At 42.9% G+C, this 71,883-nt stretch overlaps 1 protein-coding gene across 2 annotated transcripts; it reads right to left on the bottom strand.

Moving 5' to 3' along the window:
• Positions 1-14,334: 14,334 nt before the first annotated feature.
• On the bottom strand, positions 14,335-24,439 carry AGA (aspartylglucosaminidase). 2 transcript variants are annotated; one of them, XM_045998404.1, is made up of 9 exons: positions 24,272-24,439; positions 22,213-22,366; positions 21,448-21,560; positions 20,471-20,583; positions 18,916-19,030; positions 18,076-18,151; positions 17,058-17,165; positions 16,032-16,165; positions 14,335-14,595 (listed from the first exon to the last, which is right to left on the bottom strand). In XM_045998404.1, exons 1-9 carry the CDS (start codon positions 24,396-24,398, stop codon positions 14,495-14,497), a joined length of 1,041 nt encoding a protein of 346 aa, XP_045854360.1. In that variant the 5' UTR covers positions 24,399-24,439; the 3' UTR covers positions 14,335-14,494. The 2 variants fall into 2 exon arrangements, with proteins under 2 accessions (XP_045854360.1, XP_045854361.1); XM_045998405.1 differs by having other exon boundaries at positions 17,058-17,157; positions 18,098-18,151.
• Between the last annotated feature and the right edge of the window lie 47,444 nt (positions 24,440-71,883).

Here is a 71,883-nt window from a genome sequence, read left to right as displayed (position 1 = left end):
TGTATTTGATACCGCCTGTGAGTCTTTCATGGAAGAATCACAAGAATATTTTATTAGCAACGATCTCCAAGCCCCTTCCTTCTTTCAACCACTTCTGTCAGAGGCATAACACAAATAATTCAGTTTTGAAAAAACAAAGCCACTCTAGAATATGACTGCTAATAAGAGGACTTGAAAGCCCTTGTTGTTTTGACAAGTTAGGCGCGGGTAGTAGTTGTGGGCATGAGAGCGTGGTTGGTTTTTATCTACATCCAGGCATCTTATCCCAAGAAAAGTTTTGTGCCATGATTTTTTAAAAGAAATACCGTCTGGAGTTTTGACAGTGCTTCCTGCTGATCATCCTCAACCAATTAAGGAGGACCCACCAGAGACCTTGTTCATAAAAGATTTACAGAAAAGTCACAATGTAGTTGAATTCCAAATGAAGGGTGTAAAGATAAGTGAGCATTTTTGAATAATAACATACTCAGTAAAAGACAAAACACATCACCTCGACATACAATGGAACGGCATTAAAAAAGATATCTTGGGAGACATTTCTCTCCCCTAACAACTCTTCAAGAATAAACAGATTTCTTCAGGGTTACTTTGAAAGACTGAAAACACGTGCTAGGTAATTGGGTTGACAGTTACCCTGTTTTGAGACAGCACTCCGGGGAGACACACATCTTGGCCCCAAGCAAGAGCATCAATCTGATAATTCAGAAAAACAAAAATGTGAGCTCCTTTGTCTCTCGGCCGGACCGACAGTAGCGGAGGGAGAAGCCGGTTTATATCTGAGAGGTATTGCATATCGAGGTCTGGATCCATACCCACCTGCTGCTCCCTGATAACTATTAGCTTTCAGAATGTTATGCGACTTTTGCAAGATGGGATACTTTATGATCTTCATTAGTTGGGGGGCAACAGCCGTCGGAAAGGAGCGTGTGGCAGGAAGTCAGACCTGCAGACTTGTGAAATACGGGTTGTGCCGCAGAGAGCCTGCAGGGAAGGAGAGTTAACATGTCCTGAGTTCCTGTTGTAGGCCAGGCATGGTGGTAGGTGCTTTATAATTGATAATCACCCCATCAGCCTCATAAAGCAAGTATTAATATCCCTGATTTGGCAGATGTGAAGAAGTCAAGTCATTTCTCCCCATGGCACATAGATAACGCGGTAGCGGGGAAAGAGGTCCAGTGTAGGGCTCTGAGTTCCCAGGGTTGGGTTCTCTGTAATTCCCAAGGCTGACTCATCGGGGAGGAAACTTGGCGCATCTCGCGCACCGTTGCTCAAGTTGGGACAAGCACGTGACTCAGCGGCTGCTCTTGTGAAGGTGCAGATTCTGCGGACGGTGGTTGTTTGGGGGCTGCGCCCAGAGTAGCCAGCGTCTGGTTTACCCTCGTGGGTTCTGTGGTGGAAGCCTAAGGCTCTGACATCAAAAGCCCAGGAACTTGGAGCAGGGGGCAGTACCAAAGGATGGTTGGAGGGACACCCCCTTCCTGTTGTCTGTCAGCCCCAAAGGAGACCCACAAACAAGCACGCACTTGCTGTCGAACTCAGAAGAGCTGCCTGAGCCCCCTTTTCCATTTCCCTCGCTGTCCTTCCCTTCTGCGGGGTTCTGGATTTGAACCTTTGCGTTCTGACTTTCAGTTGATGCTCTTTTAGTGTAACTCAAGGATGGCTTCTCAAAGCGTGATGGGCAAGGAAGTACTTTAACAGTATTGGGAGGTTGGGTCTTGGGAAGTGACCAGGATTAGATGAGGTCATGAGGGTTCCATTTCATTAATTAAGGTACTCGTGCCCTTAAAAGACTCACAAGAGAGCTTGCTTCCACTGTGCGGTCCTCCACGTGAGGGTACAGCACGAAGCAAGCCATCGGATAACCAGGGAGCAGGTCCTCACCAGATGCCCGTCTGCAGGCTCCCTAACCTTGAACTTGCCACCCTCCGGCATTGTGAAAAACAAATGTTTGTTGTTGAGTCACCTGGTCTAGGGTTATTTGTTAGAGTGGCCTGAACCATATCACCTAGTAACTTGCCAAGAACATGGAGTATTGGGCGCCTGGGTGGCTCAGATGGTTAAGCCTCTGCCTTCAGCTCAGGTCATGATTTCAGGGTCCTGGATTTTGAGCCCCACATCAGGCTCCCTGCTTTGTGGAGAGCCTATGTCTCCTGCTCCCTCTGCCTGTTGCTCCCCCTGCTTGTGCGCTCGCTCTCTCTGTCAAACAAATAAAATCTTAAAAAAAGAGCCTGGAGTATTGAACACAGCATATTGTGTTAGAGAATGTAGACACTTGGAGTTATCATTTACCTAAGATCTAATTTCATGAATATATTGGAGTGTATCTGGGTGTCCTATCTGATGTAGAATTTGAGAATCTTGTAATTTACTGCTGTTGCTGAAGAAGAGGGAAACATCAAATACCTGATTCTTGAAGCACAGAATTAACTGTTGAGGTTGGACGCCTGGCAGGATGCTCCTGGATGTCAGAGGCAGAGACAAGTGACACGTTCACGACATAAACTAGTTATGTGACCTTCTCTCTGAATTATGCATCACTTCTTTCTCAGGCTCAGCTTACTCGTCTCCAAAATACTGGAGATCAACTTGGGGATCTCACATGTGTATTTCTTTCTCCCCTTCCTCCCTCCCTCCCTTCCCACTTTCCTTCCTCCCCTCCCTTCCTCCCATTCCTTTCTTTATTATTTTTTTGTATTTCACTTTTAAAACTAGCCCCCTACAAGCCATGTTTTATATTTATAAAGTGAGTCTTAATGAGCTTTGCTAGATTATCAAAAAAGAGATTTTGATCTGTGTATTATTCATTTTTACACATTCTCGTGGGGGAAGGCTTATCATGGAGGCATCAGTGATCTTCCTAGCACCAATCCCCACTCCCAGTGCTGGCTGCCTCCACGACAGGAAGGGGGACGGATTTTATGCCTCTTCTCCGATCAATCAGGTGTGCGTGGTGCAGATTTTCTATCTCTCACTGTAATTAAATCACTGCAGTGATACAGCTTCTTTCTTGGTTGCTTGTAAACATGTATGTCTTTGTTTCCTTTAATTTCCACCAGCGATCTGGTTTTCCACTGTGCAAGATGAGAACATTGATTTCCCTATCCATTATTTGATCTTTCTTCCCCTTTCCGTCTCCCATCTTATTTCTATTTAATTGTACGGTCGTACATGCAAACAAGCATACAGTTACCTATGAAATCTGTGTGTGGTGAGTAGCTGACATGGTGATTCCAACCCTAATGCTCTTCTCTAGCTCAAGGTGTGTGCGTGCACGTGTATTGTGTTGTGTTGTGTAGTTGAAGAGGCAAACTTTAAATGATGATTCTAATAGTTGCAAATCAGCCACGGCTCTCGCCTTGTTCTGTCCATCCCTGTGTGAGGTTGCAGCTCAGCGGGCAGCAGAGACATGCCCAACACATCTGGGCACGGGCTGCTTTTGAGCACCTTCCAAGATGTGGCATTTCTTACCAAACGGTAATGTACCTCCTGACTATACCAAGGCTTCAGCAGAGAACAAAAGTGAGCTGCTCACGTCAGATGCGATGTTACTTTGCGTGGAGGGGGTCACTCTGTGGGCCAGGCCTCTTAGGCTACACTGCCTCATCCTTGGCAAAATCTGCCAAGATCTCAGAGTGCAAGGAAATGTCTGGGCTCTTTGATCGCGTATCCATCACTCATCTTAAGGCTCCAGTTATCATAACCTGCAGAGCGCAGAGACATTGTCTGCGTACCAGGTTATCCTCTGGGTTTTTTCTCCTAAAGCTTTTCTTTCTCTTAACTTCCTCCCTTCCTCTTTCTTCTGTCCCAGCTTCTCTCTCTCTCTCTTTGACTACTTCTTCCTTCCCTCCGTCCCTCGTCTCTTGCTTTTTCTAATAAAGTTTATGTTTATTCTAGCCTCCGATGCAGTCAGCATGCCAGGCCTGGCCTGTTTAATAGCTGATACCTCTGATCTCTTAAGTTGGGAACTGTTGTCCCTTTGAACTCACATCTCCTCCCTTCCAAGTTTCATGCTCACTTTGCTGGGCTTGATCCTAAAGCAATTTCTGAAGACAGGATGCATGCAAAATACAATCTCTGAATCTTACATGCTCGTAAAGGTCTTTTTTTTTTTTAAGATTTATTTATTTCAGAGAAAAAGAGAGAGTGAGTAAGCACAAGTGAGGTGAGGGGCAGAGGGAGGAGCTGAGCCAGGAGCCTGACAGACGCGGGGTTGGATCCCTGGACCCCGAGATCATGACCCGAGCCGAAATCAAGAGTCAGACGCCCAACCGACTGAGCCACCCAGGTGCCCCTGGACAAATCATTATATGAACCTTTGCTCTTCCTTGATAATTTGTTGTTTTGATCTTTTTATCGGTTCCTGACAAATTTGAAGGTCTTGGTTGCTTCATTGTTTCCCAGCACCCTGTGTTTTGTACACGGACGGTCCGCCTCTCATTGCCTGTCTGGAAACACGGTCTTTCTATTTGGAAGCTTTTCCAAAAGTTCTGAAATTTCACAATGTCTGAACATATGCCTTTTTTGTGTCCTCTGAAGCAAACTCAGTGAACACTTTAAACTATGGGAAATTTATTTATTTATATATTTAGAAATTCCTTTGCCCTATTTTTCTATATTTTCTTTTTTTTTTTTTTTTGAGATTTTATTTATTTATTTGACAGAGAGATCACAAGTAGGCAGAGAGGCAGGCGGGAGGTGGGGGGAGCAGGCTCCCTGTTGAGCAGAGAGCCGGAGGTGGGGCTCGATCCCAGGACCCTGGCATCATGACCTGAGCCGAAGGCAGAGGCTTAACCCACTGAGCCACCCAGACGTCCCTCTGTATTTTCTCTTTACTTTTTCTTGAACGTTTTATTTCCTCCGCCTTGTTCCCTTTTCATATTACCCGGTTCTTGCTTAATGGACACTGTATTTTTAAAATCTCACTGAAAATACTTCTTGTACTTTAACTGTTGTCTTCTGCCCCAAGTTGTTTTATTTCCTCCTACTTCCTGCTGGAATGTAGGATTCTTCCTCCATGGTAAAAACAGCTTCCATTTTGTAGCTTTTTCTCAAATATCTAGGAAGCCTTGATTGACTTTTAATATTTAAGACTGTGGCAACTGTCAGAAAGTTCTTTTGGAGCTCTGTGAACATGGCCGGGCTTGGTAATTGACAGTCTTTCCTGTAGGACGAGTGGGGAAGGAGCCGACTGGCCTTAACTGTCCTGCCGAGTACCTCGTTTGGGAAACAAAACTGAGCTAGCTTCCCTAGCCCCTTCTCCAGGTTTATTCGAAGTGTGCAGCACATGTGTGCACACGCGTGTGTGTACTGGGGGAGAACTAAGGGTTTGTAAACCTTAAAAGTAAAGCTGTGAGTTATTTTACCAACAAAATGGCTTTATTCCGGAATAGCAGATGACGACGATTTGGGACATACAAGCTATGGCAAAACTACAGACAAGTGCAGAGAACATGGAAGGGAAACACTCTTACAGAGGAAGGACGTTAGGGAGTTGGGAGGGGCTTTGGGGGATAAAAAGTCCATTGGGAATCATCTAAAAGTTGGAAGTGTAGCCCCTTCTCATTGGCTGGGCTTTGGGCTGGGGGAGGAGGAAGCTTTCCTTTTTCCTGCTGGGGCTGTAAAGCAGCATCACTCTCAAGGTCATCTCAGTTGCGTCTGCAATGGATGAGGAGAGGTAGAGCAGGAGAGCACCCCCTTGTGGCTGCATTTTAAATGAGGTTTCCTTTTATTAATTTTCACAGGTTAAACCCCTGGTTGGCAGGAATTGTTCATGTGGGAATAGGGTGTGTGTCTGTGTGGCAGGGAACCTGTGTGTGTGGAGGGGTATGTTTCTTTGTTTTTAACTCTACATTTCACAGATTTCCTGTATTGTTCATGACATTTCTGATTTCTTCCTCTTTCTAGAGTTTTATGAGCACATCACTCCTTCTTCACCGGGTCTGGGTATAACCTTCTTTGCTCTCCATTTTTTGACATCTCTTTTCTGTCTTCCAAATTTTTTGAAAGTCTTCCACTTGTCCCCTTGCATTTTTTTTTTCATATTGTGGGCTTATTTGATTTTTCTTCATTTTTAAGTCATTTGAAAGTAGTAGAGGGAGAGGAAATAAGCCCCTGTTTAGTTGATCATCATAACTTTAACCTGAAAAGGTCTCAAACATTAAGAGGGTGTGAGAAGCCAGTCTTTGAATAACAAACAGCGATTGAGAAATAAATCAATCACCTGTAAGTAAAATTTTACACCATAAGTAAGTGGGCTCAGGAACAGTTTTGATGATGTTCTTCCTGCCCAGGGTTTCTTTTCTTGTGGGGTGATGCAGCGGGGGAGAGGTAGGAGATTTTGTAGGCGTGAATGAAGGCACCTTTGGCAGGTAGCTATGCGGAGGAAAAAATAGGGAGTTAGGGGCCAAGGAGCCCAGTGTTCTAGAAATGGAGGCCAGTAAGAATACATGATGTATCAGACACGGTTGCTCAAAGATGTTATTTAAAGTCTAATTTCTTGCTTCAGTCTAGATAATAACAATAGTATCAGCCAACATTTACTGAGCACCTTCTGTGTGTGGCACTCATTACTTTAGACCAGTCCCCCAAACAACCCTACAAGGTAGTTACTATGACGGTCATCATTCCCATTTTACACGCACAAAACTAAGTTACCTCCTCAATGGCATGGAGGTAATAAGTGATAGAGCCAGTGGCTGAACCCAAATGATTAGGCTCCAGGATTCCTCTACGACTGACTCTGTGTGTGTGTAACATAGCAACATGTATGTTACAATATCTCAAAACACTTTTAGCCAATGGTATACTAGTAAACTGTTTCTCCAGAGCGAAAATCCAGCCCTAAGTGGTCATATTTGCTGACATGTTGGTATAAAAATTACCCCCATGGCTGATTTCAAGGATATGAACAATTAAAGGTTGGCTCCGCTGGTAAAAGCGGGCTCCAAATACAATACTGCTACAGCCTCACGAGAACTCAGTTGAGTGAGCACAGATCGTCTGATACTGCTTCTATTCTGGACTCCTCTTTGGTTTCATTTTCATTTGGTCTTAACAATATGAACAAGAAAGGAAGACAAATCATATTGGTTTTAGTCAGGAGTGGAAAGAAGTACTTGACATTTATGGTGGTTAAGGATTTTGCACAAGTTAGAAAGAAATATCGATTGCTAGCCATTGGCATGGACTTTGTTTTTCTACATCCACCGTAATACCTGATTTTCTCATAAATATTACATGTCACCACCGCACGTTACAGGAACAACATTTTAATTAAAGAAAATAAATGAGCAGCCACATCTAATGCACAGCATAGAAAGGTCACAAGTTTAAATCAGCTGACCAGTTCTTTGGTGCACTGTCCGTGCGTTAGAACTACAAATGACTTCCTGTCCCTTTAACTCAGAAGCAATGGAGTTGATTATGGCAGCTGTAACTTCCACTGTATGCACTGATGATGCGGGAATTGTTTTATCCTTCCAACGGCGCTGCCCGCTCCAAGTATTAACTACTCTCCAAGTATTAAACTGCATTGCTGGCTGCCCCTGGGCTGTGTAAGAACACAGCATATAGCACATATAAACCACGGACAATTCCTATTTTTTGTAGACCTCATTATCTCATATTAACTTCCTAAGACAGGGGTTGAAATTATACTAAACATCAAAATATTCAAGAAAGCAAGCAAAAATTTCACATGTGACTTTTCAGAGGCTTTTTTTTTTTAAAGGTCTAAGTCTCTTAAAAAAAAATAACCAGGAAAATGACATAAACAGATCTGAATTTATCTTCGTAATTAGCATCCAATTAAGATATATATTTATATGTCACCAGCTTTTATTCAAATGAATTTAATTAAACTATTAAGATAAACTAAATGACTTCAGTTATGGCATCACCCAATCATCCAGCATCAGATGTAATGATACTTTAAAAAGTTCAACAACGAAAATTTATGGGCTTTAAGAGTTTATTATAGTCTTCATAATATCTCAATTAAAAATACATTATGCCTATGATTTGTCTCCTGGAACCAAAAAGAATCACTTAAGCCAGTGCTGGTGTTGGAGACAGACATGTTTTTATTGTTCATGTGTATCTAGCACAGGTGAACAGGTGAATATTTCTAGCAACTTCAGGTCAGTGTCCTATGAGAGTAATTCAAAATCTATAACAATTGGAACAGGAACAGAAACTCTACGTGTCATTGGAGTTACCTCCATTATTTGGTATGTGTTATTTTTAGTAAACTTGTTTTAATTTCCATTATATTAGTTACTGTCTCTCTGATCATTTTATTTAAAGAAATGAGGTTAATATTTAGTGTTTCAGGTGGGATTCCTGAATAGAATAAGAAATCTTTTTGAAGTTTTATTACAATTAATACAACATTGATTGCATGAACAATTTCAGAGGGCTGTCCTTGGCCTTTGTTAAATCATTCTTTAGGGTTTGTGCTGGTATGCGGTCCTTGTTCTTATCTTCTTTATTTAAAGATTTTATTTATTTGTTTGAGAGAGAGAGTCTGAGAGGGGAGGGTCAGAGGGAGAAGCAGACTCCGTGCTGAGCAGGGAGCCTGATGCAAGGCTGACTCCTAGGATTCCAGGATCATGACCTGAGCCAAAGGCAGTCACTTAACCAACTGAGCCACCCAGGTGCACCTGTTCTTATCTTCAACTCACCTGCAGGTCTGCAATGCTTTACCCCAAATATACAACAGATACCGAAAAACAACATAGTCAGGGATTTCTCACTATTATTGTTGACAGTGCCAAGAACTGTGAAGAGTCAGAGATTTTACCCTACTTGCTAGCTAACAAGTTAGCCTGCCAGGTTCATGGAAGCTGGCAAAAGACAAGGATACTGGGTCCGAGACAAAGGACTTCCTTGTTTACAGCACAGCAAGCGGCATGATCGTCATATTCAGGTCCCCGCTGGGCCTGTGGGGGTACAGGGAGGTGGGTTCCGGTGGGCACGGCAGCAGTGAGGTTGTATCATTGCTGTGGAAACTCAACTCAGGAAACCCAAATTTTTATAAGGATGTTGCAAGCAAATCTGCCTCACATTTGCCTCAAAAGAAGAGATTATCTTTATTATACCACAAACAAATGGCCCCTTGTCCCCGAAGGGGACACTATCTCAAACAAGGTTCTTGCTGGAGAAATATTCTCCACCAGAACAGAAGCCAGCACCATGCCTGATGGGGAGGTTTGCAGCTCCTACGTGTGAAATATCTCAACTCAGAATACTGTATTCTCTTCCTTATTGGTTTTTGCTAGGAAAAAATGAGATAGAACACAGAAAAGTGCTTACAACTGTTAACTGCTGAATCAACGCAGGCTATTACTATCTAATACTCCACGCACACTCAGATATAAGACCTTGAATACTTGAATTTCCTCCCCATTATAAAAAGCAATATATGCATTTTTTTTTTCCTTTTAGCTTCCATTTTTAAGAACAGTTTCAGGTTCATAGCAAAATCGAGCTGCAAGTTCGTAAAGTTCCCTTAACAGTCCAGTCCCACACACGCACATCTTCTCCTAACCTTACCACCCGCGTCGGGACCCATTGATGGTTACACCCCAGGAACCTAAAATGATGCACGTTCGTCGCCCAAAGTCCTGTAGTTTGCATGAGGGTATTTGTGGTATGATGCGTTCCGTAGGTTTGTACAGCGTACACTGACTTGTATCCAGCACACAGAATCATGCAGAGGAGTTTCACGGCCCTCAAAGTCCTCAGGGTCAGCCTATTCGTCCCACCCTCCTTGCTAAACCCTGACAACTACTGATCTTTTTCTGTCCCCGTAGTAGCGCCTTTTCCAGAATGGCGTAGTTGGAATCAAACTACATATATATGTGCTTATTAAAAGAGAATGATAAGAAGATTCTTAAGAAAGCCATCCATAATGTTCCTACCCAGTAATAACTTTAACTTTTCCATTAATTTCTAACCAGTATCGTTCTACATATCTCTCGGTCTGCTTTTTTAATTCCTTTTGTCCTTTAGAGAGTTCATTTGTCGTAAGTATAACAACCTCCATAAAACTTCTCTACTACTGAGGCATATTTTGTAGATCAGTCAGGAGAGGGTAGTTTGTGCTGGATTACAGTAACAAAGGCTTATTTTCTAACGGTCCATGGCAAGAACACATTTATTTGGGAGTGATTTCAGAGAGACACGGCTGTCATCGTGGGCCGCTGTTCCCTTGCTCGTATGATCAGGCTACAGTTACAAGGATGGAACTAGGATAAGCAGAGTAAAATTACAGATTTGATTGTGCTGTGATTTCCTTCCAGTAAAACTGATCCCAATGCAAAACTGTGGGAGTCCTAGTTATAGCAACTCTCTGATTATTCATCAGCCCTGCACAAAGGCTTATTTCTTGTTCACACTGTGTGTGGCTGTGTGCTATCCCGGGGGTTGCTAGATATGGTCACTCAGTGGCTCCGGTTGATGGGGGCAGCCACAGCACGTCGCGTTGTCTTACTTGAAGAAAAGAAAGCTAGGAAGGGCTCACACTCTGCCCTTGGGATTAAAGCTCCAGAACCTGTTACATGCCTACACCAAATCACCAGGTTCCGGCCACGTGCAGAGCTCGGGATGTTTGGTGAGCAGGATTCCTGACTCTGTGGTTTATGCTGTAGCTGGTAAAAATGAGACTCAAGCCATAGGGTGAGTCACTGTTGCCCTCTTTAAATTAAAAAGAAAAGTTACAGGATGCCTGGGTGGCTTAGTTGGTTAAGTATCTGCCTTTGGCTCAGGTCATGATCTCAGGAGTCCCACATCGGGCTCCTTGATCAGCAGGAAGCCCGCTTCTCCCTCTGCCTGCCATTCCCCCTACTTGTGTGCACGTGCTCTCTCTCTCTCTCTGACAAATAAATAAAATAAAATCTTTAAAAAATTAATAAATTTTAAAAATTAATAAATTTAAAAAATAAATTTTAAATAATTTAAAAAGATTATCAAAGCACATCAATGAAGAGCATGAAATTAACACCATCTCTATATTTGTGGTTAAGGTCTTCTGTTTTGCCTGTTGCACTCAAAAGTACCAAAGACTGGAGTGAAGTTCACCTACAGTAATAATGAAAAAACTTTGATACTGATGACACCCAAATCTCTTCCTTTTTATGATGTTGTTTAAACTGAGTTAAGATAATGTCCCAATTAAAGCCCACTAGACTCCTCCTTTGCTATGTTAGAAACTTTACAGGAGAGGAAAGTTGAAAGTCTGTGAGCTGAAGAAGCAGGAACAGATTTAGGTGGGAGAGCCTTGTGGGTAACTGTGTACCTGCACAGTGCAGAAAACGTGACTAGCAAATCCGAGTGACGACATGCTTGCTCTCAGAATCACTTAAGGTTGATTAATCGGTATGTATGCTAGGACCATTTAATGTCACCTAAGTAGGAGGCAAGTAATAGCACATTTTCTGTCGGGTCAAAGGGAAAAAATCTGGCAGGATAGGGAAGGTGTTGTAATCCTAGCTCTTACCCTTACCCTAAGCTACCTCCCAGCCCTGCATTTCCACAGTGGCACAGCCTGGACAGATGGGAAGGAAACCGCCGACTACTGTTTGCCATAAAAAGTTAGATCATGATCAGTTTTTCCAAGGTTCCCTTCCCCAAGAACTTTCTCACTTTTACCAAGTTTTAGGGAACCAGTTCTAAGTTCCATTTATGATTGGCTCAGTTTTCTTTTTGAACTAATTTCACTAGTTACCTAAGTGTCTCCCCTACCAACCTCATAAACTCTGATAATCAAAATGTCATTAAAGAGGTGAGCTTCCTCTCTGCCCACTGTCACCAGGGACACAAGGAAAAAAAAAAGTATTTCTAGCTTTTTGAAAGAAAAGACAACATGCTTGCAGCATTTAGATAGTATGATATTCAAATCGAGAACTTAAATATTATTTCCAAAGCTAATTCCCTTTTTGTCTTTCTACATTAGATATATGGGGAAATTACTTCCACCAGGAAGAATGTGAGTGGGAGAGAAAATACATTTTAAAAACACAAGTCCCTTGCTTTTGATGTAGGAAAGATGTTAGGTGCAGGGCCAAGGGCCAAGAAAGAATTCTTGCGACATCTTTGGTATAAAAAGGAGGTTTTATTGAAGCACGGGTACAGGTTCCATGGGCAGACAGAGCTGCACTGGGGCCCACTGTATACTTTCAAGTTGGGAGGGAGCGTGTAAGTCTCTAAGGAATTTGGAAGCAAGTTTTCCAGGACCTGGAGGGGGCTAGCTGTTGTTCGGGAAAGGCCATTTATTACCGTCTCCTAAAACCCTAGTCATGAGACCCTTCGGATGTATGGTGAGTCATATGCTTGGGGGATGATTGCCAACACGCATCCAAGGGAGTAGAGCTAAAGGAAGCTTCCAAAGGAATTTTTATATGTTAAAGTAGACTTACAGGATCCTGGGGGTTGGGCTAGGATTGCCATTTGCCCTTAGCAAAGTGTCAACATTGAGGCAGCTAATTTCCTAGAGGAAGGTCACTCTGTCTCAAAGACTTGTCAGTGGGCTGTAAGGAGTGAGGAAATTTCATAATTTTCCTTCTGCCTTTGTTTCCCACATCAGTTTTTATCAGCTAAACTCCTAATCTGCTGGGGAATGACAGGCCATGAAGACTTTCAGTTTAGTTTTTCTGCTGGTACATGGCTGCCGAAAACATTAACCGATAACCAACGGACAACGCTGGGATTCCATCATCCTGCAAGCTTAAATCTGCCTCCTCTCCTTTGTTCCAAGGCCCAGTATCAGATTTAAACAAATCAATACACCACATGAGAATCCTCAAGAGAGTTTCTCTTCTGCTCTGTGAATGTGAGTGAATCTCTAGGATTATTTTCCTAGTAGTTTACAGGCTGCCGTCAGTAGCTGCTAATTCCAGACTTCAGATTCTAATTCGTGAAGCATCTGATTTGGTGGGCTAGTGTTCTGTGAAATGGAGGGATTTGCAATACGACCTCCAAAGGCCAACGCAGCCATAAGAGCATAGAAAAAGGCCGACAAGTTCAGCTTGACAAGAAATGGCTTATCAAGGCGACTCAGGAACAGAAGCGTATCTTGGTCAGCTGCAAGATGAGCAGAGCCCACAAGCCCACCTCCTCTAAAACTCACTTCTTATAGCTCTGGACACTGGCCACCACCTGAGAGGAAACGTTGGAGAATCATAGTCCGATCTCCAGACTGATCACGGAAGTTTTGACCCAAGGATGTACTTAAGAGTGTAGTTAAAAAGAAAGAATGAGTGTATGTGTGTGTGTGTGTGTGTGTGTGTGTGTGTGTTTGTGTTTGGCAGAACTCCCGAGGTCACACAGCCATCCTGGGGGCACACTTTCAAGATGACTTTAGTCGGGTTCTCACAGCTGGAGCAGAGGGTGTTTGTGAAGAGGTTCTCTGAACAGTTACACACAGCAAGGTCTGAGAGCAAGGGAATTAAAAGCATCCTCAAAACTATAGCTCTCTAGCCCTAAATTATAAAGAACACTGAATACTAAAATGAGTTGGAAAAAATCAGAGCAGATCTACGAGAGTTTGAGGACAATATTCTACACACAGGTTTATGTAACAGATAACGGTTTTGAAGGAAAAGATGAGCTGAGAAGGCACACAGACAACTCTCTGGCGGGCGGTCGGACAGCTGATGGCGTGCCGAGGAAAACAGGCACAGCCAGACGCCCTTTTACTGCCCTATTTCCAACTGCAGTCACCAAACGACGCCCAAGAGGTCAGTAACACTATAGTATCGAGCCTGTTCCCTAATACATTTTCACAACGAATTCTCAATACTAAGTATTAGTAGCTAAAAGATCAGACATTTTTGTGACTAAAGAGGCTTCACGCACTGAGAACTCCATCACAGGGGGAAAAAAAAAAAACAAAGAAAATCAACACAATTGCTCATCAGAAGATTTGCCCATACCTTCCAATACATGCAAAACAAACCCGCCTTTATTATTAAGGGCATTCTTTCCCCCTCAAACTGGTAGGGAGCCATATGCAAAACGAATCATCGGTGATAAGAGATCATCATTGTAAGTCAATGAAACTGAATCAGGACTAATCATGATGACTCACCGTTATTTTGATTTTTGGGTCTAAAAAACTTGGACACTCTCATTAGTTTAAGTATCCAAATACACATTATTTCCTTTGTCCTTAATACGTCACTGTGGAAATCAATCCCCAAGGTAGCAATGTCTTGGAACGTTGAGCAGAAATCCAAATAGCACTTAAAATGTAAACGTATACAAAACACACGCATACATATTCACGTTCGGGGCATAGACGAAGCTTAAATAAAAAGATCCCAAGAACCACGTCGATACAGAAAGGGAAAGTGCTGCTTCAGCACACATTTATTTTTGTGCCTATTTTACACAAGGAAGGTGGGATGCGTGAGGCATAGAATCCGACGACAGTGAGTCACCTTTCCAGCCTTCGTTTCTTCCCTCTTTAAACAGAGATGCCGACGGAAAAGACGGATTAGATGCAGTCTACTTTTTCTTCAGTTGGCTGGTTTTTTAGAGAATTATAAACCATGAAACTGAACTGAGTAAATGTGGGAAGTTTACTGCAAGCAGCACCTGGGGCCAAGAGAAGAGAAAGTCGTCCGGGTCAACAGAAGACGCACATCTTTACAGCCAACACAGACGCACGCGGCTCCTTCGCCGGCCGCCGGCTGTCGTGGACCCGAAGTCAGCGGAGCCACAGGGGAGCTGCGCGGTACTGATAAGCTGACCAGGCCGGAGAGGAGAGAGGGTGGGGAAAAGCCATCTCTTCCAACCTCAGAGTACAGGCCGGGTGTCTGCTGGTACACACGCACGCTGACTTTGCTACTACTGTTTTACTCTGGCTTCATGACCTTTTCTTAGTAAAAACAATTTAGGCAAGTGCTAAAAATTTTAGTTCCCTAGCCACTCAGACATGCCCCTCATTCAGCCCCAACCCTCCCTCCATCCTGCTCCCTGTTCTTCTCCATTCTTCTCCCACAGGAACAGCTGTTTCTCAAGATACCTGAGTCTACCCCAGTGCACCTTACCGCCTCCCCCTCTATGGCAATGCGGGTCTCTTCCCCGGTCCAAACACCCGCACGGTCCCCTTCTAATGCCGCCGCTTTAGAGAACCAGTCAATTTAAAATTCATCTACAATTACATAATTGTCATTTGTACATCTTGTTAAATCCAACTTTGAGCCTTCTGAGGTTTATTTATGATGGACTCAATCAAACTGACTTATTTTAAACATAAAGCCTCCCCCACACCCCGGCCATCACTTTTATTGACTTTGGTATTTCAGTACTTAAAAAAGAATAAGGAATTCCTCAAACAAGTTTTTCAAATACAGAACTGTGGGAAGGAAAAGATCAAAGGACAATAATAAGCAGTCGAACCTAATAAGTTATATTGATCAGTAAGCCGTGGATCTTCCTCATCTGAAAATTCGCTAACGAGAAGCGGCAGTGGTTGGTCTTGAAACTCTGAAACTGTGACAGGCTCGTATGGAAAGTAAATGAAGCAAAAGACATGCCTCAAATGCGGTGCAAAAATAATTCTGCCGACTTCTTTGGTTTACTAATTAGTAATACAGTTGGTACCTTGGAGCCCCAAGATCTAAATGACTAAGACATTAATATAATGAATGGAAAAGCAGCAGGGAAGATCAGTTGTCCCTATCGACCTCCAATTAATAAAAGCATTTGACTGGAGTAGCCCATGTCAGCAGGCCCCGGAGCTGAAGCTGAACTTCACAGCAGACTCATGTCAGAGTTAAGAACGATGAGCCCAACGCTGGGTCATAAGCACGGAGAGTCAGCCAGACTGGGGGTGGGGGTGGGGGATCAGGTGTATTTAAGCACTCTGGGGGTCCTGACAGATCAAGAGTTAACACTGACCCAGTGCCTACCCCATAGAGTCCCTGTTCTTCAATGGATAGGAGCAAGTTACACCACCATATTTCATAGAGTATGTTTTCAACAACATTTACAAGTTCACGCAAATACAAATTCCAAATAAAACTCACCATAACTTCCAGTCACATTGGCACATATCACGGCCCCAAAGAAGTTTGGAAAATACTTCTGAATTCTGGAAATCACTTTCTGGCAGGCTACGGTTGGATCTTCTCCTCTTCTCATATAGTCTACAGCTTGGTAGCTGATTTAAACAGAGGCATAACTTTAGTATCACAGAGTCAACAGAGTCCAAATTTGTGACCTGAAGTTAGAAACCTAAAACCATCGGAACGGCCACATTTGATAAAATACATAAGGAGAAGTCAGTAATTCCTGTGAAAGCGTCAACATGAAGGCAAGTAAACCTTGATACAATGTCTATCTTTTCAACTCATCTACCCCTTCATTTTAAATGCCTGTTCTTTTTGGCTCTGGCTGGTAACTGGTACATAGTCATAGCGGCCAGAAGTCCTAAAGAAGAGTGATTACATTTAAGTAAGAAATGGGGCTACAGGGGCGCCTGGGTGGCTCAGTGGGTTGGGCCTCTCGCTTCGGCTCAGGTCATGATCCCAGGATCCGGGATCGAGCCCCACATCGGGCTCTCTGCTCCGCGGGGAGCCTGCTTCCTCCTCTCTCTCTGCCTGCCTCTCTGCCTAGTTGTGATTTCTCTCTGTCAAATAAATAAAATATTTAAAAAAAAAAAAAAAAGAAATGGGGCTACAATTGAGGGGGGAAATGGTGGGCATGCACACAACATCCAGTTGTAGTCACTGTCTTTCAGTAATTAATTGTACACAGCGACTGCCTTTCGTGCTTTTATCAATTACCACAGTTCTTTTACTCGGTGGCCTTACATAAATGATTTAAATGCATCGTAAGTATTTTCATCTGTGAAGTAAAGTAAGAAATACTCTATTTCAGAGGACGATGATGACTAAAATTATCGCCATCGAAAATAAGAGGTGAAGGGTATGGAAGCAGAATTTCTAGAAAGCTCCTGTGCACACAAACTCAGCCTGGCACAGTTATTTTCTGTCTTGACAGACACCATCTCCGGTCGAGATCTGGAAGGTCCTAAAAGGGAGAAGTCACACCTGGGAAGAAAGCGCATCAGAACGTCGCCGTCGCCAGTGGCTGCAGCCGCCCCCACGCTGTCCTCCGCGTAGGCACCCGCTCCCGGGATTGGCGAATCTCCTACTCGACTTTGTGAGGGCACAGCACAAAAATTTAGGACAGGAAAAGCAAGGGTGAATGCCGTCGTATTTTACGAGACGTTTCAACAATAGGGGGTGTTCCTACTTTGCCGCTGATGATTGTGTTAAGTTAATTCTTCATCAGAACTCAGGGAGCAAAGATTCTCATTAGTTTTTCAACAAAGGTTGCCACAAACCTCAGTTAATGATGTAAGAATCAGGTGCCAGCTCGTTAGATATCAAGATGGCACAGATTCTTACAATGATTACCTTAATAATCTTACAATTATTGAAAAATTCTTATTCAATTATTACCATCCTTTACCATCGAATTTCTGGACTATCTCAATAGGTTCCGATTGGTTTCCCTCAGCTACAATCGATTCCTGCTTTCTCTCTCATGTGCCAGTATTTTACCAAGGTTCTTCCTTGGAATAAACCTTGGATGTTTTTCTACTACTTCAAAATACAATCCAGAAATCCTTAAACTGACTCAGGACCTCCTGCAAGGTGCCAAAGCCACCTCTGCCCCCGTCCCCCCCAAGCACCTGACATCCATGCAATTTCCCTTCTTCTGGTGGGAGCCCTGCCCCGAGCAGCTGCGACCCCAGGTCTGTGCGTGCCTGAGCCCGGGTGCTCGCTTCCCTTCCCCAGGCTCGGGCTGGGCCCCCAGCCTCTCTCTGCTGGCCTCTCCCCAGCTGACTGCCCGGCTGACTCACCCCCCCCCCCCCCCCCCCGCCTGCCATCCCTGAGCTCCAGGGCAGGGGTAGCAGCTACTCCTTTGCTCGCCTCCACATTTCTTTGTCCCGGCGGTGAGGGTGGGGTTGAGCTCTACTTTTTGCCTCTCTCAGGAGCACCTGCACGTGCCGCTTTATGCTCAGTGTGTATTTGTGAGACCGCTTCTTTTGGAAACACTAACCCAGGTATTTTGAATTTTATACCGTTTGTAGATGTACCAGCAGCAGTGCGTCCCAGCTTATGGACCACGACCATGCCTAGAAGGTAAAAAAAAAAAAAAAAAGAAAGAAAGAAAATCACTGTAGCTTTGTCAGCTCTGAGGTTTACCTCAAATATAAACAAATACTTGAGCAGCTGGTAATATAAGTATCCTCATTCAATAATTTTGGGTAGAAGAAAACAGGACACTCAGGAATGCTGAACATTATACCCCTTGCCTAATTTGTACTGTTTCGGAACCCACTGTCATAGTCTCATCTGTCAGACTTTCTAGAGGCTTACTCTTCACATTGCCCAGTTACCTTTCCAAGGTAATTCCAGACAAGTCTTTGACACAGAATAATGGAAATTTTCAACAGGACAGCTTGGCAAACATACAATTATTAAAGAACTACCTATCAAAGAGGGGTGCCTCGGAAGAGCATGCGACTGTTGATCCGAGCGGCATGAGTTCGAGCCCTGGGTTGGTGTAGAGATACTTAAATAAATGAATAAATAAAATCTTAAAAAAAAAAACAAAACCCTACATATCAAAAAAAGATTTAAAAATCTACAAGTGCTTAAACATGAGATTTTAGGGGCCTTTTGTAATTTACCTAAATGTATACAGATGCAATGGAAAGAAAATTGTGTGTGTGTGTGTGTGTGTGTGTACACATACGCACATATGTATATATGGCCTCACTTGGCAGCCGAAACAGTTAAAACCACCTTCTGGCTGGATGAAGAACTTAAGAACTATAGACAGACAATTAAAAATGGCTGAACTTTAACCATAAAAATTATGTAAAAGACAAATTACCAATTGTATCATGACCGTAGTTATCTCCTGTTTCTTTACGGGTAGGACCTTCTTGCTTGAAGAAACTAGGTGGCTTGTAAGGCCCACAGTATTTTGAAGGATCTGGAACAACATTCTGTGAACAAGATTTAAGTTTTAGTTTTTAGAAAGGTTCATTTTAGCAACTGGCAAGTAGTCACATACAATGATGAAACATTAGTAAGAAATCCAAATGATGTCTGGTGACTGAAAGGTATGAATTAAAAACAAAAGATCAGCTAAGATTTATGTGAACAGATGGATATAATTTTATTTAATACCGAGTCTAGTCTCAGAATTATATAATATAGAATAGACATCAATATTGCCTGGAAAAGATCCCCGATTTTTCTCTTAAATGGCTAAAGTTCTCCACATGACGGTAGATATAAATGAAGATTTTTGTATTAGATCTTAATCCTCAAAGGAATTAGGTACACAGCCTGACCTTTAAATTTCAGGATTTGTTCTCTGGCCAAAGAAGAATTCTGAGATTTAAAGCAAAATCTATTTTAAAACCCTCTTTATTTCAAAGCTGGGTTCATGTGAACATATTCTAAGTGGTACTCAGATTCCTCTATGGATTTAAAGATACAAGAAAATGATTCAAATTCATAAATTTAGGTTGTGCATATGGATTAGTATTTAATCAGGAACCTGCTACTCAGGTCTTACTCATTAGTGCCCCTGCTGCCTCCCCTGACCCAGTTGTATACACTAGCCTCTTTCAAATGCTAACCCCCGAGACTTGCTGGTTACTCAAAGGTAATGAGGATTTGGGAGAAGACACAGATGAGAGACTAAGGTAGTCCACAGAAGGTTCTGGACGGCAAAGACAAACAGATTTATGCTAAAAGTCCCATTGATTTAAAGATAAATGATCCCACCACTAACACACTAGTCACCTAATAGTATAGATCCAGCCAATAAGGGCAAGATACTGGGCATACTTCATACACATAAATTTTTTTTTTTTTTTTTAAGATTTATTTATTTGACAGAGAGAAATCACAAGAGAGGCAGGCAGAGAGAGAGGAAGGGAAGCAGGCTCTCCGCTGAGCAGAGAGCCCGATGTGGGACTTGATCCCAGGACCCCGAGATCATGACCTGAGCTGAAGGCAGCGGCTTAACCCACTGAGCCACCCAGGCGCCCCCATGCACATAAAATTTAAGAAATATTTTAGACAAATGGTTTCTAAACTCTGATTTTTTTTTTTTTTTTTTTGACTTGGAACCTTTTGTAGCAAGGAAATACAAACAGACCCTTTCTGACCGAGGCCACCCCCTCTTTCCCACAGCAGAGCGGTCCCAGTTTGAGACCTGTTGCCAGGATCCAGGAGCTCCTCAACAAACGTATTTAGCACAAGCTGAAGAACGTTCTGGAATATCCATGCCCCGGGAGTCGACTTAAATCGTTGGTTCTCAAGTGCAACCAGGGTAATAACCAGCACTTTATGAACAGGTAGCCAACAGAGAGCAGACGGGATGTCGGTCATATTGTCTGGCAATTTGCTTTTAACAAATTGGGTCTACATACCCTCCAGTGGTTTGGCTGGCAATTCCGAGCAAGCCAGTCTGAGTGAAGGGCTCGAGAAGCAGTGGTAGATAAGTCCTCACTGATAAACCCCATACTTTCAGCAAACTTGGTGGCTAGAGATTAGGAAGAAAAGAAGAAGGTAAATTAGTTAAGCACTGCCTTCTAAATAAAATACGCGTCCAGGAAGCATTCTTGGTTAGCAGTCTCTCAAGTGGGTGCACACAAGGACTTTGGGAAGAATATTCAGAGACAGACAGTTTTAAGGACATCAGTTTCTGGGTCTCAACATGCCACATGTCTCATCTGATCTCCTGGAGATCCGGGGGTGTATATTATGACAGTTCTTGGTTCTCTTTTCCACCCCCCTTCACGATTTCCCTTTTTGCACACCCGTCTCACCACGCAAGAATCTTACTATTCTAACCAGGGCGCGGTGCCCGGCGCTGAGACACTAACCAAAGAGCCAGCTGGACTCCACGCGTGAGTGACAGACCCTCTAGCTGGTCAGGCAGTTTTTCATTCGTCCTTTGGCAAAAGTGAAGGACGCCTAACTGTGGAGTTCGCTAATTCATGCCTTAAGAGTAGTTTTGTTTATAGATCACTGCACGATCTTTGGTGTACAACTTGGGAGACATTCAAGCAAGAGACGCTGCCATAGCAGAACCGCTCTGGTGCCCGTCCTTGGCTGGGATGAACGCTCCATCTCACACGATACAGTGAATTCAGGGAGAGAAATGTTGTGGCTCACGCTTCCGCCCAGCCATGACCTATGTACAGATAATGAACTAGGTTTTTCAAATCCCATTTTAAAGATGAAGGAAGTGTGAATTTATAAGTAACTTACCTGAGGGTAAATGGATGCTACATAAAACAGCTGGAATTTGAACTCGGGTCGGCTTTGATCGATTTTATTAGTTCACAGTGAGGAACAGAAGAGACAGAGGACTAGATAAAGCTTCAGGGTCACAAAAACATACCTGACTCTCCCACTAACAGCGTGTGCGCTGTATGTTCCAGCACTTTCCGAGCCACACCAATCGCATTTTTAATTCTCCTGAGATCTCCGACCGCTCCTACATTCATAGTCGTGCTGCAAGGAAAAAAGTGCATACAACTGATTAAAGTATTTTCAGAGGTTCAAAGATAAAACAGTACTGGTTTACTGGGAGCAACAGTTTTGTAGGATAAATGCCACCGTCTCAACGTTACACAGACTAGCACACGCGTGAAGTTCATACAAATTCCCACAAGCAGATGAAGACAGACCACAAGTCCAACTACCACGTACGACAACAGGACTGCCATTCTGTTTCTCCTGATTCTTCTTCTTTTTTTTTTTTTTTAAGATTTTACTTATTTGCAGAGATAGAGGCAGGCAGAGAGAGCGGGGGAAGCAGGCTCCCCGCTGAGCAGAGAGCCCAGTGCACCCCTTGATCCCAGCACCCTGAGATCATGACCTGAGCTGAAGGCAGAGGCTTAACCCACTGAGCCACCCAGGCGGCCCACTCCTGACTCAGTTTAAATGCGGCTTCTGAAAGGGGGTTTTAAGGCTTTGGGCCATTCGCAGCTTGGGATTCTGTATGTTCTAAGACTACCTACTTCCATGTGATATTTCTATGATGATGATGAGGGGGAAACTCCTTGTGTCTGGACCAGCCAGGTACAATGAACTAGGGGGTTTGACTTGACAAAGCTTACGCAGGCCTCTGTCTTGCTCTCAGTAGGTTCTTCGATGTTCTTACCCGTCCATGATCATGGCGTCCAGTGTGGTTTCTCCGAGCTCATCGGGACTCCCTCCAAAGCCCACGGTGCCGTCACACTGCTCCCGCTCACACACGGCACAGCCCTGCTCAACTGCATCCAGGGCAGAGCCTCCAGAGGCTAACGTCCTCCATGCTGTAACCAAATCCCGGGAGTGCTGGCTTACATACTGACTTTTCCTCTCAGTGCCACATGCAACAAACCAGAAACGTTTTGAGAACTCATATAAAAAAAAATTCACATTTACACTAAGTTACACAGAATTCTAGTTTAGTAAACACTACAAAGGAAGGATGTAGACAAAATTATATAATGCAACTATTTACAGTGGAGAATTTAAGGCCTGGTTACTGACAGACAGTGAGTGGTGGTTTTTTTTACTTGGTAATATTTCTATGCTGTGTAAGGAACGTCTTCTCTCCTTCAGTTTTATAAGTGAAGCCACTAAAAGGCAGTTAAATAGAAAATTCATTAAATCATAGTCTTATAAATTTCTTCTGCATTATTAGATTATTAAAAATATATACAGCTTGTGCTTTTATTGAGGTAACGTCAGCCACAACAAGTCTCAATAACCACATCCTAACAGCAAATAATTACAACGTGGGCTTCACATTGCTTCTCCGTCCTCTAATGTGCACAACAGCTTTTCAGGTAAGTACTGTACAATTACTGTCCTCATTTTAAGTAGGAGGAAGCAGACTGGAGAGGTTAAGTAGCATGTTCAAGGTCACACAACTGGTAGGTAGCAGAGCCGGGATTCAAAAGCCATTTTGGCTCCAGTGACCATGATTTTAGCAGTATTTTTTTTCTGTGAAGTCCCCATGGCGGGGGGGGGGGGGGGGGGGGGGGGGGGGGGGGGGGGGGGGATCTTTGATGGTCAAGGTCTTCATTAAGAAAAATAGAATTCTTTGAAGGGAAGCGGCTATTAATGGTCATTTTAAGTTTTACTACTGGACCTGCAGGCTTTAAAGTATATTTCAAGAAGTTCCCCCTTTCACTACAGGCGACCTTTATATGTCCCCTGCCTTGGCTGCTGGACTTCCTGTTCCGTCTCCTCACTGCAGCAATCTGCCTTGTTTTTTCACTTCGTCTGAAACATATGCGCGGCCTAGAGTTGACACTTAGCTCCACCAAATTCCGGAGCCAATTCTGCCCCAATAAGTTGTATTAGCAATGGGGGAGGAGTCTGAAATTACTCTTGGGGTAGTTGGTCTTGGAGTGAATGAGACAAAGCGTCAATACATGAATAAATGACAAGATCATGGTATGTACAGGATTGAATCAAAGCACAGAATATAGGAACCTAACTCCAACTGGGCATAAGGGCAGTAAATCAAGGACGGCTTCCTGAAAGAGGTGATAGGTAAGTGGTTCTCAATCTTGGCTGCAAATCAAAATCACTTAGGAAGCCTCAACAAACCCAAACAACACAGAGGTCCTGTTTCCAGCAGTTAAATGAAAATCTCAGGAGGTAGGGATCAGGCACGGGTATTTAAACTAGCTTCACAGATGATTTTAACGGCCAAGACTGAAACACTGTTACTTCCCGGTGGCAACCACATCATGCCAGCATGTACCAACAACAAAAAGTAAATGTAAAAAGAGTATGTGTGCTTTAGAAAATTAACAGCTGTTTGCAAAGCTGCAGCTGAGTTCAGGGTACTGGGGAGAGCTGAAGGGTTAGACAGGTGGAAAGGTGACAAGAGACAGAATGGATGTCAGGTACGACAGCGGAGGCGCCCCGGAGGAGGCCCTAGCAGCTGTAGGCCAGCAACAGGGTGGAAAACAAGCAAGCGCGGGGCCGAACGGGGAGCGGAGGGCAGATCGTGACGTGACGAGGACGTGAAAAGCAGCAGCGGCAGGCAGGGCTCGGGGTCCACTGCTAGAGGCGCCGCGGTGCAGGAGGCTGCGGGGGCGCTGGCCCAGGCCCGCGCGCGTGCCCGCCGCGGGGGGTGGGGGGGAGTGTCAGCCGGCCGGTCTCCCCCCAGCCGGCCAGCCCTCGCAGCGCAGTCCCCGCCCCCGGCCGCCGCCCCGCACCTGCTTCGGTTGCATTCTTAAAAGGCCAAGTGTTGAGGACCAGGGGCAGAGCGCCGGGGCTGTGCGCGAGGCCCGCGCCGAGCACGAGCGGCACCAGGAGCAGAGAAGGGCTCCACAGCCGCGCCATGGCCCCGCGCCCGGCGGTGAAGGGGTGGGGCCGCCGGCTGCCCGCGGAGCTCGTGATCCCGGTGCCCCGCCCAGCCCGCGGCCCGGCTCCCTCTACTCTCGCGAGACCTGGCCGCCGCGGGCCGCGGGCCGCGGGAGCGCGGGAACCTTGGCTCTGCATTCCGGGGCTCTTGCGTTCTTATGCAGATTTCTTCTTCTAATTCTTTTTTTTTTTTTTTTTAATTAACCGAGTTATTGCTTTCCCCCACTGTGAAAGGCAGACTGAGCGTAGAATGAATTTATGCAGCCCCGGATTGCGTTAGGACGATTTTCGTTCGGTTTCCGCTCACTGTCCTTTAAATGAAGTGAAAGGTCCAAATTCGAAACGCACCGGGATCCCGGCCTCAGAGATCGGGCAGCTACGGGGTGCGGGGAGGCACGCTTGCGGCGCTCGCAGGCCGTGCTCCGATTGCAAATCCCGGAGCTGAGACGGAGGAGACGCGGGCTCCGCGGGGTCCCCGCCTCTTCCCGCGGCCCCAGGGCGAGGTCGGTTCCATCTGGAACGTCCTCCACCTGCTCCCCGACATGTTTCAATCAAGCTGGGATGGAGACGTCGCGTTAGGAAAGGAGACACTGACAAATACTAAAGATTTTGAAAACGGTTTTTTAAGTAAATACATTAAGCAATATATATTGTGGGAAACTTCCTTCGTAAACGTTTACTGACATCTTTGTAACTAATGGGGAGGTTGGGGGGGGGGGTGATAAAAAGAACAGGTGGCCGGTGAATTGTTTCCAGAGCCGCTTCTGTGTAAAGACGATGTGGGTAACGCCTGCAGCTGTATTTAATTCCTGAAAGAACTGGGTTCCCTCCTGGTGGTGTTCCTTCACTGACCCGCCCTTTCAGCTCTAGGAGCCTCAATTTGCATCTATATATCGGGGAGACTATTTTCGACTGAGATGGAAATCAGAATATTCCTGCATTCAAGCTTTAGGGCTGTGTGTGTCTTTGCAAAGTTTTAGTAAATCCTTTTTACAAAGGCTTCAGCATGCTTTCCTTTCCCTTGGGTACAGAGGTTCATTTTAGCCAAGGGGAGAAGGCCAGAAAACTTTCCCATCAAGTTCTGATGATCAGTTTTCAAGCGGTCACGTTCTGACGGTAGAGCTACACTAAAAACAATCCTTTTGAATATATCAATGGGCCTCAGCGGAGAAACAGTAAATGCTCCTGACCATATCAACGTCCCTTAGATAAAAGGGGGCATCCTCAAAAAATGTGCAACGGATATGACCCTCCCAAGATCCAGAGTCACTCTCAAAGATAATCAAAAGAGAGACGAATTTTCCTGAGAGCTGGCAATCCCCAGTAGGACACACTGAGAGCAACCTGCTTTTCTGCATGGCCATATTTTGGGCCCAAGCCTGATAGGTACCAAGCCAAGTTCTCAAGACACAAAATGAGACAAACAGGAAGGCAGCAGCTGTACCCAGGAGAGAAAGGATTGGCAGCCAGTGGAACCTAAAAGCAAATCCTTGTGTCACAAATTCAAAAATCGAATTCTTCAATTCTTTTTGCCTGCCAATCTGAATTTGGGAAGGAGGGAACAAAATAGAATTTTACCTCCCTCTCTCACCAGACACCACAGACAGAAATCTAGGAAAGCTGATTTTGGTAAGAATTCTTGCCATTTGCCAGCTTCTGCCAGTTTTTCCTAGGATTCTGTGTGTAGGCTACAGAGGGGGTGGAGTGTCCCAGCTGGTCTCCTCCTGGTCCCCAGAAACTATGGAGGAGGAAAAATTATCTTCCTTCTCCCCTTTATGATAGTGCTTCACTGAGACCCCTTTTATTCTAGGGCAGCTCCTTAATGGATAAGGTTGTCTAAAGTAGTTCAAAGTTCTCCACTGTAGCTGCCCCAATTCAAGATTATTGTTGGTAAGCTTATTCAGCCATAAAACAAAATTGTGTTCACTCAAAGCCTCACACTGGACCCAATTCAGCCAGACCCAGCCCTGTTTCCAACTTAGACCGGTCAGGTTTCCTAGGGGCACCTAGTCTGGTTTCAAAGTCAGACCCGGTCCAGTTTCTAGGTCGGACCTGGCCCGGAAGAAGGAACTCTCAGATGAAGTCTGAAAGCTCCTAATGCAAAAGCTGCAGATCCATAAGCAGCCTCCCAGCGTGTCCAGAGGCAGCAGGAAAACGGCGGAGCTCTCAGGACTCACAGGTACCTTCACGTGGTTGCTTGTTCCTCCTTCCATTCTCTCTTCTGACCCCAGAACTGTTACAAGATAAAGTGAGGCACGTAAGGACCTATTTAGCCAGAGCGACTCCATTTCAGTTAAATAGCCATTTTGTTGGCTGTGCAGTAAACTTAAATTGACCCTCTCCCCCCCCCCCCCCCCCCCCCCCCCCCCCCACCGAGAAACTTACTTAAAAGCAAGTCCGGGAAACCAGTTAAAATGTAGTCGGCTTGTTCCTGATAACAGAGCCCAGAATACAAGGATGAGTCAGGTCAGATGGAGACATCTAATCAGTATGAAGTGCTGTTTGTAACCGTGAGAAGGTCTTGCCCAAACCAAAATGACTCCATCTTGGGATGGACGACGATCTTATTACTCACACTGAATATGTTAACTGACTAAGCTTTCCCAGCAAGTACAGTTTGTAACTGTCCTAGTATGGAGTAATCTTGAATAACACGTCACCAGACTGGATGAAACTAGCCAATCAGCAAGAGACACACAAACCCAGGGGGTTGAGATACCAAGATATGGGTTGCAGTTTTACCCAATAAAAGGTAGCCGGTAAGATTGAGAGTGGTCACTCTCTTTAGGGGCGGCCCTGACCGGTCAGTCAATTCTTGATGCTTGGCAGGAATAAAACTCTACATAACTTTAATTTTATCTCAGTCTCCTTTCTTTGATAACGGACCCAACAAGGCATATTGAAAAATTTGAGTTTGTTTGACAAAAATTGATTCAAATTGGGCAGCATCCAACCTAGCAGATGGAAGGGAGCTCGGACAAGCGGCACAGATTCAGACTTCTATAGGGAGAACAGGGTGGGGACAAGGAAAGTTAGAGCAGGCAAAAAAGTGGGTTAATTACTCTAAGGTTATTTTCCTTTCTGGGGACCTCAGGGGGACCACCAGGCAGATTACCTGCCTGGCGCTGATCAGGAGATTCCTGATTGAGTGAGTTAAGGTTCTGTTTCTGGGAAGAGGCAAGACTATAATTAACTCTTGGTTTGGTGATGGAAGCTATAGCATAAGCAACTTCATTTTTAGACCTGGTACCTTGTTTTTAGCGACACGCATGGTGGAGATGGCTCATTCTGACAGTGTGGTTGTCTAAGCACACGGGCCAGCATGAACCAGGAATCCCTTTGGGGCTCTGGAATACCTGACTTTGGCCAAAGGAAGACACATCATCAAGTAATTTTGACAAGCATTTACAGATTTATCCAGACTTTTAAAGCATTAACTTGGTGGGAGTTGCGAGGTTTTTCAAAATCTTCAAGGCTTCATTGCTACGAAATCAAATACACAGTTCAAACAGCTTAAGATGGTCTGGAAGAAGTATCCCAAGGCAGGAAAGTGCTATTGTAAAGGTAAATGCAATTGAAGAGAAGTGTTACAAATTCCCACTATGGGATTTTGGAGGAGGAACAAGTCATCTCTGCTGGTATAATCAGGATAAGATAATGCCATGTGAAATTTAAAGGAGGGGGTGAAATAGGATAAGAAAGCAAGGGAAGCATACGTCATGCGTTAAATTAATTTTCATTAGCACCTGAACTGAGCCTTAGTATTTTTGCTGTATGAGGAGCCAGGACACGGCTCCAGTGAAAAATTGTGTAATACAATGCATGAAAGTTTGGTCTCAGTGCCCACTGCTCCCTGTAGGTCCTCCCTTGTAATGAAGTCATTTGTGTTTCTTCTGGCCAAAAGAGCCTGAACTTTGTTACCTCCACTAAGCATACCCTTTTTCTAATAGTACTCTCTCCCCACTTGAACTCAAAATTCCTAACAGAGAAATGCAACTCATCTGTTGGTTCAAGGAAAACGGCTAAATTATTCTGAAGTGGGAATGTCTGGGAAAGAGTCTCAATAGGTCTTCTTCCCCAGGGGTATTTATAATTAGGATAATTAATATGCCACCACCAAGGAATCTGACTTAGTGGGGGGCTTTTTAGCATCCGTTAAAATACCCAGTGGGTCTGCTATCCAGTTAACCTAAACTTAGAGTCATATCTGCAGCACTGTCTTAAAGATGTTGACATACTCTGGGTATTTGGGTTCCTAATGGATTGATTTTTCATTGACTAACATTTGGAGAATAGTTTTGAGTTTAGTCTCAGAAGCACCCTCATGTTACTCTTAAGTTTTCATGTAACTCAATCCTTATGCTTTATTTTGAGGTAAATCTAAGTGAAAGGAGCTATCAACAAATTAATTAGGTAGCAGACCTTTAAAAAATAATGGTCCAGGGTTTTCCTAGCGTTCTCTCCAATTTTTCGTTCTTTTAAATTATTTATTATACATTTATTATATATATTATACCAGCAGAAATATGTGGCTTTACCGATAGAAGAATTTAGTTATTTGTTATTTTTATTTAAGTTTAGACCCCATTACATAATTTTCTTTGGTAAAATGTTTATGTTGCTAAGTAGAACTTAAAACTGTCAGTAGGATAGAATAGATTCTCAGGGAGATTCTAAAGACATAGATTTTTAAAACGTAGGCCAACAACCCATCAGCCTTGGTGTACTCATTTAATCTTCCTGAGGCTCCCTTTATCTGAAACCCGGAGAAAATTAGAGTGTTCTACTTTGTCTTATAAAGGTTTGCAAATGAGGGTGGGGATGTGAGAGAAAGGCGGAGTACTTTGCAGATTGAATAAAGTTCTTTCTTTAATTGGCATTTACCCAGCATCCATTCAGTGATGTCAGGGAGGAGGCGGTCCAGAAATGTACAAAGCAGCACAAAGAAGGCAATCTGCGATTCAGAAATTTCTACAGGAATTATAAAGAGTTGGCCAGATACCTATAACGCATTTTAAAGGAAGTACTTAGCATTTCCTTGACTGCCTTAAATGGGAATTAAAAATCAGGTTTTCCTTCCACTTGGAGCTGTCTAAAATTTGGTTTAAGTGTTTATAAAAATGGTCCATCTCTGGGTTGTGAGATTTCCGAATGTCTTAAAAACATCCCCGTCCAGTCTTACCAAGGAGACAGCCTCAAATAGAACGTTAAGCAATGTTACAAATGGAGTCTTCCTGTGTGGGGTGTGCAGGGGGTACAGGAGACTGCAGGCTCCCCTCCATTTCCTCTAAACTTCATGGCTTTCAATTTATCAGTCTCAGAGGGATGAAGAGTTGAGTCTCTCCTGATAGCATTTGAAGCTGTGGTTCCACAGAGGATTTAACGCCGTAGTTGCAGGGAGTCTAGGTATTTCAAATCTGAGGCTTAAAAAACTAAGCCATCCCCTCCGGCTTTTGCACTGATGCTGTGAAATCCATTTGAGAAACAAGCCCGTGTTTTGCTACTTGTTCAAAGCTGTAAGCGTGACTTGGCATTGAAATAATAATTTCTTTTTCAGAAACTCCCCACTGGACCTGGGTTATCTAAATACAAGTTATTTATTTGATTGGCATTTGCTCTTGTCAGTTTCGCAAACTGTAAGTAATGAGGGCGGCTAATGTTAGAGCATTCTCGGTACTGTGTTGCTAAATTGAATCCATTTTCGCATTAATCTGGGAACACTTGAGCATTACTCCCTGATTGTATGTTCTGGATGAAATTAGAGCATCTTTCATTGTACAGATTAAAGTGTTATTATTCTATAAATGAGGAAAGAAAGTATTCTTCCTTCCTGAAGTATTTTTTTTTTCCAGTTTATGCCCCCTGAACCATTTGTCAAATCCATGGCAGATTCAAGTCCCAAACTTGTTTTTGACTTTTTAACCTTTAAAAGTCATCTTAGTGACTTACAGGACCGAGACTGTATGATGGAATATTGGCCTGTTCAGTGACCTTGTCTCAAAATAATTTATATACAATGTATTTTCAATTTGTAATACTAATCCTGGGCCAGTGCTACAGTAAAGTCATCGTAACAAGGATATAGTAGATCATTTTACATGGTATAATCTGCTTTTTTTATGGCAATTGTTTATAATGTTGTGATGTCTTCACGAACATGATCCATTATAATAATAAAGGCCTAGGGCAGCAGAAAACATCATTGGTGTCTTCCAACCACTTTAAACATTGCTTTGACATTGTTAACTAGTGTCACAGATTATTTTAATGAAGAAATTTAACAAAAAGAGCAAAATTCTAAAACAACGGTGACTTGCAGAGAGTACTCACTGTTTAAAATAAGTCTTATGCTGATCATAACTTAAATGGAAAAAAACTCCGGTGCACAGATGTACCCTGTGTATACCTGTTACTTCTCAGTGGTTCATATAAAGAGTTGTAAAAAAAAAGACGATCTTATATGTGACCTCATATTTATTTATTTATTTAATTTTTTTTTTAAAGATTTATTTATTTGACAGATAGAGATCACAAGTAGGCAGAGAGGCAGGCAGAGAGAGAGAGAGGAGGAAGCAGGCTCCCAGCCAAGCAGAGAGCCCGATGCGGGGCCCGATCCCAGGACCCTGGGATCATGACCCGAGCTGAAGGCAGAGGCTTTAACCCGCTGAGCCACCCAGGCGCCCCTCATATTTATTTTTAAATGTTTTAGAAGCATATATTTTCCACAGTCTTTACAGATCACTTGCCTTTTAACATGTCGGATATATCCATTGGATGAAAAATCTGGACGTTCTATACATTGTTGTGTAACCTGCTTTTTTATTTAAGGTATTAAATATTAAGGTATTATATTAAGGTATCTTTAACCTTTTCGCATGTCACTAATAGTCTTTATACCATTTTAAACCTTTATATTGTGAAATATAATACAAATCTACAACAGCACATAAAACATAAATATACAGTTCAAAGAGTTTTGCGTAAAATGAGCACCCATGTAATCACCAGTCATGTCAACAAATATACTACTTTGAGCATCCCAGGAAACCCCCAACTGCTCACACAGCATCACTTTTTTTTTTTTTTTAAGATTTTATTTATTTATTTGACAGAGAGAGATCACAAGCAGGCAGAGAGGCAGGCAGAGGCGGGGGGGGGGGGGGTGGGGGGGGGGTGGGTAGCAGGCTCCCTGCTGAGCAGAGAGCCTGACACAGGGCTTGATCCCAGGACCCTGGGATCATGACCTGAGCCGAAGGCAGAGGCTTTAACCCACTGAGCCACCCAGGCGCCCCTACAGCATCACTTTTAATGGAGGTATAAAATTCATTTATGACCGAACCAAAATTTATTGTTTTCTGGTGCCTTTTAAATAGTAGGTCTTTATATATAAAAATTTTTTCCAGAATTAATCTGTCCAGCCTTACACTGAGTTTATACGATAGACTGTAGCAATTCAAATTAGTGTCATGTTGGATCACGGGTGAGGGTGAGGACTGGGAGTCTGGGAGTCCTGCACGGCTCAGGTGGGCGAGCTGTTACGTCCGTCTGTTACTAATAGTTGGGTTTCCTAGAGTCAGGGCAGATTGAGAGATCTGGCCAGTCTCTGTATTCAGGGCAAATTCAAGGAGTCAGGTGGTTTGAGGGCATTCTGTCACAGGAGGCCTCACTCCGAGGAAGGGGCTTCGGGCCCTCCCACCATCTTTACCCTTTTCTCCTGGGCACAGGTAAAATAAGTGTGAACTGACTTGCCCATCCCTGCATCTCTAGCCCTGCTGGCACTTGCTGGTGTAGGTGCCCCATTTCCCGGAGGGAAAGTAAGGTCTTGGATCAGACATCTTTGAAGTCTGCAATTCATAGGTTGAGGGTTATGATCACTGTGATTCTAAAACTTTATAGCAGCTGTAAGTGCTTGCAGTATCAAAGAAGGGAAAACTTGGTGGTTTTAGAAAAAGATTTTTTTTCCTTTTTTTTTGCACAAAATAGTAAGTGTAAAAACTGCAGGCATTGGTTCAGTAGCTCCAAAATGTCATAACTTATTGGTTGCCTTATGGTCACAAGATAGCGACTGTTGCTCCAGACACATCCACCTTCAACCCAGGGGGTGGGAGGAAGGGCTGTTGTCCTTCCCAGCCCACCCTTCTTAGCAGGAGGACAGAAGGATTCCCAGATCCTGTCCCTAGAAGGCTGCTTCCTTCTCATTGGCCAGAATGATGTCACTTGGCCTTTTCAGTGAGATTCAACAACACTTTCTTTTTTTTTCCCTCTTTCCTTTCCTTTTTTTTTTTTTTTTGAAGTCCGGATGTCACTTCTGGGTCAGTGTAGTACATAATAGGAATAATACATAGAGAGAGAGAGGTCCGCTACTGAGGCAGCCTTGAGAATTCAGGACCTTTGTAAATTTCTAGAAACTTTTTGAAGGACTTTGGACTTCAGCCAAGTGTAAATATGGAGTTTGAGCCAATCTTATTTAGATCTCAAGGATCAAAGCACCTCATTCAACCTCAGAATTATGACTATGGTGCTCAGTGGGAGATTGAGAGTAAAAGGGCAGTTCTCCCTCTGGGATAAAAGATGGTTATTTTTGAGAATAAGAGATTAAAGGAAAATGGGGGACTTACCGCCTGATAATCTTGATCTTTTCTAGGAGTTGTAGAAATCACCTGCCAAGATTCTAGCAGGTTTGAAATGGAATTGGTGATGAGAAATTGGTGAGGGATTTTAGAGGATTCATTATGGGAAGTCTCATATGGATGGCAATAATTGAACAACCAAGATTGGGGAGCATGAATGGAGATCTGTTTTAAATCAAAGAGCCTGGTATTGGTGAATCCTAATTATTGCAATCTTGCCTTCCTCCCGTACGTATCATTTTAAGGCACCCAAATTATGGTGTGGAAAGTGAGAATTATCCCTATTTGGAGAGGGAGTCTACTTGGTTTGATAGGGAATTTACTGGCCTTGCTGATAATGACAAAGTCCAGACTGAGCCCTGAGCTCTGGGGGAGAAACGGAGAGAGAGAGAGGGGGCGGGGTGTGTGTGTGTGTGTGTGTGTGTGTGTGTGTGTGTGTGTGTGTGTTATGGGTTTGAAAGTGGTAAGTTGAAGGGTTTGAAAGACTGAAAATTCTAGTGATGGGCAGAGTGCCCCTTTTAGTGGAAGTCAAGGACTAGAGAGTTGGAAAATAAGGAGGTTGTAATAAATTACAACAGCGCTTTTCACAGACTGCTGACTACAGCATTCTGGGTTTAAAGGCAGATTCCCTCCTCAAACTGGAGAGGGGAAGCTTACAGCCTGGGGCAGCTTTAGCCTGAGGATCCCCAGCAGGCCTTGCCTTCCTTTTTCTCTCCTGTCTTCCTTCCTTCTTCCTCCCTCCCTCCCTGTCTCCCTCCTTCTCTCCCTCCCGGTCCCCCCATTGTCTCCCTCCTGCCCCCTCTCCTTGTCTCCCTCCCTGTGTCCCTCTCTCCTTGTCTCCCTCCCTTCTTTCTTCCCTGCCCTCTTCTCCCTACCCCCTTTCTACCCCCTTCTCCTTCCTCACTTTCTTCTTTTCAAAAATATTTATTGGTTGCTTTTTATGTTTTTATGTGTTTTGGATCCTGGATTGATCCCAACAAACAAATCCCTCTTCTGGTGGGACTTCCCTAAAGTCCTGACCCCATAGACTGCATGCTGAAGGGCAGCGGAATCCCCCAGAGGAAAACAAGCAGCAGCTTGGGTCTGCCCTAATGGGATGCTGATGGCAAAGGCGACTGTGAGATTGTAGGTTTTGAAGGAAGTATGTACGGACTGGCTGAGGCTTTCCTGTGTGGCGTAAGAGGAGGAAAGGACTGAGGTTTCTTACCAAGTTGTTTTGGGCGATGTGGCCAGACATAACTCAGAACGAGAAATGGGGTAAGGAATACGTTTTTGACTTTGGATACTGAGTGACCTTGGCCTTGAGTTCATGACTGGATGGCTCCGGACACATTTCTGATTCTAATGACGGCAGCATCTGTCTTGCTCCTGGTGGTCTCAGGAGGGCACTCCCCGTGCTGAGGATTCTTCCAGTTGGGGGCAGAGTGGTGGGGGGGGGGGGCACACAAGTAGAAGCCATCTTTGTTGATGATCAATTTCAGGAGACTAAATGGGGGGCGGGGAGGATGGCTTACCTGTCACCCTTTATCCTCCGGAGCTGGAAAGGCATGCAGGGGCTCCGTTCTCTGCTCCTGCGAGTTCCTGCCGGGCTGGCTAAGTTGGCCAGTTCTAGGTTTCATTCCAGGAAGCCCATGGGACTCTCAAAATAAGGGACAGCCTCTGTCTTCGCCTTTCTTAGTTCTGAAAGTGTCTGCAGGCCTCTGCCCCTCCTGGGTTCTACAGTCAGTTGACTCACGAGTCTGGTGAGGGACAGGAGTGCTGTTGATGGGGTCCCCCAGGGAACCAAACAGCAGGATACACCCCCTCCCTGAGTCTCCAAGCAGTTCACTCACAGGCCCTTGCAGGAGGGCCCCTTCTGCCGGGGAAGGAAATGGAGTTTACAGAAGTTAAATAAGTGAAAGCAGCAGCGAGATAATCTATCCAGGTCTCCTTTCTACTAAACAAGTGTTTGATTTTCTCGTGTCCACGATGACTTTGGATATATCTTCAGGAGATGTTTTCTTCATGTCGCTGGTGGGGTGCGTGCATTCGTCAAACTTTGGGCAGCAGCACAGGGAACCCTGCTCAAATTGTGAAAACAGAAAACTTACCTCTCCGTGTTTTTATTAGTTCAAGCCTCGCCCATCATTCATTCGTCACTCACTTGAAGTATGTCCCATTTCTCACTCCTGTCTGAAATGCACTCAAAACCACATTTTCCTTGAGAGTCGCCCTTTCTGCAGTGTTTCTTTGTTTTCGGGGGCTGAATTTTGCTGTTAATTTCGTTCTGTTTGTCATCCGGTGATATTTGTGACTCAACTAGGGAATGAATAATAAAATCCCCAAACTGTTGAAGAATTTCTACAGCAGCTGCTTTCGACCAAGTACCTTTTAATTCTTCCATCTTGGCAGGACGCGCTATCTATCAATTATCGCGAAATTTTAGACGTCTCCAGCTTCACAATGAAAACTATGTTATGCTTATTTTTATGTGAAGGGAAATCTAACATGGGGAGTACCCAAGAGAGTCATTATGGGCAGATATGAATGGTGCTGGAATAGTTCCATGTGGCAGTAAACTCTTATCTCCAGCCAAGACCCATCAACACAAATAGAAGGAATGTGAATTCGCTGTTGAGCCGTGCATTTCCTATTAAGAGCAACTGTGCAATGGAGTTTTCAAGACCCATGCTACCCAAACACATTTTTCTGCATTACATAATGTTATCATTTAAATATTGTCATTCAAATGTGAAGACCAGCTGTGCCTTTCAGGGCACAGCTGTCGGGTTGAGGTGCAGATAAGCCATCTGGCGCTTGGCTCTGGGTGGTTAAATTCCAGCCGGGGATTTAACTTCATATCCAGCTGTGATAAAGTAAATTGAAGGCTGCATATTATTCTTCAGAAATCACTCCTTTGGGATATTCCGCAGAAATAAATTTTAGCCAGAGGTGTCATCGATTGGTTCTACACTTTCAATTATCGCAGTGGCCAAAATAAAGCCAAGCCAAAAAAAAAAAAAGAAAAAGAAAAAAACCTGTTCGGTCATTTCATTTTCTTTGTGTGAAATAAAACAAAATAGTTAAAGGGAAGGAGGCTTTTTCCATCTTCCTCAAATGATTTGCGTAAAGGGACACATCTGCAGGACAGCGGCCTGACTTTCTTCATCTCTGAACGGCGAGAGGAAAAGCCAGGGGATCTGGAAAGGCCGAGTTAGACAGCAGAGGTGGTGATTGGCCTCATTGCCAGAATCCTTCTGTCCGTAGCCATGTGAGACAGGAGAAAACGATGCGGTTCTTCACCACAGGCATTGCTGGGCACAGACACACCCAGTTCTCAGCCCCGGCTGTTTGCAAGGGGAAGATTTCCAAATGCTGCCTTGAGCTTTTGCTCCTCTGGTTTATTATTGAGTCCTGAGAAAGCAAAGGACCCTGGGAAAATGAGACGGCTCCAGGACTCCATGCACTTCTGTGTGTAACTACATTTATCAAGGAATTAATCTCGATCGCTTTTTAACATCCTCAAAGGAACAGACTTTTCCTGTGACTTATTGCAATATTTTACTTAGTCAAAGCCCTATAGAAAATTTTATCGAAAGCAGGTAACCCTCGTATACATTAATTACTGAGCAGGATGGGGGGGTAATATATTCATGTATATTAGTTATTAACTAATTTAGCTGGCATCAAGATAAAATGGCTTCCTCTCGCTTTCCAGCCGATTCCCTCAGTTCTATCCTGTGGCTTCTAATTGGGGAAACTAACCTTTCCTCTCTAGATGGAACTTTCTTCTGGAAGCCGCAGTTGCTAATTTAAAGATGGAAAAAAGTGAATGTGGGAGTGTGTAGAGCAATTATTCAGTAAAGACCTTTCGCTTTATTTTCTTTTCAAAATGTGTTTGGAGAAAATCCTGTGTGGGGTCATGTGAGTAACGAGAACGCGGGGAGAAGCACAGTAATTCAAGTGTCAGGTGTGTATACACTGGTCAGGGTTCTGCAGGCAAACAGAACCGTAAGGATACAGATAAATAGAGATAGAAGGAGATTTATTATCGGAACTGGCTCACCTGGTCATGGAGGCTGGAAATCCCACAGTGTGCCATCTGCAGACTGGAAACCAGGAAAGCCAGTGGTGTAACTCAGCACGTGTCTGAAGGCCAGAGAACCCGGGAGCCAGTGGTCTGCGGACTCCCGTCTGAGCTCAAAGGCCTGAGAACCAGGAGCTCCCAGGTAGAAGATCAAGGGGGGACAAATTTCCCCAACTCAGGAAGACAGGGCGAATTGGCCCTTCCTCCTCCTCGTTGCTCGTTTTTGCCCTCCATGGATTTGATGATCCTGTGTGGATCTCTTCGTCTATTGAATCCAGTGCTCGTTTCTTCCAGAAGCAAACTCACGTGCACACCGGGAAACAGTGTTTTCCCAGAACCGGGCATCCCGTGGGCTCGTCAAGTTGACACATAAATCCACCAGCACAGAGTACTCAGGTCTGCTGGCGTATTTTCATTTGATTCTTTTTTTCCTAAGGTATTTATTTATTTACTTATTTGGAGGAGGGGGTGATGTGTGGAGGAGGGGCAGAGGGGGAGGGAGAAAGAATCCCCAGCGGACTTTCCACTGCGGCCAGAGCCCAAGGCCTAGGGGCTCCTTGGAGATCAGGACCGGAGCCCAAATCAAGAGTCTGACATTTAACCGACTGAGCCACCCAGGCGCCACCCCCCTTTTTGATTCTCAATACAGATTTTAATAATACGGATTTAGGTTCAGGACTTGTTTCTAAGTATCTACGGGCTCTCAGATAAACCAGTGAAAATATATTGTTACCATTCATTTATAATCCCCTTGTGTGTGTGTGTGTTGAGGAAAGAATTTAAACAAAAGAATTTCGGACTCGCTGTCTGGATTTTGTATTCATTATTAATTTTTCAAAATAGGATTTTAAAACCCTCCAAAATACTTTGAATATAAAATCCCGAGCTCTATCCCATCAATTCTACAGGTACCCTGCTCCATACCCTGGACTCAGTGGGGCTGGTGGAGATTTCACAGCTCTGTGGGGCATGGAAGGGCTGGCCTGGAGCTCTTAGAAACCGCGAGATGAGCATGTGTAGCGTCAAGGAGAAAAGGAAGTTTCCAAAAATCCCAAGTTGACAAAGATTTGAAACACATACTACACCTCTTATTTTATTTTCAAATTTGAACTGTAGACAGCTGTTAAATTTTAGACTAGCTCTTTCTGTTCTTTTCGTTTTGAATGCTTTAAAAATAATTACATGCTTTGGTACCTCACAGTGTAGACAAATGAAAACTGAAAATTACTGCTACTTGGTGTCAGAGATTTCATTATGTGACTTAGTTTCACCAGAGTCACCCTGCTGCCTGCAGGCTGTTTGGTGACAGTAAATAGCTCTTCTTTACAACAAAACGGTGACAGAGTGAGTGAGAAAAGTATAAGGAAAATGAATATTTAGTGACTTTTCCTAAAACCCAAGTTCAGCTGCTCTGTTGCTCCAGAGACCAGGTTTTTTGTTTTGTTTTGCCCTTCTTTTTTTTTAAGATTTTATTTATTTATTTGATAGAGAGATCACAAGTAGGCAGAGAGGCAGGCAGAGAGAGAGGGGGGGAAACAGGCTCTCCGCTGAGCAGGGGGAGTGAGAGAGAAAAGCAGGCTCCCCTCTGAGAGGAGATCCTGACTCCATCCCAGGACCCTGAGATCATGACCTGAGCCAAAGGCAGAGGCTCAACCCACTGAGCCACCCAGGTGCCCCGAGAGACCAGTTTTGATTGGAAAACAGTATGAGCTTTATTCTCCCAGGGAGATGGCAGACTCTTGTCTGGAGGTCAACCTAAAGGTTTCTGCCTGGCCCAAGGGCTTTTAAAGGGATGGCGGGGGAGGGGGGACGCCTGGGTGGCTCAGTGGGTTAAGCCGCTGCCTTCGGCTCAGGTCATGATCTCAGGGTCCTGGGATCGAGTCCCGCATCGGGCTCTCTGCTCAGCAGGGAGACTGCTTCCCTCTCTCTTTCTCTCTCTCTGCCTGCCTCTCTGCCTACTTGTGATCTCTCTCTGCCAAATAAATGAATAAAATCTTAAAAAAAAAAAAGGGATGTGGGGAAGTTAATTAGTAAAGGGAGTACAGTGTCTGTAACTTTCCTCGATTACGTGCAGACTCCATGGTGCCAGCGACAGACGTCATCCCAGGACTCAGAGGTTGTGCAGGGGGGTCTGGTCCTTAGTGCCTGAGAGTTGTACAACAAGGTCTGGTTTCTGTTTCATGACGTGCAGAAGTGCTCTTTCCTCTCTAGGAGAGAAGGCATGATCTATGCATACAACAAACAAAGCTAGTTAATCAATCACATGGGCTAAAGTGCTTGCTAAAGTCTAAAGACTGTTGGATTGGCTGGAGGGCCAAGGCAGCTTCAAACTCAGTTAAATCTTACCAAACATGAGTTCGTTACTCATGGGTTAACCTATTCATGGATTAGAAGCCTCTAGCCAGGTACTAGTTTAGGTTAAGAAAAAAACCCACATATTTTTTCCTAGGAAAAATTGTAATCCCCAAATGTAGCAAAAGACATAATCCTCTCTGAAGGAAACATTTTAAGCTAAAATTTTAATGTAAAATGTATACAGTCACTTTATTACTAGTTGTTTGGAAAGAGAAATGAGAGAAAATTTTCTTTGGGGCCCAAACTAAATTATCTGAAACAGTTACTTGACATTTATACAAGTGATAAATTTAATGAAGTACTCCTCGATCTTGGAAGTGCTGATGTACGTCTTTCAAACCCTATAATCATCATATTGCTATTATCTGAACTTTCCACATTTTCTAGGCCCCTCTTAGTGATGAAAGTTACCCTATTGGTAAAATAGGGCTCTGAGGAACATAAAGGATCACTTCATCATTTTTGCTTATTTTTTGAAAATACAAAGATACGACTTTGCAATACAGTGTCCAACTTGTTTGAATACATGCTCTGTTAGGTCATAATCTCTCATATATATACTTTGCTTGATCTTACTAACTTCTTTTAAAAGTTATCATTACTTCAATAATTCATTCTAGGTCAATAAAATTTCATCCCATCTTCCAAAGTTCTTCATCCCTTTTATTTATTTTTTTTTAAAGATTTTATTTATTTATGACAGAGAGAGAGATCACAAATAGGCAGAGAGGCAGGCAGAGAGAGTGAGAGAGAAGCAGGCTCCCTGCCGAGCAGAGAGCCCGATGCGGGACTCGATCCCAGGACCCTGAGATCATGACCTGAGCCGAAGGCAGCGGCTTAAACCACTGAGCCACCCAGGCGCCCTCTTCATCCCTTTTAATAGGTTTGATGAAATTTCAAGGTCAGTTATTTTTTAAGGATAAGTTGAAAAAAAAAAAAAAGAAAAAATCTGGTCATGATGAAGTCTAGAGGATTAGGTTGTTTAAACAGGAAACATTTATTGACAACGAGGTTATTTAATCTTAGATATTAGGATATGTTACCCTCTTTGGTTTTTTGGTTATAAACATTCTCATTTATCTGACATGAAGTAAATGTAATAATTTTAAGGCTTGGGAATGGAATGATGACTTAAAAACTCATTCCATGAACATAGGTATGATGTATACGTTATTGGGCATGAACGGATTAAGTAGGAACTTTCTGGGACCACTGTTCCCAGAGTAGAAGAGATTATTTAATAGTGACAAATAGGAAGTGTTGTGACGCATTTGAGTGTGTTTAGTGGAAGACTTGCAGGTGACTCTTCGCATCGGAATGATTTTGAAAGCCCAAGCCTCCCACCGTACTCCCCAGGACCATGCAGGTTCTTGGAGACGCTCCAGACATGCAGGAGTCTGGTTGGAAACACAGAGCTGGTGCACCCTCCAGTCGTGCCCAGAGCCTAGTGAGAAGAGCGCAAACCTTTCCTATGTGATAGTTGATACAGACCCATGCTTGGAAAATACCGCTGAGCAAGTGCAAGCACAGATTACTGTTTATTAATAAGACAAGTCAAAAGTTGACTTCCTCTTGACGTCTTGGTGCACCAGAAGCAGAGAAGAGGGGTTAAGACTTCACAGCCCAGACTCAGTCCACTGCCTGTACCCGCTGCAGAAACTTCCCAGTGTGTCATGTCGAACTGTGCATTGCTGACGTAGAAAGTTTTCATTTCCGGGTGTGAACTCCATCTTCTTCCGCGCGTTTGTTCATCATCGTCATCTCCTCAGAGGGGCTGTTGGGGCAGGGCGCCCAGTTCTGTCCAAATAGCTGACATGTCTCCTGAGTAGTCAGGTTTCCATTCTAATTCAGTAATGCTGGTGAATACAAATGAGGTAATTGGAATGTCACTCCTGGGCCTGAGTATGATTGTGCAGATACTGGATTGGCTGGCTCAGATACGCCTGTGATGAGTTAGCTTCAGAAAAAGCTGTATAGGAAGGCCAGCTCCCTGGCACTTGCTTTATGTTTTCTTCTGATGAGAATTTGGCTAATTCTGCATCAGGACCAGTATTATCATTTTCAATTTATTTTTATTGAGATATATAAATTATATCTGTATCTATAGTTATATACTTCTATAGATAATTTTTTTTAAAGATTTTTTTTATTTATTTGAGAGACAGAGAGAGAGAGAGGGAGAGTGAGCAGGGGGCGGGGCAGAGGGAGAAGCAGACTCCCCGCTGAGCAGGGAGTCCACTGAGGGGCTCCATCCTAGGACCCTGAGATCATGACCTGAGCCGAAGGCAGAGGCTTAAGCAACTGAGTCACCCAGGTGCCCTCTATAGAATATTTTCGAGTATATCACACACACACACACACACGTACACACACACACACACACATTTGGTATATAACTTGGTGAATTTTTACATATAAAAATATGTGTATATCACCACCATCTAGATCAAGGTATAGAACATTTCTGATACCTGAGCTTACTCAATTTCTATCTCCTTCCCAAAACAAGCCCTATTAGTGACCTCTATCACTGTAGAATAGTTTGCCTGGGACCACTTGGGCGGCTCAGTTGGTTGATCTTCTGCCTTTGGCTCAGGTCAATATCCCAGGGTCCTGGGATTGAGCTCCACCTGGGCTCCGTGCTCAGCGGGGAGCCTGCTTCTCCCTCATCCCCCACCCCACCCTGCCCCATGCTCCCATACTCTCCCTCTGTCTCTTGCTATCTTGCTCTTGCTCTCAAATAACCAAACAAAATCTTAAAAAAAAAAAAAAAGTTTGCCTGTTCTTGAACTTCATACAAATGAGTTTATACAGTATGTATGCTGTTGTGCCTGGCTTCTTTTTTTCAGTCACGTGCCTGGGAGATTCATCTACATCATTGCAAGGAGCCATAGTTCTTCTTTTTCATTGGTGTGAAACATACCGTTGTACAGTTTATCCATTGTAGTATCCGTTGCATTGTTTCCAGTTTGGGGCTCGTTGCTAATAACATGGTTCCCTGGTTGACTTTAGCACTCATTTCGTAGTGTGTATGTGACTGACTCAGCGCTCTTAGGCAAGATGTGCCAAATAAGGGACCTGTCCATTTCGCAGATCTCTGCACATCTCTCCAAAGGGAGGTTAACTACCAACTGAAACACATCTGCTTCGAGCCTTTTGTTTATAAAGTGTTTCTTTGCTCATTTGATAGGTTACTCTGTCTTTCCAGTAAAACCTGTGTCTTGCCAAGAAAGTTGTAGAGATACCCCATGAGTTGGACTCCAGTAAGATTTAAGTATAAGGGTGTAACAGGATTATGCCAGAGGCAGGGGTGTAAAAAAATTCTTTCACCATAAGTCCACTCGGTCAACTCAAATTCTCTGCTGCAGAAAATGTCATACAAACAGTTCAGAATATTTACGTCGTGACCTGCAGCACTTTCAACCCTTCCCCTACAAAGAAACAAACAAAATACCCCAAAACCAAAAAGCAAACAAAAACCAACAAGCATGCAAAACTTCTTTGTCATTTAGCTCTCTAACAGATTATCCCCTGATCTCTAAGAGCGCAGTACAGCTCTGTTCTGGGGCTTTCCCTCAGGTGGAGGAAAGAAACGAAGTATGAATTATGTCTGCATATGCCTAGGAATTGCATTTTTTGAAGCATAATGAGTTGGAAACATGTTTGTTTGTTTGTTTGGTCTTGGGCTCAAAGTTAACCTAGCTCAAAGTTTGGAAAACCTTAAAACCCAATTCACTAAGTGGCCTCACCTTCCCCCAATTGCTCAGACTGAAAAACCTGGGATTTGGCCTTGATTCTCTGTCCTCCAACAGATGTCCAACCCATCAGCATGTCCTAATGACTCTTAAATAAACATCCCAACCACTTCCCCCATTTCTCTGTGCCCTTCATTTTCATACCGTCCTCCCCTCTCCCACACCTTGGCCATAGCAGCTCATTGGTGGCATTTCTGCTTCTGTACAGGGTTTGCTGCCTGGACCTGTTTCTGCAATTTCCTCTCATGCTGAAGACGGATTTATCTTCCGTAATTATAAATTAGATAGTGACATTCTGCTATTAAAGAATACAAACAAAACAAAAGCTACCTAGGGCTTCTCATGAAATCTAGACCCAATTCCTTTTTGGAAAAGAAACTTCTAGAATCTCAGTCTTGACTGCACATCAAGAATCACCTGGAAAATTTAAGAATATTAATTCATCTGGGCTAATGGCATTTTACAGCTTCCCAAGGAGGTTCTGATGTTCACCTGAGATCAAAAACTACTTGTCTTGGATGCCTTCTCCTACTACTCTTTCTTCCCCCTCTCTCCCCACTTTAATTGCAATTGAGTTCTTGCTGATTTTTGAACATACTAAGCTCATTGATGCTCTCAGATATGGATCATTCTTTCCCACATTTTTTGGATAATCTGTTCTTAAACACATTTAGATCTCTGTTCAACTGTTAACTGTACAGATACATTTCCCTTGACCAAGCTACTTAGCCACTTTCTATTTCTTTAGCCTCTATGTTTTTAGCATTTAAGTGAGATTATGTTACTTTTCTTTACCTCTTTTTGTATTGCTCTTCCTGGCAAAAATGTGAGCTTCATGAAGATGGACACTTTTTGTCTTACTCGCTAAAATGTCTTTCACTTGGCATCATCTAGTATGACTGATACTACTTTCCAGTTAGTTTTTTGTTTTTTGTTTTGCTTTGTTTTGTTTTGTTTCATTTTTGAGTGAATGAAAGGACTAATCAAGATTTAGGCATCAAGAATTCTTAAGACTAGGGAATTGTAACTTACAGAACTCTTTGAAAGGCTTTTGTTGTTCTATATACAGCCTTGAACTTTCCTTCTGGACATGGAGACTTTTGCTTTTATTTACTTAACTGTGTTGCAGTTTTATGTTCCACTTCCTTCATGAGATACAGACCGTCTGGTTGGACTAACAAGTGAGTTGACTGGCTCCAGGGCTAGAATTCTTTTCTTTATTCCTGTCTCCTGGGAAAACAGTAGCCACCATTCTCTTAGGAGAAGAGCATCCGTAGTAATCGCTACCCTGTATGCTGAAGGCCACCCCCCCCATTTGTGTGTCCCCTTTCCACCTTCTTCTTTCCAGATCCAGTGATGCGTCTGCACATAGAGGACTTCAACAGACATAGTCTTTCACATCCGTCTGTCTTAGGTGTGGGTCCTGGTCACTCACACACAGGTCCGAGATGACTACATTCCAGCTCCGAGGCAAATGCTGCAAATCTTTCTCCTGAGTTAGAACTTAGAGGAGAGCACTCAGGGGTCATGTAGCTCATCGGGAGGAGAGCTGGAGTTTGAACTTGTTGTTTGGCCACACTCTACATTGTGCGCTACTTTTCTAAGGCTAGGAGAAATTATACCGAGAGAGTAGAAAGCTGAGAGTAACTTGGAGAAGTCCTACAACTAAGATGTGGAAAAAATAAAAGGTAGAGTGAGAGCTATCTTGCATTGAGTTGGTGACCAGAAACCAAGGTACTCAATGTATTGTTTTAAGTACAACAAGATTTACTAGAGTGAATTAAGTGCTACTGGGAATGTAGATTTAATTATGATAATACAAAAATGGGAATAATAATAAAAACAGTTGAAAGTAGTAGATAAATCGAAGATATTCTAAGTGTTCATGGGCAACATCCTTTTTTGATGAAAATGATTCTGAGCCACAAAACGTGAATTCTGCTGCATATGAGCAAGTCAGAAAACAAGAAAACGATTGAGACAGGAGGAAAATAGAAAAACAAAAACAAAAAGCCTTTGGCTGTATACCATACACAGCAATGCAACATTACATGAGTTCATTAATGCAGAGTTCTTAAAATGGTTTCTGCATGTAGAGAGGTCAGTAAGCACTAGCTAGGAGAAACCAGAGATTAGGACATTATGAAGAAATGCCAACCAACAACAGTCCTTTGAAGCCATTAGGTAGCTCAATGCTTTCATACCCGTTCTCTTCATCCATTGTCAAAGTGAAGGGCAAGGCAGGCGGCTACGAGATTCAGTATGATGGGAGCACATTTGAAAGGGTTAAGGTTGGTGATACCTGCGTCAGCAGATTCTCCTCCTGTTTTTCCTCCATTAGGTGCTTCTTTTTTTAAGATTTTATTTATTTATTTGACAGACAGAGATCACAGGTAGGCAGAGAGACAGGCAGAGAGACAGGCAGAGAGAGAGGGCTGTAGGGAGAAGCAGGCTCCCTGCTGAGCAGAGAGCCCAATGTGGGGCTTGATCCAAGGACCCTGAGATCATGACCTGAGCTGAAGGCAGAGGCTTTAACCCACTGAGCCGCCCAGGCGCCCCCATTAGGTGCTTTTTAAAATTGCAAGAGTAATATATACATTATATCATATCAAACAAAAATGTATACAGAGAAAGTTGAGAAATGCACCTAACTCATTTCTGTAGTTCTGTTGACGAGTGTTAATGGCTTTATATCAACCGACACATTTTTAATTCAGATAATATTTGTTTATTTTGGGAAAAAGTGAAAAAAAAAAAAAAACCAGAAGTGAGGAGTAGAATAGCCTGCCTTCAAAAGAAGGTCATTTTAGGGGATTATTGGTTGAAGTATAAAGACGGTCAGCTTAAATCCTTTATGGACTTAAAAACAAAAGGACTTGGAAAAACCAAGTTACCTTTTTCATATTTTGTTAATTCTAAAAACATATTGTTACAGGTATTATTCTGAGGGGAAAATAAGAATGCTGCTAGGTAAGACTGAGCTCCTTAAGGATTAGTATTATCACAGAACCTGGCAAAGAACCTCACATGTGGTGAGAATTTTGTGTTAAATTAAAACAGAAAAAAAGAACATCTAAGCCCTTTTAATGTAACAGTTTTTTTCATGATGTCAACAGAGTTCTCATTTTACCTATCATAAATACTAGTTTTCTCCACTCTATCATTAAGATAACCTATAAAATGTATTTATTCATTTTTAATTTGTTTCATTTTTTTATTTATATACAGCTGTTGCACCATTTTGTAAAGACCTGTGTATTAAGAGTTTACTACTATATTCTTTATTTTCTTGATGATTAAATATTTTTAAAAATTGGTCACCCAAAATAAATTATGTTGCAAATCTTTAATATTCCATTTGCATAAGTTTTAATAATTTTCTGTTAACTTATAGACCCTCAGCACACCTTATATCAGTGTTCCTATAAGAAAACATTCCAGAAAAAGAAAAAAAAAGAAAGCATTCCAGGGCTGCCTGACTGGCTCAGGCAGTTGAGCCTCCAACTCTTGGTTTCTGCTCGAGACTTGATCTGCTGTCCTGAGATCGAGCCCTGCGTCAGGGTCCACATTCAGTGTGGAGCCGGATTCACATTGTCCCTCCCCTCTTCCGCCTGTCTCCCCACACTGAGCACATGTGCACATCCTTCCTCTCTCTTGAATAAATAAATAAAAATAAAATCTTTAAAAAAAGAGAGAGAAAACAGATTCCAAATTCCAAATAAGGCAATGTTTGGAATGCTAACCCTGTTTATAACTTAGGGACTGCCTATAGTGTTCCAAGGTAGGGTGTTCATTCATAGCACTGGACATGTATGAAACATACGTTCATGGGGCGCCTGGGTGGCTCAGTCCGTTAAGTGCCTGCTTTCAGCCCAGGTTGTGATCCTGGGTCCTGGGATTGAGCCCAGCATCAGGCTCCCTGCTCAATGGGAAGCCTGCTTCTCCCTCTCCCGCTCGCCCTGCTTGTGTTCCCTCTCTCGCTGTGTCTCTCTGTCAAATAAATAAATAAATAGAAAAAAATAAAGAAAGAAAGAAAGAAAGAAAGAAAGAAAGAAAGAAAGAAAGAAAAGGAAACATACATTCATGGCACAGAAAGGGAAGGAGACATCTGCTTTCAGGGACCTCGGAAAAATATCTAAACAGTCCCCATACAGACGGCTGCGGTTTCTTCTGGATCATCCCAAGGGAGAGTTTTGCCACGGGTTGTTCTTAGTAACTGGCTTTGTTCCAGACTCCTCCAAGTAGCCCAAGCTGGATGGAGCAAATTTGCAGCATGGGTGGGCGTCTCTTCCTTTCCCTTCTTTATTCCTTGTTATTCCTCAAGGAATCAGGCCATGCAGTTAGGCGGTAGGGAATAGTTATGGAGACGGGGTATCCATAACTCAATCTGAGGCTTAAGATTTAACTTAGTGTCCAAATCTACAGCTCATCCAATTGGTTTTTTTCAATGAGATTCTTGCATATTTATATTTTAGTTTGTATAGGGAATATGATTCTTGTACTTAACTATGGGAAAGTTAAGGGAGAGAACATTGGAAGTGAGAGTAGAAGGTTAATTGGTGTTTCAGATTCTTCTGCAGCAAAAGCAATTCTAATTCAGTTTGGTGACAATAACATGCTTTAGATTTGCATTAGTTATGATTTTGAAGAGCAGATATTTTATTCTGGTTAGTTCTAATTTTGCTAATGATACCAATGACTCAAAAAAAAATTCCATTTGGAAATAATTAAATTTGAAAGAAAATGCAGTACTCTAAAGCTGGATCTTTCTTGTCCTTTCTAAAAGAGAGATGACCAATGACTATAGCTAAAATGTCTTGATCTGAAAAACAGAGCTTTACTTAAAGAACAATCTCTTTCTTGTCCTGCAAGAAAATAAAATCATATCTTTAAACATAATCTTATGTGGGTACTTGAGAGGTTATTATAAAGACGGGTTTCTTACCAATACGTTCTTTTTATATGCATTGAAAAGTGAAATGGATTGATTATAGTTATAAAACACTACTGAGTGGTGCCTCGGTGGCTCAGTGGTTTAGGCCTCTGCCTTCGGCTCAGGTCATGATCTCAGGGTCCTGGGATCGAGCCCCGCATCGGGCTCTCTGCTCAGCAGGGAGCCTGCTTCCTCCTCTCTCTCTCTGTCTGCCTCTCTGCCTACTTGTAATCTCTGTCAAATAAATAAATAAAATCTTTAAAAAAAAAAACTACTGAATATATCAATAATGTACATTTTATATTGGCTTCTGAATTTTCTAGGGAATGCCTCATGACCCAGGAATAAACTTCTGATTTAATCAATTAATTTAGTGTTTTAATGACCCTTTGTATTATAGGTGAATTGTTGTTAGTTTTGTTTTTGATTTTGTGTTAGTTTTATGAACTAGGACTCTGTCGTCAGCGTTTTGGAAACAGAACTGTGAATTGATGCTTGCGAAAGGTGGCAGGCCGCTAAGTAGTTGACGTTATTAGTGGTGCTAATAATAAATAGTGACAATGACCTGAGTCAGAGTCCAACTTTGCCACTTATTTGCTGTATGGCTTGGGGCAAGTTATTCGACTTTGTTTCCTTTTCTACAAAATGCCTCTGTTTACACTTTGTAAATTGGTAATAACAATTATAGCTTTTTCTGAGAATTGAGTTAAAGCGTATAAAGCACTTACTACTCATACATGCAGTGTGTGTTTGATTTTCTGTTCAACAAAAGTTACACTTTGAGCCAATCGTTTCCCCCCAGAAGACGTATCCCAGTCTACTTTGAGTTGCCCCTTTCCTTTAATTCAAGGACTGAGTGTATGTTCTGGGAACTTAGAGAGTAACAGGGCTTTGGTAGGGTGCTGGGGAGGGCAGATCTGACCTTAATGTCTTTGCCTCTCCAGTTGTGTGCTGAGGTGAACTGTCCATCGTGCAGAGTGGTCTCGACCATCCAGGCTGTTTCTGTGACACGTGTCTGATACGTCCTTTCCCCACCTGTCCCTGCTCACACAGACAAACCGCAAGGCTGTCTGAGGCCCCATCTACCCATTGCTGCTCTGACCCCACTGCTGGATCTAGGCTCTCCCCACGGAGCAGGACCCAGGCTCCCCGCATTCTCTGGCCCCACACATCTACCTGGCAGTTTGCATGTGTAAATATGGTGGACTGGGAAGCAAGTTTAGAAGCACAGCTATGTATGATATTTATCAAATTATGATTATTACTATTTTGAGCAAACTTCTCCAAATTCCATTTTTTTGGTAGGGAGAAAGGATTAAAGATGTTACTGACTTATCATAGCTGCTAACTCAAAAATTGAATGGGTAAGACCTGGTACGCTGCCACGGACGTTGCTCCATCGGATCCCAAGAGGATTGGACAAGTTAAAAGCACAGCTTCTGCCTCGGCTTGCCAATACTGTTGCTGGACAAACTCAGATAAACCCATTGCAAGAGAAGCCGATGATTCAAGAGTTGAAAGTGGAAAAGAGAAAGGGAGAAATTTATTTCAGGGATTGGCAGCTGACGAGATGGCAAGCTCGAGCCTTAACAGCCAAACTCTCCACCAGCAAGACGGATGCCTGGCGTTTTATAGGGAGAGGTTCAAGGCGGGTACAGCTGGGGATACCTTCAAGGGAGCAGGCAGAGAGCGTGTGACCATAGGTGGGGGTTGAAATGTGTTTAGGGCGTGATCCGGGCAGGAAAAGGGACATAGAGGGTGTGTGGTCTTCTAGGCATTTTCTGGCTGTCAGGGCTTTTCTAGCCCTGTGGTTGGAATGGTCTGGTCATTGCAAACATCTTGGTTAGTGCCTCCAAGAAGTGTGATAGGAAATAAGAGTAATAGGTTGTAGTCACAGCATGAGTGACACAGTCTGGCCTGTTTCTGGTTTTAACTGTTGGGATCTGTAGTTGAGCGAGAAGGATTGCTGACAGACAGGAATTAGGATTAATTCCTAATGAATTAATTAATTCCTAGAAATTAGGAATTCCTAATGAATAATAATTTCTAATGAATAATAATGAATATTTATTATTAATCACATATATAATTATATATCATATATAATTATATATACATATAATTAATATCAATATTAATAATAATAATGAATAATAATTCCTAATGAGTAATTAATTCCTAGGAATTAGGATTAATTCCTAACACACGGAGACACCATGTGTTAACTAACTAGAATTTAAATAAAAATAAAAAAAAATATACAAGGGAAGAAAAAAAAAGAATAAAGGATATGGAGGATATACCAATAACCCAGGGCTGTTACTCAGTCTGAGATCTGGCCAGGAGACTTCCCAGACGTTTGATGAGTTGACATTATGGCCATTACATTAGAGAAACAGGTATGAGGTCAGCAGCTTGAAGTAGGGGCTCCATGGTATTTAGCATCATATTGTGAGTGTGGCACATTAAGGATTTGGTCAGATTGAAAAAAGTATATGGAAAGTATTAGAAGGGAGAGATCCCTTCTGGTGAGTGACTCGGTCCTAGAAAAATGGGTGAGATTTTCAGCAAAGGTAAATTTCGCAGAAAACAAAAAACAAAACCAAACCGAAAACACCTCAAAAAAACTGTTCTTGCCTTTTTTTTTTCTTTTTACCAAAGCTGGTATTTTTTTTTTTTAAGATTTTATTTATTTATTTGACAGAGAGAGATCACCAGTAGGCAGAGAGGCAGGCACAGAGAGAGAGGAGGAAGCAGGCTCCCTGTCCAGCAGAGAGCCCAATGCGGGGCTCGATCCCAGGACCCTGAGATCATGACCTGAGCCAAAGGCAGAGGCTTAACCCACTGAGCCGCCCAGGTGCCCCCCAAAGCTGGTATTTTTTTTCACTCTCCAGTTTAGTAGGACCTAGTTTTCTGGTGGGAGGCATGTAGACTTTGGACCCATGAGATGCAGCACTGTCCTTGAGTAGCTGGATAAGCTTGGAAAATCAGTCTCTGGCTTTCTGTAAAACGATCTTGATACCTGTCTAACCAGGGTCAGAGGACCAAACGCTGAAACGTACATAAAGCACCCAAGGTCTGAGGCCTCGCACCCTGAAACAACTCAATAAATGCTCTTTCCTTTCCTCTTCCCCTTTCAACCTCGGGGCTTTAATGTAAAGTTTATTTGGCATGTACTGGGGACCTGAACAAAATTTCTTTTAGGAGCTAGATTCTACAAGTAAGTACTTTATAACAGTAGTCCACTCTCTCCTTAAGGATCTATAAGATGCAAGGACTTTATTGGCAATGATGCCTAACCCAAATTTGTATAATCATAAAAAGAACAAAATAGCTGGTGATATTCAGAGCCTAAAAAGAGAAACCTATCTCATTTACTGTTTGTTTTTTTTTTGTCTTGTTTTTTTAAACCACTAAATTCTGTAGAGAGCTAAAAGGAAGTAAGTTGCGAGGGAAAGCTAACGTAAGAATTTGCAGGTGGTTGCATTTAGCTGAAAACATGATGTTTTTCTCCCCCATTGACCTCTGAAGAATGAGGTCACTGGGTATACTCTGTTCCCACTAATTAGGCTTTGATAACATCTAATAATTGGACAATTAAGTTCCTTTGTAAGGTCTTTTTGCTCTTGTTCTGTGAAAGCTTGCCCCAAGGCAAGAAGAATGGGCCCTCTAGCCTGGAGATCTACTGAAGGCATTACCAGTGTGGAGAGCGGGGAAGGAAACCAAGCACAGGCTAGTTTCAGCTAAGGAGGTGAAGCTGGCAGGTGGAGAATTTCTAAGTGTCTGAACAAAAGTTTTACATCAGCGTGGGAGAGAATTTCCAGCCTTGGTACTGTTAGGTCAGGGTTGAGAGAGAGGAAAATCAAAAGAAAATAAGTCGTATAAATGGAGGGAAAACCAAAACACTGGTCTATAAAAAAGTCTGTTTTTGACTTTGAGTAAGTTAAAGCCCTTTATAATTCGTCTGTCTAGCCATAGGCCCAAAATAAGTTTGAAATCTCAAAATGGCAAAATTTATGATAAAGGAAAATCGTCGTGGATTAGCCCTAAATAAGGATATCCTAACAGAGCAAATGATTGTATCTGGATAAACTACTCATTCACGATGTCTGCACAGCACAACTGAGTGTCAGCAGTAATAAGTACTTCTCAGGAAAAAAAAAAGAAAATTGTGGTTAGACTGACTTTTGACTTGGTTGTTAACATAAAGAATTCAAATCCATTTCTCCTCAGCATGAGTCCTTTCAACAGTGTTAGGCATTCACTCACTCCGAGCTGTTTGAACTGGCTCCTCTATTGTGCATTTTCCTGTCACTGAACTATCCTTTTTATTTAAGTCCCATGTGTGTGTTTGGAGGGGGGTCGGAGTGCACTGCTCTTGTTTTTAAGTTACCTACGGCTCCTGGGAACGCTGTTGAGAGTCCGTTCACTGCTGTGTGGATGCTAGTCCGCTGGTTTGCATTCATTTTGCCTGCGCTAGTTAGTTCGATCCTGTGCTAATACTCATTCCTTGCTTGAGAGCACTAGGCTTAAGGGGTCATTTTCTACTGTGTTGTGTATATACTCTGGTGTCCTACTCTGTCCCCTTCCTCCTCTCAGACACAGTACTCTTTTGTGTTATTTCCGTCCTTATTTTAACTCATTCAGATTCTGTCCTTCTTGCATTTTAACCAATCCAGTTGGGAATTCTTTGGTGGTTCTGAGTTGTGATACTACATTGTTACTATTACATACACATTTTTACTTTACTGGAAATAATCCCTTAACATTAACCATTAGGATTATGCATAACATTATACTTTATGCAGTTTTATTCCCATCTTCTCAGAGGTCTCCTGAAAACGTATGCATTTCTTACAGCATCTTGTAGTCTACTATTTTGTCTACATATCCTTTCTCCCCTCCTGGTTACAAACACCACACTGATTTTCCTTACGTCCTTAACAGCAGGGTTGACAAAGTCTGCCTTAGGGGCTGAATCAAGTCAACCCCAGGATTTAGACTAGTCCTTGAGGGAAGAATGGATTTTTGCATTTCTGAAGAGTTGAAAAAAAAATCAGAAGAGGGGCACCTGGGTGGCTCAGTGGGTTAATAAGCCTCTGCCTTCGGCTCAGGTCATGATCTCAGGGTCCTGGGATCAAGCCCCACATCAGGCTCCCTGCCCAGTGGGGAACCTGCTTTCCCCCTCTCCCTGCCTGCCTCTCTGCCTACGTGTGATCCCTCTCTCTCTGTCAAATAAATATATTTTTAAAAAATCAGAAGAAAGATTTTAAAACATGGGAAAATTATGTGAAATTAAAACTTCAGTGTCTGTTAACTAAGTTTTATTGGAAAACAGCCATACTCCTTTGTTCACATATTGGCTATGCTACTGTCCTGATACAGTGGATGAATTGAACAGTTGGGACCCAGACCATATGCATCACAAAGTCCAAAATATTTACTACCCAGCCCTTTACAGAAAAGGTTTGCAGAGTCCTAAGGTGAGGTTTTAGGGTAGTGTTTTGTTTTGTTGTTGTTTTTTATTTGTTTTTTTACAGGAATGTCCATAAACACCTCTAGAACAATAAGTGGGAGTCATTATTAATAAATTTAAGCAGTTTAGATAATGTAAGCAACATAGATATTATAAAAGGAGAAATTTTCTTTTTTAAGATTATTTATTTATGGGGCGCCTGGGTGGCTCAGTGGGCTAAACCTCTGCCTTCAGCTCAGGTCATGATTCCAAGGTCCTGGGATCAAGCCCCGCATTGGGCTCTCTGCTCGGCAGGGAGCCTGCTTTCTCCCCCTCTCTCCCTGCCTGCCTCTCTGCCTACTTGTGATCTCTCTCTCTCTCTGTTAAATAAATAAATAAAATCTTTTTTTTTTTTTAAAGATTATTTATTTGAGAGAGTGGACAGAATGAGCAAGAACAGGAGTTGGGGGAAGAGGTACAGGGAGAGGGAGAAGCAGGCTCTCTTGCTGAGCGGGCAGCCCAATGTGGGGGTCGATTCCAGGACCCGAGACAAAGGCAGATTTGTCTGAGCCACCCAGCTGCCCCTACAAGGAGACATTTTCATTTCGATTTAAAATAAGAGCTAAAATCAGATATGCTGCTGCTTCGCTGCTCCTGGATCAAGGGTGGTACCCAGAGGCAGAGTACACAGGTCGATGGTTCCAGCCTCTGAGATTCTGGAAGAGATTGAGAAAGCAGATATATTTGAAAAACACTGAAAGTGCCTTGCTTGGAAATGAACTTAAAACTTTTAAAATTAATTGAGAAACTTCAGACACCAATTCCAAGAATAAACCCATGAACAGAAGCAGGGCCTTCATGTAGATAAGGTGAACCCTTGAGGAGTTGAAAAGTAAACCGTTCTCATTTCAAGGAAAGCAGGCATCATAATGGAACACTCACTTCTTACTATGGATTAGAAAAAGAGTGTGCATAGAATGAAAACTTAATACATGTGAAAAATGTGAACAGGAGAAGAAAACTTCAAAACCACCCAAAATAAGAGGCACACGGGATGAATTTTCTCTCTTCCTTTGACAGTTTTGACTCCCAAGCAGATATGACAAAGATTGAAAGAGAAGTACAAGACACTTCTTAGGCTTCTGCCTTGCCCACACTTCATTATGATTTCTTGGTGAGGAGTATGTGTCCCTCTTCTTCCTCTTCCCCTTGCCTGCTCTAATTAGCTTTAAAATTACTAAATAAATATTATAAGTAACATATACGACAAATGTGGCCCAAATTTCTGTACAAGCCCAGAGTAGGGGAAATTCCATCTGCCTGCGGGTAATCATTGACAAGTTAACAGATGAACAGATTCTTTTTTTTTTTTTTTTAATTTTTATAGATCGAAACTTTGTTGCCTGGGTATGAAATTTTAGAATGTTTAAAATTACCATGGGGGTGCCTTGGTGGCTCAGTGAGTTAAAGCCTCTGCCTTTGGCTCAGGTCATGATGCCGGAGTTCTGGAATCGAGCCCTGCATCTGGCTTTCTGCTCAGCAGGGAACCTGCTTCCTCCTCTCTCTCTGCCTGCCTCTCTGCCTATTTGTGATCTCTGTCTGTCAAATAAATAAATAAAATCTTTAATAAAAATAAAATAAATTAAAAAAAATAAAATTACCACACTCCTTGTAGAAATCCCTATTTGACCAGATATTTTACTTTTTAAAATATCTGCTTCAAGGGCACCAGGTTAGCTCAGTCAGTAGAGATGTACTTTTGATCTTGGGGTCATGAATTCAAGGTCACATTGGGTGTGGAGCCTTGAAATCTCTCATCCCAGAGATCCTATTCCTGGTTTCGTCACTGTTCTGGGTCTTGATCATCAGGTTCACTTTTTCTCTGGACATGGAATCTGGATCTCTGATTTTAAAACCAAATTTGGACTCTTGACTCTGGAATGCCAATTTCTTCAGCAAGTTGCTCTCTGATATCGATGTCAGGATAAGGGTTGTTCATAAATGCAGCGATGAGGGTGTGTAATGGTGAGGAAGTGTAGGGGGAACGACACCATCTGTCATTCTCTGCTTTGAGTCTCCTCTTCGGAGTGGTCTCTGTCTTGGCTTGATTCTAATTCCTCATTGGGTTCTGTTTTTTTCTGTCACTGGTGCCTAACTCTTCAATTCTGAAACCACATCTGGGTTCTAGACTCATCAGGGTCGTCTTCTAAAGCACGTCTTTGTTTGGTAGCGTAACCTGGGTAAGGATTTTGGTCAAATGCCTGGATTTTGAGTTGATCTTCTGTGAATTTGGTGCAGCTGAATCCCTGTCCTTGCTATGGTCTCGTTTGGAGAAGTCTCTTGGGCTTGTTGGAACAGAGTTCTCTGGAGTCTAAGGATCCAGATGAACCGATTCTTGAAAGACTTTTATAATGGGTAAAAATCAGGGATGAGTGGTCTGAGTAGAAGGAATGACAGGCCAAATCCATGACAATAGAACAGGACATGTTTTTAGAAAAGGTTCTATAATATTTATATTATTTTGGGTATAAAGGAGAATCAAGGAACTAAGCCTCCAGTTGATAACAGAACGATTATAGAGGTGCCTGGCAGGCTAGACCAGTGGAGTGGGTGACTCTTGGTCTCAGGGTCGTGAGTATGAGCCTCCCCACTGGGTGTAGGGTCAATAAAATATTAAATAATAATAAAACTATCTTAATAGAAAGATAAAAAAAAAGAAAACCATTATAGCAGATAGCATGAAACAGTTCACATGGTACATGTTCTTGTTTATGGTCTCTACAGATTCAAACTTGGTATGAATGTAAAAACATGAAAGTGACATTTCATAATAGTTCTGATATGTAAAAACATCCAACTACTGGAGCTTTAGTACTTGAAAAAGTGGTGATCTGCATGCTTTCTTTTTTTTTTTTTTTAATGTTTTATTTATTTGACAGAGAAAAATCACAACTAGGCAGAGAGGCAGGCAGAGAGAGAGGAGGAAGCAGGCTCCCTGCAGAGCAGAAAGCCCCATGTGGGGCTCGATCCCAGGACCCTGGGATCATGACCTGAGCCAAAGGCAGAGGCTTTAACCCACTGAGCCACCCAGGCGCCCCATCTGCATGCTTTCTTAAGATCCACTTGGTAGGGACACCTGGGTGGCTCAGTCGGTTAAGCCGCTGCCCTTCGACTCAGATCATGATCCCGGTGTCCTGGGATCGAGTCCTACACGGGGCTCCTTGCTCAGCAGGGGGAGCCTGCTTCTCTCTCTGCCTCTCCTGCTGCTCGTGTGCTCTCCCTCTCTCTTTCTCTCTGACAAATAAATCAATAAAATCTAATAAAAACCAAAAACAAAAACACCCCACTTGGTAATGCTTCCTAGGCTGGGAATAGTTGGATTAGCCAGAGTGTGCCATCTTACCTCCTCGCTGTCAGGTTCTCTTGGCCAAAGCAAGGAAAACGAGAAGTTCAGGCCTTTATCTGTTTGATTTAGAAGCAAAAATTCCTTTCTAGAAAGAAGCAGAGCATTTCTGATGAGTCTGTATGACTTGTTGTCACTTGCCCAATTTTGGTAATTGCTTCCAATTCCTGTTTGCTCTGACCGTATAGGTAAAGTCATAGCTATTTGGCTGCAGAAACATAAAAAAAAAATGCATTTAGACAACTTTAGTTTGAAGACTTCTGAAAAGAAGCCCAGAAGAGCAAAAACTTTGGGGCAGAGGCTTCTGGATATCAGTATTACATTGTTCTCATTATCCATCACGGTCAAATCCATCTTTATTATACAGTAATCTTTTTGCACTTGGAGCTCTCCCAGGCAGAGACTGTGATCACCACGATAGCCTGTAACCTCCTGAAATTGTAACTTCTTCTCCTGTGCTATGATGATACAATTATAAGGCATTTGATAATGAATAAGAAAGACACAAGAAAACATTATGCAACATGATCTAGGGAATGAAGTGTTGAATCCGTCTTAGAAAAGTAAATGGGTTGGTAAGGGGAAAAATGCCTATCCATTTACTTTCATGGGGAAAGTATTTTCCTGAATAGTTGGGTCAAATCTCAAAATACCATCTGACTTTATAATACAAAAATGAAAACCATTTGAAACCAAATGAAAAACATTTAGCCTGTGTTCAGGCTAAAAGGTAATGTTAACTGGATTTCCTGAATCCAGCCTAGAAACTTTGATACCCTTCCCGGCCATGGGGAGACTTAGAAGCCTCTGCCTGTGGGGGATCAGACTGTCTTTTATCAGTCTGGGCTGCCCCTTATCCAGTTTTGTACCTGTTAAGTTCTGTTGCAGTCTCTTCTGGCAGAGGGACAGAAGTTAGATATTCTTTTCTCTCTATCATTTTTACAGTGGCTCAATCTGTCCCTGAGTATTTCAAGAATAAATAGATATTATGGGCCAAGAAAAGAAGAAGAACAGAGTTGGGAAGTTGACCTAGCTATCTGAGAGTATTTTCCACTATTAGCTTGGAAGAACACCCGTTTCAGTATCCTACGGTATTGAAGGCCGAGCTTTGGAGGCATCAGACATCCTAAAATGTAATTCAGATAATACAAAAAAGATGCGTGCAAAAACTCGTAACGCCCCGCGCCGGCACATTTTCGTGTATTGTGTCACAAAGCTGAAATGACCTCCACTCTCTTAACTGCGCACAAGGTGTAAGAGTCAGCTGATGGCTGTTCTTCCTGAATCATACTCAGTCTGTCGGGGAAGACCTGCATATAATCAGTTTAGAAACAGTGACTTAGAAGGGGCTCTTGAGTGGCTCAGTGGGTTAAGTGTCTGCCTTCATTTCAGGTCATGATCTCAGGGTCCTGGGATGGAGCCCCATGTTGGGCTCCTTGCTCAGCAGGGAGTCTGCTTCTCCCTCTCCTGACACCCCTCCCCCTGTTTATGCTCTCTCTCTCACAAATACATGAATAAATTCATAATAAAAAATACAGTGGGGGCACCTGGGTGGCTCAGTGGGTTAAGCCGCTGCCTTCGGCTCAGGTCATGATCTCAGGGTCCTGGGATCGAGCCCCGCATCGGGCTCTCTGCTCAGCAGGGAACCTGCTTCCTCCTCTCTCTCTGCCTGCTTCTCTGCCTACTTCTGATCTCTCTCTGTCAAATAAATAAATAAAATCTTAAAAAAAAATACAGTGAGTTAGAATATAATATCGAGAGGACAGTGGGCAGCGATACTTGACTTCCTGCTTTTAGGATGCTGACATGGATTACAGTAATTCTCTGGCGTCCGGTTCTCCTCCAGGTGTCCCACTGGAAAGGGGAAAGGCCCTCTAAGAGTCTGCAGCCCCTGAGGTTTTAAGCATTTGGAGTGTGGTCAGCATATCCCTCTGCATGGGTTTCCTGGTTCTGGCTGCCAGTTAGGTACGGGATGGATGATAAGGGGTCCCAGGGATGAGTTTTTGAAACACCGTGTGAATCCAAATGGGTTTCAGGTTCCTTCTTGTCCAAGCCCAGTTTTGATGAGCTGTGAAAAATGTGCGGTTTTCATTTTTTCACAACTGCTATTATATATCACCATGCCCCACAGTTTTCTACCCAGGTTGTGAGAGGCGTTTTTCTGGGGGCACATCCGGAATATCAGACCTGTCATTGAATTCAGATCCAGACCCACATGGCTGGCTTAATTTGCTTTCTTTCAACAGTTCTCTAGTCTTTCTGTGTGTTCTATGCAGCTTTGCCAGGATTTTTTTTTTTTTTAACTTTAAGATCTTAGTATCCTAATAGTTGGGACTCCTATTTAAAGGAGACATAGTTGATACAATCTTGCTTAAGGGCGTAGTAATTTATACCCATGCTCTGCTGTGCATGGTCACTTCACAGCCAGAATTCCTGCCGGTTTCTTGTTGGCGAAAGAGAAAAACAGGCACTCTGTATTTCCTTATACTATTAGTTCTATTGTATAGAATATTTCACAAAAATACAAATTTTCACAGTTATTATTTTTACCGGAAATTCCCAAATCTTCATACTTGTGGTCAGTCTCGTGAGAAGATAAATCATTAAAATGCATTTCTACTTTTTTTTTTCTTCAGTATCTGGAAATCGAAATGGCACCAAGGGGTATTTCTGAATATGGTGGAATCATTTGGTTCCCCTGTCTACCGCCATTTTCTTATTTCTTTTAAACGTGTTTCTTCTACTGTCTATACACACATTTGTCATACGTATTGTAGTCAGGGTAATTATTCTCCCTTTGTACCTAGTTGTCATATTTGGCATGGGATAGCATTTTTATGCAAAATAAGTTTTGGGGATACCTGTTTTAAGGAAAGGATATTCTACTAGTGACTAACCACTTCAGTTTTTTTTTTTTTCTTTCCTCCTGAGCATGGGATAGTCCTTAATTATAGGCAGCATGGAATGAGAAGTAAAAATGCGATTTGAAAGGAAAAAATGCAGTAGTCACAGACAAGTCGCTTTGCTCTTGGAGCTGTTTTTCTCATCTGTCAAGTAGGCGGCCGTAGCGCCCACCTTACATGGCTTTTGTGAGGATTAAAAGAAATCTGAAAGCACTTCGGAAATTATAAGACTATTTGCAAACATTATTTATAATAGTGCTCTAGTGGAGGAAAGCTTTTATTGCCAAGAAGCAAAGTGTTTAGCAACTAACTTCAGTATTTAATTTTGAAGCATGAAATTTCTTGTGTGGACGGCTGACCTCCTCTCCCCCAACCTGTTCATTTTTGTTTTGTTTTGTTTCCTATATATTGGCTCTCACTTAATGGGCTTATTACTAGTATAAAACAATGCATATATATGACCTCTGCATTGTATCTTAGTAAAAATCAGATAATAAACGAAGTCCTTGAATAGGTGCAAAAATATGACAGTAAAGGTGGAAAGTGAAAATATTCTTTATTAGGTCCTTTTGAAATACCTCACTCTGTGAATTCATGACAATAAACAGTCACCGTGTTTCTAAACAGCTACATAATATACCGATAGTCATGTTGGGATTAATATACAACCCATTTCTGTATTTTCTTCTACGGTATTGGAGAACTAAGCCTGAGATTTTTCTTTTTCCAATGACTTGAGAGGCATTTGGGGATTTATCTTCAAGCCTCTCTTTAGAATGAGCTGGACGTTCAAATGCCAGAGCGTCCAGATGATGCTATGTGGAATGTAGTGGTGAGAGGCAATCTCATCCCCATCCTGCTTCCTCCAGTCCCGACTCCGTCTTGTGAAATATCTTCTTTTTCTGAGACAGAAAGCAAGCGTGTCTTCAGCTTTTCTTAGGGAACCACAAAGGAGCTCCTTTAATTCTGTGGACCAAATCCTTTTGCAGTCCAAATAAAGCGGTCATCCTAGCGATCCAGATGCAAACAGTAGGGCATCTTCTCCCGCGGACCATTTAAAGCTCACAGGCTCCTCGGTTTCTTGCTTCTTGTGTTTTCTCCCTGAACTTGACACCATTGAATTTTTTCTTCTTTCTTTTTGTATTAGATCAAGGCCAAACTTAGAGGTAATAATTTTTTAGAAAGGAACATTCATAAATGCAGACTCTTGTCTTAGAGTTGAACCACTGATTTGTGTGTCTCTACACAATGCTCACTCCACTCAACAGTGGTTCTGTGCATTAAGTGTGAAACAGTTACTATCCAAGTCCATCCAACTGCTGACTCTCATTTTCTTGGGCCAATGGAGACTGAAAAGAGTGGGGGGCAGTGAAAGCCCCAGAAAATCCATACCTCTTTCCTTTCTTCCTTTTCTTCCTTCCATCCCTTCATCCTTCCTTCTCCTTTCCACCTGCTTCTCTTCTTCTTCAGCCTTCTGAGTTTGAATTTGAGTTTGAGTTTAGCCTAGGTTTCTTTACTTTCTTTTGTGTTCCAGGTGATCTAGGAAGAGAAGTGTTAACTGTATTGTAACAAATACATGAAAATAATGACAGTTGCCATTTAGTGAGTAACTTTTATCAATTTAAAATTTTCTATTTTTATTCATCTTAATTTTTATTAGGTTGAATTTAATTAAAATTAAAATTCTTAAATGTGAACATTTTTTTTTCTTGTCATATACTTTTTTAAAATTACAATATCTAAAAAACTGAACATGTAAGTTTGGGAGGTTTCAAGAACCCCTTCTTCAAAACAATCTCATGAGGTGTCATCCAGAACCAATTTATTTCGCTTTAAAAAAGAATATAGGAGATGTAATGCAGTGTGAATGTTAACAGCATAATAACGTCTCATAGTACCCCGGTGATCTTCCATTATTTCCAGATTATTTCCATTGATCATACATTATTTTGTCATTGACCAGCTAATAACCTTCTGTTCCAGCTGGTACAAAATGACAGTAAAGAGAAGCGGCTGGAAAAGCCATATCTGTATATGCATGGTTGGACTTCCTTTTATAGACTAGGTTGAGATAATTACAGGGATGCCCTACAGTAAAGTTAGCTCCAGGGTATTTCTCTTCCCATACAATGACCTCTTCTCCACATGACCCCACTGCAGATCCATCCCCTAAGTCAATATTTTTCAACAAACATGTACTCAACATACACTCTGTGTTAGGTGCCATGGCAGAAGCTGAATGTACAGAGAAGGTCCTTGTCTTGAGGAACTCACGGACTGTTTATTTGACTAGAACATTTCAGTTGCAGGCAATTTATTATGGGGGAAGTTTCTGTCTAAATAACAATGAAAATGACCAACCTGTATTGACTTGTAGAGGCAGCATAGCATTTTAGTCAAAAGCTTGCCCTCTACATTTTATCCCTAGAAGTGCTGAACATTGGAAAAGTGGCTTAGCCTCTCTGACGTCTGTTTCTTCTTCTATAAAACGTGAGTAACAACAGACTGTACCTCACAGGGCTGTCGTAAAGCTTAAACGAGTTCGTATTTGTAAAGTACTGGGAGGAGTGCCTGGGTTCAAATAATTATTTAGAAATAAATAAGATGTCTTGCTTATCCCAAGGACAAATCTAACATTAGGAATTTAGAGATTGTGTTAGTCATCTGTGGTTGTGTAACGAGCTATCCTCAAACCTAGAAGCTTGAAACAAACATTTATTTTTGCACAGATTCTGGTGGGTTGGGCATCTGGACATGGCTTGGCCTTGTGTCCCTGAGCAAGGCTTCTCACAGACTGTTGTTCATGTCAGGTCTTGCTGCAGAGTGAAGGACAGAAGGAGTGAGAAAAGGCACCAAAATGGGAGCTACCACTTTTTTTGAGAAAATGACATTCCCTCACTTTTACTGTATTTCTGTTAGTTAAAAGCAAGTCACTAAGTTGAGGGTGTGTGTGTGGAGAATTTACACATGGTTATGAATTCCAGGAGATGGACACCATCTCAGAGACTGCCAATCACTGAGATGATTCACTTTTTTTTTTTTTTTTTTTTTTACTCTATGAACACTAAATATACGTCCATGAATAGAGAACCTGCTGCTTAAAATCTTGGAGGACTTGGCAATCTTTGAGTGTACTTTGAGTGTACTTCCTTTGGCCGACTAATAGGTTGTCTCCGATTCCAGACTGGTAATTCAGTTTTGTGCTGGTTGCATGGTCTGCCTTTGAGAGATACAAAGGTTTCTGATTTTTTAAAAAATTTTTTAAAAATTTTATTTATTTACTTGAGAGAGAGAGAGAGAGAGCATGAGAGGGGAGAGGGTCAGAGGGAGAAGCAGACTCCCTGCTGGGCAGGGAGCCAGATGTGGGACTTGATCCCGGGACTCCAGGATCATGACCTGAGCTGAAGGCAGTCGCTTAACCAACTGAGCCTCCCAGGTGCCCCACAAAGGTTTCTGATTAATTAAAGTCTGCCCTATAGATGTCTTCTAGCGCTGGAAGCCGACGCTTTTCTCTAAATCTCTTTCTTATCAAGCTGAGTACTGGACACTGATTCTCAATCTCAGGGATGGCGGCGGGGCGGGGGGCGGGCTTCAGTTCCATGGAGGACAAAGACCATCATGCCAACCACCAGGAACGGAAGTCCAAACACTGCTGATCCTTGTATCTTGGTATTGAGGCCACCAAGGAGAACACAGTGCAGTAAGGCACTGATCTAGAATAAGACTTCACTTACTTAGAGAAGAGATAGCAACACATTAGCTTGAATAGTGGCTCTCAGTCTCCCATGGCCAGGAGGTGTCTCTCCGCAGCCAGCACAGGGCAGTTCACCCAGGTACACCCTCGCCTCATGCCCCAGTGGGAGGAGCTCGTGTCCTCCTCACAGAGGATGCAGCAGCAGTGCGGTTGGTCAGGTGCCTTATGACACACACCCTTGAGCAGAACAAAAGAGCATTTGCTCAGCTTGGAACAAGGAATGGATGCTCCTGCCATAGGAAGTGCTAAGGCCGGTGCGGCTGTGTGGGCTCCTTACCTCTCAGTAGGAAGTGTTCCAGACGCAGGCGCGTTCTTGGGAGACTCAGTGGTGGTCAAAAGACTACACGCAGGAGACTGCCTTTCCCCGCATTCCTGTTTGTGTGTGATTTGTGGCCGTCCCCACTCTGATTTGTGAGTCTGCCATATGGAGTTTGGTGAAGACTGTAGCTTTTGGAAGAGTTCTCAGAGAAACATAATAGCTTCTTTGTCCTCAAGGCCCCCCAAAGTAGGATTGAGAGTACTTTTACCCTTATGATAAACCATGTTATGTTTTAAGTCACTCATTTAAAGCTAAACCATGGGGACGGATCACGAAAGGTTATGAAGGAGAATGCACACTGCATTCGGTGTGGGTCTTCAAGCCGTGTCATTTAAGCTGGAAAGAGGGAAATAATGTCCTAAGACAAAGGTGCTATGATTGTACTTGGCCTTGAAGTAGCAGATAAATTCTTTTTTGCCCAGATCTGTTCCATCAAACACACATAATTAAGATTTTGTTGCCAATTAACTGAAGGTGTATGGACTTAGAAAATTCTCTCTGAACCCCATGCTTTATGTGAACTAGTTTTGAAGTGTATTTGGAAGAGAGAACATTTTTTTTTTTCTCTTAATGGTTGTTTTTCAGTTAGAATTGCTGTGCTTAGATTGTGGCTGACCTCTCTTAAAACCTTAATTTAAATGAGGAGTAAAGAACTCCACATTCTCTTGTGGGGTCCATTCTGACTGCAGTATTCTTCAGTTCTGTGTTTCGGGAAGGTACACGGTGGTTCTGAATTGTAATTAGAGTGGCAGTGAACTCTTGTTCTCCCAGAATGTCAATGCTATGGCACAGTTTCCCAGCATCGTTGCGACAACAACAGAAACAACAGCAGCAAAATTATGGTTCTGTATTCCTTTCGATGAGCAGAGAAAGTAGAAATATTTAATCCTAAGAGATTTACTGGTTAAATTATTTTTTAATGATTATTTTTATTTTTAAAATTTTTGTTTCTAATTAAAGTATCCCTGACATATAATATCAGTTTCGAGTGTATAGCTTTGTGATTCAGCAGTAATATACATGAGGAAATGCTCACCATGAGCAGTGTACTTACCACATCACCACCTAAACTTGTAACAATTTATTGACTGTGTTCTCAGTGCTGTGCTTTTCAACCCCTGTGACTTGGTTAATTTTTTTGACCTATACAGTAAGTGAAGTTTTATTGGAAGGAAACATTGTTTCTCCTCTCTGACTGCGCTGCCTGCATCCTCTTAGCTCCTCATCCTGATTCTTCCCTCTTATTCTGAACCCTTTTTTTTTTTAACATTATTATTTATTCATTTGAGAGAGAGAGGTAGCAAGAGAGAGCACGAGTGGGGAGGAGAGGGAGAAACAGGTTTCTCACTGAGTGGGAGCCTAATGTGGGGCTTGAACCCAGGATCCTGGGATCATAACCTGAGCCGAAGGCAGACGCTTAACGACTGAGGCACCCAGGCGCCCCAGAACCCTTCTTTCTAAATGACGCTCTGTTCTCTTGAATCTTCAGCTGTTCTCTCCCCACTCACCTCTTTTCCTTTGTTTATACACATGCCTGCTTCCCCCGTTTAGAAATGGAAAACAAAATAGAAATTTTCCTCTGGCCATGCTGTTTCAGGGAACTGGCCTATGATGCACCATGTATGTATGTATGTATGTGTTATTTTTTATTATTATTATTAATATTTTTTAGAGAGAGAGTGTGTGTCCGCAGAGGGGTGGGCAGAGGTAGAGGGAGAGAGAGAATCTCAAGCGCACTCGCCACTGAGCTCAGAGCCCCACGTGGACTCACTCAGGACCCTGGGACCGTGACCTCAGCTGAAATCAAGAGTTGGACTCTTAGCCGGCTGAGTCACATAGGCGCCCCTGTGATGCGTCTTTTAAATAAAACTTTCCAAACAGGAACATTTTGCTACCTCAGTACTTCATTGTCTGCTCTACCCTCTATTCCTTTTTTTCCCCCCCTTTCTTCAAGATTTATTTATTTATTTGAGAGAGAGAGAGCAAGCATGAGCACAAACAGGATCAGAGTAGGGGGAGAGGGAGAGGAAGAAGCAGGCTCCCCTCTGAGCAGGGAGCCCAATGCAGGACTTGATCCCAGGACCCTGGGATCACGACCTGAGTGAAAGGCAGATGCTTAAGTGACTGAACAACCCAGGCGCCCCTACCCTCGCTTCTTTAGCCCTCAATAATCTTCTTCTGCCTTAAGTCCATAATAACTGATCCTCAATCTTCCAGGTCACTTGTGACACAGTGACACAAAGGAGAGTCCTTTTTTAGTCCCTTTTCATCCTCCTTGATAAGCGGGCAATATTTAACACTTGTGCCCTTCATCCTTTTTGCAGAAATCAGTCACCCTGTTTGTTTTGTTTTGTTTTTATTTTTTTTTTCAGATTTTATTTATTTATTTGAGAGACAGCACAAGCAGGCAGAGAGGCAGGCAGAGAGAGAGGAAGAAGCAGGCTCCCTGCTGAGCAGAGAGCCTGATGCGGGGCTCGATCCCAGGACACTGGGATCATGACCTGAGCCGAAGGCAGAGGCTTTAACCCACTGAGCCACCCAGGCGCCCCTGTTTTGTTTTATTTTTTGACACAACTTTGATAGTCCTCTATTTCTCACTGTTTGTTACTATTAATTTTCCCCTTCTGTTACTCTAAAAATTCCACCCTGGGGCTTTCTCTCCTGTTTCTGTAGCCTTCTGTGGTGTTTACAGACACTCTTCTAACTTTAATCATTTCTTCTCTCTCTCTTTTTTTTAACCACTAGTCCTGATCTCTCTCCTGAATTCTTTACCCCCACACTTTTCATTTACAGAAATTTTCACATTAAAGATTTCTTAGTTATATCGGTTATGTAGTCAAGTAAATTACCAAAACAGAGCGATGGTAAGAAAAAAATTATAGTACTATTAATAAAGTGAATTGTTTCTTACTTACTCCTGAGTGCCCAACCAATTGGGTCATTGAAAAGCAGAACTAAATCTAAGAGACGCAGAGCTTTCATGGCAGCCTGGAAACTGAAGTTTAGGGGCGAGCAACCGTGAATAACACCCCATCGAAGTGGCCGTCTGAGGAAGTGGCCATTTCCATCACCACCAAGAAGCTGCCTGAGTCGGACATCTGTCTGCCGAATCCAGAACGTACCACCTCCGCTTCTTAAGTATATTCTCCAATATACTTAACCACAATTAAGAAAATGTTGGTCGTTTCTACAGCCCGATTTTTCTCAAGTTTCATGTGGACACAGGGAGTCTTCCTAACTTCCTGTCTTCACCACCTGTCTTAGCCAGGTTCCCCGGTGAAACCAAACCGATCGGATCAGGGTCTGTCATCCTCCCTCTCCTCTCTCTGTCCCTCTCTCTGCGGGAGAGCTTGTCACAGGGAGTTTGCTCACATGGTGAGGGAGACTGAGAAGTTTCAAGATCTGCAGCCCCGAAGCTAGAGACCCAGGAGGGAAGGTTCACGGCTCTAGTCTGAGTCTGAAGGTCTGTGAGCCAAGAGCACCAAGGATGTAAATTCCAGCCCTAAAGCCTACAGCTGCAAGACCCCAGAAGATGCATATTTCAGTCCGAGTCGGACGTCTGGAAAAAATCTGCATCTCCGCTCAGCACTCAACACAAGAGGCAGCTACTCTGTTCCTCTCAGACTCACCTGGTTGGAAGAGAACCACCCGCAGGGCAGAGAGCAAGTGCTTTACTCCTCTCGCAGGTCGGATGCTAACCTCATGCGAGGGCCCTCCTAGTCATGCCCAGAGTAAGGGGTCCCCCAATCTCTGGGGACCCTCTGGCCCAACCACGTTGACACGTAAAATTAACCATCACGCCGCTCACTTCTTTCCCCTCAGATGGCACGTAAGCAAACCAGGGTTGGTTCTCCGCGGGCAGCTCACCTCTTCGTGGTCAGGATTGGGAGGCAAGCCAGAGGATGGTGCTTTTCCAGACGTGCTCTTCCCTGCCTTTCCAGTAGAACAGTGCCTCTACTTCCCCATAAGTTGTGTTAATCACCCGAGTAAGCCAAGTCACCACAGTCACTCTGCTTTCCCTCTACTGGTTCAGTGACACGCGGACCCCGGAATGACCAGGTCTTGTCTGCTACTGCAGTGCGACCCCCTTCATTTTCTTGGCTGAACGGCTTCTGCTTTGGCTACTGTTTTAGCTTCCAGCGCAGGCTACCCTGATGTACAGGAGACACCCCAGTCCAGAGCAGCTCAGACAAGATAGTATCCTCTCTTTCACGAGTCCAGAGCTGGCAGGGAGTTTAGAACGTAATAGTATCTCTGTGTAATAAGGTTATCCAGGGGTCCCATCAATCTGGTTCTGTCTGGTCGTTTTGTAATATCTTAGGGTCTTGTCGGCACGGTCACAACTGACTCACCTGCACTACTGCCGTGAATTTGAGCCCATGCAAATACGGGAAAAAAGGAAGCAAAGTTCAGAATTTTCCTTTTTAAAGGTTTTGATCTGGAAGTTGCACACATCATTCTGCTCACGCTCCATTTGTGAGACTATAAATACTCTCTATATAGCCACGTGATTAAGTTCTAGCAAATGGAGCGTGAGCAGAATGATACATGTATATATATATCATCAGATACATACATATGGAAAACTGGAACTTGTTTCTGATTGGGCAGCCATGTGCTGGACAAATACTCAAGCTGTTCTATTATTCCCCTGCACAAGGGGATCATTGGTCTTGGTGAAATGATCAGTCTACTGTATAGTGCTAAAATCTCTAAAAAAAATCAAGACCCTTAAGTTTCAGGGATAGGAAGCAACATTACAAGAGAGACAGTAGGTAGATAAGGAGGGATGTCACTGACACTCCTGGGCTCCCAGGCCTGGGTAGTGTGGCTTTGGGAGATGGAACTTCTCATCCTGGACATGGCTGGAAGCCTAGCTCACATACTGAAGGACAGCGGCCCAAGATAAACCTTCCCTATGGTCTGTCCCTCTGGGCTTCTCTGAGGACACTGGGATGCCCTGTCTGTCCACGTGGGCATGGTTCCAGCATATCAAGTGTTTGCTGCCAAGGTCAAATGTTGCCTTCCTCAACCAACTGGTAGGGAACATCTCAGAAGACTCTGAGAGGAAGAAGAGGCACTATAGTAAGAGTAGAGGTGGTGAGAATTTGAGTTGCTTGTTCACGCAGCCTTCTCTTCTATACACGGAATAGCACTTCTCAAGAATGCTGAGACTGTACTTCACCAGCGTATTTCCTGGTGTCATTCATCCTGGGCCATATTGAATCTCAGTTTCAACTAGACAGTGAGAACTTGCACAGGGACTTGAGTTGGCCCCAAATAAACCAGTCTCAGGATTGTGTCTCTCTTTCCTTGACTTAAAATTCTTAGAATTTTGAAGAGTATGAGCATCCCATCTAGACCTGCCTCGTCTTAAATCCTGGTTTTATACGAACTAGTGGAGTGATTTGGATAAATTGCTTGACTTCTATAAGCTCAGGTTCCTTGTCTATAAAACAGATACAGCCCTACCCCTGGATTACTTACGAGAATGTTTAAAGAGGTGAGAATAGTGTGTAGCACACAGTACAAGTGGTATAAATGATCGCTCTTACTCTTTTTATTGAATGTAAGTCAGTATCTCTTATTTGCCAGTAAAAATTCTTCTTCCTTTTGTTCTAGCCTTAACTTCCACCGTTGCATGACACCAACCACGTGCTTCATTTTTGCTAAGCTGGACTACAGCATGTTTCCTGACGAGTCTCTCAGCTTTGTGTTTGACATCTTTTTCTGATATGTCCTTTCATGGAACACTGCTTATTGGATTTCACACATTTTATGATGTTCATTTCAAGTCCCGCTGCCATTGTGAAATCTTTCTTGCTATTTTCCTGTCTGCCTGGAATTTTTTCTCTCAAAAAATCTTCATTGCAGATCATTTTTTTTTTTTAGGACATCTCATTAATTACTTAACTGAGTAAAAAATTAGATACTTCTTAAGTGGGTACCTATTGTGTTTAAGAAGACTTTTTCCCTCTAAGAAAGCAGATTGCAAATTTGGAAAAGAAGCAGACATAGAAATAGATAATTTGAATACAGTGGCTCTGTGTCATTAGAGTAATGGTTAACATTATCTAACAGTTCAGAAGATAGCTTATTTAACTCTGAATTGGGAAGCCAGTGAGGGCTTCTTGGAAGAAGTGATGCCAGAAGGAGGTTGGATAAAACATTATGAAATTAACCAAATGACAGCCAGTGGGAGGTCAGTTGCATGAAGGTTGGTACAAGTCAGAGGTGAGCTTGGTTCTCATGGGAATGGGGTGAGGAGTATTATGGAAAAGCAGACACTGGGAAAGTAGGATCCCAGAGGATTGTGTATGAGAGAGTAAGGAGCTTGGACATACTCTTAAGTACCGTCAAAGTAATTCATCTCGGTAGTAGCATGGAGATGGGGCTTTAGGGCCAAAAAGACCAATTAAAAATATATTGCTGTTTGTATGTCTTCTTTGGAGAAGTGTCTGTTCATGGCTTCTGCCCATTTTTTGACATGATTATCTGTTTTTTGGGTGTTGAGTTTGAGGAGTTCTTTATAGATCTTGGATATCAGCCCTTTGTCTGTAGTGTCATTTGAGAATGTCTTCTCCCATTCCGTGGGTTGCCTCTTTGTTTTGTTGACTGTTTGCTTTGCTGTGCAGAAGATTTTGATCTTGATGAAGTCCCAAAGTTCATCTTCACTTTTGTTTCTTTTGCCCTTGGAGATGTGTCTTTTTTTTTTTTTTTTTAAGATTTTATTTTATTTATTTGACACAGAGAGAGAGATCACAGGTAGGCAGAGAGGCAGAGAGAGAGGTGGGGGGAAGCAGGCTCCCTGCTGAGCAGAGAGCCAGATGTGGGACTCGATCCCAGGACCCTGAGATCATGACCTGAGCCGAAGGCAGAGTCTTAACCCACTTTGAGCCACCCAGGCACCCCAAGGAGACGTGTCTTGAAAGGAGTTGCTGTGGTCAATGTCAAAGAGGTTACTGCCTGTGTTCTCCTCTAGGATTTTGATAGATTCCTGCCTCACATTGAGATCTTTCATCCATTGAATTTATCTTTGTATATGGTGTAAGAGAATGGTTGAGTTTCATTCTTCTATGCATAGCTGTCCAATTTTCCCAGCACCATTTATTGAAGAGAATATCTTTTTTTCCACTGGATATTTTTTCCTGCTTTGTTGAAGATTATTTGACCATAGAGTTGAGGGTCCATATCTGGACTCTCTACTCTGTTCCACTGGTCTATGTGTCTGTTTTTGTGTCAGTAACATGCTGTCTTGGTGATCACAGCTTTGTTGTAAAGCTTGAAATCAGGTAATGTGATGCTGCCAATTTTGTTTTTGTTTTTCAACATTTCCTTAGATACTTGAGGTCTTTTCTGCCAGACAAATTTTAGGATTGTTTGTTTGTAATCATTAGCCACCAGGGAGATTCAAATTAAAACCACATTGATATACCACCTTACACCAGTTAGAATGGCAAAAATTGACAGGACAGGAAACAACATGTGTTGGAAAGGATGTGGAGAAAGGGGAACCCTCTTACACTGTTGGTGGGAATGCAAGTTGGTGCAGCCACTTTGCAAAACAGTGTGGAGATTCCTTAAGAAATTAAAAATAGAGCTACCCTATGACCCTGCAATTGCACTACTGAGTATTTACCCCAAAGATACAGATGTAGTGAAAAGAAGGGCCTTATATACCCCACTGTTCATAGAAGCAATGACCACAATCACCAAACTGTGGAAAGAATCAAGATGTCTTTCAACGGACGAATGGATAAGGAAGATGTGGTCCATATACACAATGGAGTGTTATGCCTCCATCAGAAAGGATGAATACCCAACCTTTGTATCAACATGGATGAGACTGGAGGGGATTGTGCTGAGTGAAATAAGTCAAGTAGAAAGAGTC

This window comes from Meles meles, chromosome 2 (genome assembly GCF_922984935.1).
Source record: "Meles meles chromosome 2, mMelMel3.1 paternal haplotype, whole genome shotgun sequence".
NCBI lineage: Eukaryota > Metazoa > Chordata > Mammalia > Carnivora > Mustelidae > Meles > Meles meles.
This window is presented reverse-complemented; position numbering and strand designations above follow the sequence as displayed.

What these genes read in the sequence shown, in the direction of transcription:
- AGA (XM_045998404.1), bottom strand. Translation starts at nt 24,398, where the DNA reads ATGGCGCGGCTGTGGAGCCCTTCTCTGCTCCTGGTGCCGCTCGTGCTC. An exon ending in TAAGAATGCAACCGAAGCAG is followed by an intron (nt 22,367 to 24,271) that starts GTGCGGGGCGGC and finishes ATTTGGTTACAG; the next exon opens with CATGGAGGACGTTAGCCTCT. An exon ending in GCTGTTAGTGGGAGAGTCAG is followed by an intron (nt 20,584 to 21,447) that starts GTATGTTTTTGT and finishes CCTAATCTCTAG; the next exon opens with CCACCAAGTTTGCTGAAAGT.